Genomic DNA, 72,089 nt, shown 5'->3' with positions numbered 1-72,089 from the left:
CAATAACATTGCTGTTTTGCATAAGCACGCACCCTAATCCCTTCTTAGAGGCGTCGCCATACACTACGAAATTTTCAGATTCTGTAGGTAATGCCAACACTAGAGCAATTATCAAGCGCTTCTTCAGCTCTTGAAAACTCTTCTCACACTCGTTCGTCCAAACAAAGTGGGCGGTCTTCTTAGTCAAAGCAGTGAATGGCCTCGACAGCTTCGAGAAATCCTCGATGAAGCATCGGTAGTAACCAACGAGTCCTAAAAAACTTTGGATCTCAAATACACTGGTTGGCCTAGTCCACTCCACCACTGCCTTTACCTTCTCTGGGTCAACTACTACATCTTCTCCTGAAATCACGTGTCAGAGGATAGGCATGCTGTCCAACCAAAACTCGCACTTCTCGAGTTTAGCATAGAGCTGCTCCCTTCGAAGCCTCTCTAATGCCTTCCGTAGATGCTCCTCCGACGTCTTTGAATAGATCAGGATGTCGTCAATGATAACCACGATGAATTGGTCCAAATAGTCATGAAAAACTCTATTCATCGTGTTCATGAAGATAGCTGGTGCGTTAGTTACTCCAGAAGGCATAACTAAAAACTCATAGTGTCCATAACGAGTCCTAAAGGCCGTCTTAGGAATATCGTCTTCCTTCACCCTTACTTGGTGATAGCCTGAGCGCAAATCAATCTTGGAAAACACGTACGCTCCCTGCAGCTGATCCAACAAGTTGTCAATCCTAGGTAGAGGATACTTGTTCTTGATTGTCACCTTGTTCAGCTCGCGGTAGTCGATGCACATCCACATTGACCCATCCTTCTTCCTCACGAACAACACCGGCGCTCCCCACAGTGATGTACTAGGGAGAATAAATTCTTTATCCAAAAGCTCTTAAAGCTGTTCCTGTAGCTCTTTCAACTCTAAAGTGCCATCCTATATGGTGCCTTAGATATAGGATTAGTGCCTGGCACGCACTCAATTCCAAATTCAACCTCTCTCTGTGGTGGTAATCCAGAGTAGTCTGTTGAAAAGACATCTGGATAGTCTCGTACCACAATGATGTCTTGTAGGTCCTTCTTTTCTTCCTTCGCTGGGGCGATAACTAACGCCAAAAATGCCTGTCCTCCTCTAAGAATAAGCTTCCTGGCCCAAACAGCAATAATCGCACCTCACTCGTGATCCAATGTACGTCATTTCTTCTTCTCCCCATGGTCTAAGCATGACTTTCTTTCGAGCGTAGTCAATAATCGCCAGATGCTTCGTCAGCCAATCCATTCTGAGAATAACGTCGTAACTAATCATAGGAAGAACAACTAAGTTTGCGGGAAGTACTATTCCACAAATGCTAACGAGGCATCCGTAAACTGCACGCTTACAGACTACAATTTTTCCCACTGGACTAGTTACATCAAGACTAGGTTCCAAAGTTCGTACTACAAGTCTAGTGAGTCTTACAAACATAACAGATACGAAAGAATGGGTAGCCCCTGAATCAAATAAGATTGAAGCTTCAAATCCAATTATAGGGACAGTACCTATCACTACTTCCGATCCTTCCTCCGACTCTCTTGGAACAAGCACGTAAACTCGTGCTGGCGCAAAAGGTTTCTGAGCACTTCCTTTGCCCACGCAATCCTTGCTGAAGTGACCAAACTGGCCACACTAGTAGAAAGTACCGATTGCCATTCTACATGGTCCCTAATGAACCCTATTACATTTCCTGCACAACTCTGGTATCTGACTCTTCTGCAACGGAACTTGAGAATTACTAGAGGTAAGTCCTTGTGACCTCTGGGGTGGAAAGCTCCCCACTGCCATTCTCTTAGCTGGCCCGGCTCCTCCTGCCGAAGTACCAGGTCCTTGAGTCCTCCGTTTCTGATTTGCATACTCAGCCGCATTCTCTTTTAGGCTCTCCTCATAGATCAAAGCTTAATCCGCCAATTGAGAGAAATCACAAATGTCGAGGCAACTCATCATAATTCGAATATGAGAGTTCAAACCTCGTTCGAACTTCTTCACCTTCTTCTCCTCATTCGGAATGAGGCACATGCTAAATCGCAATAACTACAGAAACTTTGCTGCATACTCAATCATCGTCATACTTCCCTGAACCAAGTCTAGAAATTCTTGCACCTTAGCCTCCTGCACGACTTTGGGAAAGAAGTGCCGATTAAACTCATGCTTGAAGATATCCCAAGTAATGGCATTCTCCGATTCTAAATCAACAACAAACACCACCTTCTTGTCCTGCCAATAGCGCTTAGCTTCCCTAGTGAGCTTATAAGGAGCTTAATCCAATAGTGGTCAACAACTCCTCCACATCGTTCAGTCAATTCTCTTCGCTGATGTGACCGTCTCTCCCATCGAAGCTCTCCGAATGATGACTACAAAAGTCCTTTAAAGAACAACCAGTCCCTTCAACTGTCTGCCTTGCGACCCTATCACCATCTAAGGCCAACACTAGCTGGCCAATTGCGTCCATCACTTGACTTCCCGGAGGCGCTACTTCAAAGACTGGAATGTCCACAAGCTCGGGGTGAACATTGTCCTCAGGGCTTCCGATTTCTAATGCGTTAGGTTCGGTTGCTAGGTTCCTTCGGGGTGGCATTCTCTGCAATGAAGAGCAGAGTTAGAACCGGCTTGTCTAGAACCAAACAACCAACCTAGAGGTTACATCCTAATAGCTCATCTATCCTACATCTAGTGTGATCATAGCCTAAGTGCTCTTTCCCTTTTATCCTATAGTCTCTTCAGAGCACAAGGCTCTGATGCCAATTGTAACGACCTCGAAGGGAAAGTCAATTAGCTAGTAATTGATCTCATGGTTTGTCTCCCACCCCTATCCCTCACGGGACAAGACTCAGGTATTTCAACCTCTCTAAGACGAGAGACCTTAGCAGAAGACTTTCTAAACTATAGGAAAAAAGAGCATTACATACACAACCATACATTCATACACCAGAGTAAACAAAGTACCTCATAATATAAAGATAATCATCAAATGTACTGGTCATGTGACCATCATAAAGTTACAACCTATAATATAATTGTCTTAACAAAAGATCAACATGTCAAATTCTAAGTTTAAGTAAAGCTAGAGAGGTAACAATCTTGATCATGTCTGCTCGGGTGGTTCCTTCATCAGTCCACATAGAGTGTAACCAGAATGGGTCAAAATCCTCAAAAATTATTCGTAATAGAGAGGAAAAGACATAAAATAAAGGGGTAAGTCTAAATACTTAGTGAATGTTAACGCATATAATGCCCATGTCAGTTTTTTTAATGAACTCTGGTTTTTATAAAGTATGCAACTGTTTCATCACAACAGTTTAGCACAAACGTGATATAGATATACGATGTATGCATATGATATAAAGTAACAGTCATAATTCAATAGTATGGTTTACCCGAGATATTACCCCTTCTCAGCAGGGTTGGCGCAGTCCCGAGGTACCTGTAATACAATGTCAGTGCCCCAGCCATTGTACGCTACCATACATAACACTAGCGGCACAACCGAGTTCGACCTCGGGTGGCCCACACTGCTAATGATGTCCATTCTGTAGATACTGCTCATTAAGGTTGTGCCAGTCACGAAACAACCATTGGATCTAAGGCTCATATAACACACACCTTTGACTATAAAGTTAACATGTATAGTAAGCCCATGGCCATTATACCGCACGTACTGGTGTATCGTGTCATACAATGCAATTTATCTTGTTTGTATTTTACATGCATGCTTTTTACGAGTCTCACTTTTTTAACATATTCAGCACACCATTTTCCTAAAAAATGCTAGAGTTCATGTGCAACAAGTGTAAATTGTGAGAGTTGCAAATATGCATGTTTTGGTACACAAAATAGATGTTCAGTCATGGAAAATAATAGTGAGCATTATGTGAGTTAAAACGAACCTGGGTCGATTAAATCGTCCAAGTATTCCTTCAACAAATTCGGGTCCTCCAAATCTATGAAAAACCTTCTATTAGTCCTAGGTCTGACTAAAACAACCTTAGAGCATGAAAACAGGAGCTATCAGACGGCTGACTAAAATAGCGTTCCCTGTAATGCTTTTGACCGCATGTCCGGGCCCGATGCCATACGTCCGCCCAAAACGTTTCAGGTAGAACCTTATTTTGTAACTTCGTCCTCCTATCCTCCCAAATCGATTTCTAAGGCTACCAAAAAAGGCTTTCTAAGACTACCTATCTCAAAACAATATTCCTATGCAATAGAAAACATAATGGTTTGCTAAACCCAACTCTAAACAACATCAAAGGTATAATATGTCTAAATCTCAAACCAATGTCTAAGCTACTCTAGAAAGCATTAAAAGAGCATAACGACTTAGAAAGAAAATGTTAGGTGCAGAGGGTTACCTTCAAGAAGCAATCTTCATGAAAACACCTCTCCTTCTCCACAAAACAGACAATCTCACAAGAACACACTCACAAAAGAGTTTTTGGGAGCCTGGGGGTGAGTTTGAACTAGAAAAGGGCGAGGGTAGGGTTAGTATTTATAGAGGGAAAAAGCTGGAGACGTTCACCAACTCTTCTGAAAAGTAGCGGACGTTCGATACTACTGGGCCGTACATTTGGTACTGTTTACACAGCGGTCCAAAGGCTGTAGCGTATGTCGAGGTATTATTTAGAGGTTTTCCAAAAAGTAGCGTACGTCCGGTGGTCCCCTATCGTACGTCGACCACCGGACGTCCTTGGACTGTTGGCAGAGTACGGCGTACTATTGACAGCGTACGTACGGTAGTCCCTATGCGTATGTCCTCTACTAAAAACAGGAGTGTACGTCCGGTCAGAAAGTTCAAAATACCCAAAGTGCCCTTCCAACTGTTCCTATTGACCCAAAACCCAAATTAACCCTTTAACTAAGTGACCTAAGTTTAGTTAATTATTTGGGTCACTACACACAAGGGGATTAATTCTCCTTGCGACTATTAATCCTAGTTTTACTATGATTTCTAGAGTGCTCTTTTCTCACTCTTTCAAATAAATCCAAATCTATAAATAGAGGACCCTAAATAAGCATAAGAAGTGAAAAAAACAAAATTGAGAGAGTTGTGAGAAATATTCAAGAGAGAAATTTATTTTTCTTAAGTTTATGCTTCTAGTTATTCTCTAGAATTGAGAATAGTTCTTGTGAGCCCGCACTCACAGTCATATTCATTAATCAAAAGGGAGATCTGAAGATTAAATCAAGAACATCAAGAACGTGTTCATCATTATTCAACATGCAATAAGAATTTCAATCAGAGTTATATAGCTCTACATTCCTAGAAGAGGCCGAATTTGATTGCAAGTATCACGAACTTGTGTATTTAATTTTAAATCTAGCATTGTTTACTTTGAAGCAAAAATCTATGGGATTGTTCTTTCCGCTATACATATTTTTACGTGCAAGATCTCAGCATAACCCTAAATAATATTGATATGATAAAATCTGAACTACTTAAAAAAAATTAAATTAAATTAAATTTGAGGAAATATTCTCGAACGAATGAGTAATTTTATTTAGTAAACTCCTCTATAACTACCATACAAATGAATGATGTGGTAGTAAACATCAATCCTTAGAGCACTTAATAATTTTTTTTTTACAAATGCTAATTTAAAAAGTAATTTTATTGTCACATCATGTAGTTGAATGACAATTCTAGAGGAGTTTACAAAATATAATTATTCTTACTCAAATAAGAATAGATACAGAAGATAATAACTTTATAAGGATATGACACAAACCGGGTCATTTGTGTCCTCCAATAAAGAATGGACACATCAGAATATCATACCATATAAAATTAACATGGAATTTTAGGTCTCCTCAACATATCACAAAACTCACTAGTTTCCCTTACAAAACTCCAACCCAATAAACAAAACACACCAAAGCAACCAAACACTACATAAAATCAGCCATATATCCATGCTTATAGTAAAATATGTTAGAATCCTCCTCAAGCTAGCTGGGATTACTCCCAGCTTTAATCCTCTGCCACATGAGTTCTAGTAGTAGTCGGTTAAGAGTCCTGGTCCTAGTAGTTTTTTCTATTTCGATAAGGTATATGATGACTCATCTCCTAATCCTACGAGTTAGAATCTGTTTGAAATTACGTTTAAAAAATAGAACTTTTAAGTAAAAAAGCGCTTTTTGACAAAAGCTTCATTTTAAAGCTTTTTGCCAAAAAAGCGTTTTGACAATTTTTAAGCTTTTTGGACCCTTAAAAGTGCTTTTAATTTTTTTTTACCAAACGAGTACTTTTTTTTTCAAATAGACTTTTTGAGTGTTAAAAGCACTTTTAAGCCCCTCAAACACAATCACAAACAAGTCCTTAGCCTACTTAAAGGCGTTATGAAATAAGGCAAAGAATATTCAACCTAAATCAACATAGGTAAGCACCGCAATTCTGCTTGTTTACCCATCCATCGCCCTGTTACATGATCTCAAACAAAGGCTTGTAACAAAATACCTCGCGCTTGGTTTGTCACCAACACTTTTTTCTTTTTTTTCGGCTCATCTCAGTCCTCAGACAAGCGCCGGGAAAAGATGCGCCGGTATAGAACATTAAAAACCAAAAACCCAGATTGGAAAAGCCCAATCTGATGGAATATAGAGAGCAGGCGTAAAGAACAAAAGAACCAGGGTGTTGAAGAAGATTGGCCACACGAAGAAGGTGTGCATCAAAACATTGATTGGGTTCCTATGGTATGCTACATAGAAGACAAAATGCCTCTCAAGATCAAAAGCCACATTCTACCTATGAAACATTTCTCATAAAATAGGGTGGCTTTGGGCTATGTACAAAAAAAAAAAAAAAATTACTATATATGAAAGTTTGTGAGAAGAGAAAAAACGAAAGAAAGCGGGTACAAACAGGATGATACGAATATGGATTTGCTAACAAACCAGAGCCTAGAGCATTGGAAGTTCCCTTCGCTTTTGACGACCATTTCTTTTTCTTTATTTTTTAGAAGTTTCGTTCTCTAGTCTCTAGAATCTCCACGAAGCTACAGTAATGTGCATATTTTTAACATCCATGCTAGAGAAAAATATCCAAAGATTTCAACTCACTCTTGAAAATCAAATGGCCCAATAGCCCAGATGATAAAAACTGAAGAACAAGATAAAATTAACCATAATTGAAAAGGACAAAGTTTTTGTCCAAATTGGGTTTGAGGAATTTCCTTCAATCTAATCTATAAAAGTGACACGTGTCTCATGAACATGTGAGATGCACATGTTTTTTTAATAGCAGGAACAAAGTTGGAATAAATTTTATAAAAACTCATGTGCATCTCACATGTTACTAAAAAAAGAGACACGTGTCACTTTTATAAAGTAGATTGAAGGAAATTCCTCCAACCCAGTTTAGAGGAAAACTTTATCCAATTGAAAATATCCTCCAAAGAATGAATACCCAAAACTTATCGGTGGACCAGTGGTGGAGCAGCAGTGAAAGAGAAAAGGGTGGGTTTCGATGGCATTCAGTGGCGCTCGACAGTGGCGTGGGATGTGACGTGATGGTTTGGTGGGCAGTGGATCGGGGTTCTATTCTCACAATTGTATGGAAAAATAATGAGTTTTGTAATACAAAAATGATAGAAACACAGCTTTCTAACATAATTTTGGCCCAACTTTTTTCTTATGCGGTCATTTTTTTAAAAACAAAATAATAAAAATAAAAAAAATTATAAAGTAATAACATGGTCCTTTTTTTATTTGGTATTTTTTTTTTTAAAAAAAATGACAATCTTTATGAAGAAACATATCATTCCTCTTTTTAATATGTTGGAGACGTAAAAATCATGTGTTTTTGTTTTAATTTCATTTGGTATGATATTTTGATGTGTCAATTTTTTATTGGAAGGTTGGTTGATCTCAGATCCTTATAGAAGTTATTCTTGATACGAAAACAACATAGTTTCAATTTTTATAATGCACCGCACTAAAGTTAAAAAAATTCCAATGTGGGCCATATGTTAATCATTTCCGTTTTCTCTAATGAAAATAATGGAAACTACTAAATTTGCCCTAATTTTTTTTTTATTATTAAAAAAAAAAAAATGGCCGTAGCCACCCCTTTGGCCATTTTGGGGGTAGCCAAGCACTCCCCCCCGGGGCATTTGGGGGTGGTCGAAACCACCCCCATTTGGCTCCTTAGGGTGGTCGGCCACCCCCATGGACCATGCAGGTGACACACCACCCCCAATCCGACTGGATGGGGGTGGCCCCCATGGCCAAAGGGGTGGCTAGCCACCCCCAAATGGTGCTATAGTCACCTCCCTTTTTTTTTTTTCTTTTTTAATTTTGGGTTCGACTTGTGGGCATTTTTTAAATTTGTTAATTGGGAAAATTTTAGAAATTTAAGAAAAAAAATAAACATTCTTGGCAAAAAAAGAAAACTCTTAGAAATTACTGGACGCTGTAATAAAATTGCATGAGTTATAAGACATGACCTTAACCAAAATTCACGTTATTCTAAAGCCAACAAACGTTTCCAAGGTCACTATGCTTAAAGAAATTCAAATACTGCAGCAAAATCTACAGAAAACAAAACCAATGAAATTAGGGCCCCAAATAGAGAATGGAGAAACAAAGAAAGAAAAAGTAATAAGCAGGGGCCTTTTTCAGATGTCTTCACTACATATACTTCATACTTGGTCTCCAGTACAAAAACATGTCAATTTTAAGAAAAAAGAACATACAGGGGCCTCATTTTTTTTTTTTTTTTCTTCTAAGAAGACGTTAGATCTTCTAAACTTTAGTTCTAACCCTTTTTTTTTCTAAGTAGACGTTAGGTCTTGGTTATTTAACGTTAGTTTTAACTTTTCTTAAAAAACTGTTAGTCTACGTTTAACAAAGAGAGAAAAAAATAAAAAAGTTAACTTTAGTTATATCAACTGCTATTAATGACCTTCAAACTTTAATGTGCACAATAAATGCTTAGACACTTGACACCATTTTATATGGGCTGAAGGTTATTTCTTCCGTTTAAAGGAAATTTTTGTCCATGAATACCTATTATATTCCATCATCATTCTTTTCTAGTAATAATTATTTATTTTTCTAATGGAATACTAATTTCACGAACTAAACGAGACCTAAGAGTAATGCTTTTCACACCTATTTAACTTACTCATTTTACATTCACACTAGTTAATGAACACATATTCTACTCAAACCATCACACAATTCTCAATGTCTTCCCCCAAAACTACCAATTATGTCAATGTCCTCATAAACTACCAAAAAATGTTAATGCCAATGCTCCCCTAATGACTTCTTAACAAAAAAATAAAAAATAAAAAAACCATGAGTGAACCACTCCCAAGTGCTGAGATGTTAGCTAAACATTAAATATTATAGGGTTTTCGGCTAATTAGAAAGACATATCAATAAAATAAATTTGACCCTCATTCATACTCTAACCCCTCCACTTTGATGCAGTTTGAAGTCGTCACCCTAAATCTCCTGTTGTGATGTTCAGGATGGCCATGAACTAGTTTTCCATCGGTGGGTTTTCTTCATAATTGAAGATCATGCTATTTTTCTCTTTCTTTATTTCTCATTGTTTTACTTTTTTTTTTCTTTGCAAGTACAATACCTTGAAGGCAGAAAAGACTTTTCTTTAATCATACTTTATCTAAAGACTAATGTTTACTAATTTCGCCAACCCATAAGCTACTTTGTTCGTCTCCTTTCGAATATGAACAATCTGCCACAATTGAAGGCTATTTAAAATGACCCTAGTGTCTTCTATTAATTAATTATGTCGACTCCAATAATATCCCTCAACAATGATCTTTTGGCACCCCAACTCGCATCCACAAGTGACTCGAATGAATAATTTCAAACATTGTCACAATTGGTAAGAATACCATTCCAAGATGAATACTCTAATGAATAATTTCAAAAATTTTGGTAAGTGCCTATCCAAAGTTAGAAGTAACTGAATAAGATTTTCTATAATTCTCTACCATGAAATTAAATGTTTCAGATTTTTTATCTTGTAAAAATTTATTACATTTTTTTTTTAATCCTTAAAATATATATTAATAAAAAACATAATAATTATCAAGGTTATAAAAATTAAATTGTTAAAAGTATATATGAGAGAATAAATCATAATGATATTTAAATTTGAATTTGAAAAAAAAAAAATTAGTAAAATAATATCAAAACGACGACGAAATAAGGCACACAAACATAAATCCTCGAAGGCATCGACGCCCACCCACGGCACCCTCTCGTTGATGGTTGAGTCGCTGTCCCTTCGCTCCCTCGACGAGTCCGCCACTCGCATTTACTTGCCACATACAAATATCGCATAAATCCACCCACCCCACCAACCCACCATCCCAATCTCCTCTATCTTTCTCTCTCTCTGTCTCTCGAATCCACAACCATGGAGGCCTCACAAGCTCTGTCACGCATAGGACTGGCGGGTTTGGCCGTCATGGGCCAAAACCTGGCACTAAACATCGCCGATAAAGGCTTCCCAATCTCCGTCTACAACCGTACGGCCTCCAAGGTAGACGAGACTGTACACCGTGCCCACCAAGAAGGCCAGCTTCCCCTGAACGGCCAGTACAGCCCCAGAGACTTCGTCCTCTCCATCCAGCGGCCCAGATCGATCATCATCCTGGTCAAGGCTGGCACGCCCGTTGATCAAACCATCGCCGCCCTCTCCTCCCACATGGAACCCGGCGACGCCATCATCGACGGCGGCAACGAGTGGTACGAGAATACCGAGAGGAGAATCTCCGAGGTCTCCCAACAGGGTCTCCTCTATCTAGGCATGGGAGTCTCCGGTGGGGAGGAGGGTGCTCGTTACGGACCCTCGCTCATGCCCGGAGGATCCCACCAGGCCTACACGAACATCCAAGACATACTCCAAAAGGTCGCCGCGCAGGTCCCAAACGACGGGCCGTGCGTCACCTACATCGGCGAGGGCGGGTCTGGGAACTTCGTGAAGATGGTCCACAACGGGATCGAGTACGGCGACATGCAGCTCATCTCGGAGGCCTACGACGTGTTGAAGAACGTCGGGGGGCTAAACAATGAGGAGCTCTCGGAGATCTTCGCTGAGTGGAACAGAGGTGAATTGGAGAGCTTCTTGATTGAGATTACGGCTGATATTTTCAGGGTTAAGGATGATTTGGGAGATGGGTTTTTGGTGGACACGATTTTGGACAAGACTGGAATGAAAGGGACTGGGAAATGGACGGTCCAGCAGGCCGCGGAGCTGTCCGTGGCCGCGCCGACAATTGCCGCATCGTTGGATTGCCGGTACCTGAGTGGGTTGAAGGAGGAGCGAGAGAACGCCGCGGAGGCATTGAGAGAAGCGGGAATGAATGAGCCAGATGGAGTGAAGCTTAGTGGGGTTGATAAGAAGAGGTTGATAGACGATGTGAGGCAGGCACTGTACGCGTCAAAGATATGTAGCTATGCCCAGGGGATGAACTTATTGAGGGCCAAGAGTGTGGAGAAAGGGTGGGGTTTGGATTTGGGGGAGCTAGCGAGGATTTGGAAAGGTGGGTGTATTATAAGAGCGGTGTTCTTGGATAGGATCAAGAAAGCCTATCAGAGGAACCCCAATTTGGCGAGCTTGGTGGTAGACCCAGAGTTTGCGAGGGAGATGGTGCAGAGGCAGGCAGCGTGGCGGAGGGTGGTGGGGCTTGCGATATCGGCCGGGATCAGCACGCCCGGGATGTGTGCTAGTCTCGCCTATTTTGATACGTATAGGCGGGCGAGGCTGCCAGCGAACCTTGTGCAGGCGCAGAGGGACCTGTTCGGGGCGCATACCTATGAGAGGATTGATCGGCCGGGGTCGTTTCATACCGAGTGGTCGAAGCTTGCCCGGAAGAGTAATTCAGGTGTTGCTGCTCTCAATTGAGATTTTTTTACTATGGTTTGATTGGTTAGGTTACTTTGTTTCTTTTGATGTTGGTGATGATGATCATGATGCTATTTGAATTGGGGTTGTATGTTTTGTTTAGGATTCTCTGCTAAGGCAGAGCAAAGTATTGCTTAGCCTTGCTTTTTCGGCTGTTAATAACAAAATGCATGCCTTTTGAGTTTATGAGCTAAATTTTTTTTATTATGATTTGCTTTTATTTGTGTTAGACACACATGTTATGAGCTCCCCTCGCATTTTAGGTATAGTTGGTAGGTTCTATGTGATGATGTGATGTCTCTTTGTCTTCTTACTTTATTATCTAATTTTTATCTTTTCTGTACTTGTGCATTTCTTATCAGTGCATATGTGAGATGAAGGTATATATCTAGAGGCTTACTCTATATACTTTAACAAATTATTTGGGACTTAGATGAAGAGGATTGTTGGTATACGGTGGAAAGGGTTGTTACTGGTCGATATGTCGTTGTAAAATTGCTGCTCTATCTTATTTGGTGTCATGTCATTGTAAATTCTCAATCAGCCTGGCATACATCTGCTCTTGATGAATTTATGAGGCAATATACTTCCACCCATTTGCAGGGTTTTTCTTGTTTTTTAACAAAATGCTAGCTCAAGGGTTTGTAATCGTTTCTGCTTAAATAGCTGGTGATTATTAATAGGTGAGATTGAAGCTACTGTAATAAGAGTGGAAGCGAACGAGAATGTTGTTATGTTGTTCCCATTGGCTTTCCCAGCAACCTTCTTGAGCATCTCCAGTAATGATGGCTATTTTAGCCGCTCAAAATACAACTTTATCTATTTTAGCTACTAATTTATCACTACAAACTCCATCAGACTATCTATTTAACCCTTACTTTATTTAAATTTTTTTTTTTTTCCACTTCTCTCTCTCCCTCACCACGCACACCCCTCCCCTGACCTTTCCAGCCCAAATCCCCTTTCCCCTCTCTCACTCTCACTCACCGCAACCAGAATTGCAGAGATAAAGATTAACAACAATGCATGCATCTCTGCTCCACAAACATTTCTCGATCTATCCTCCAATTTTTGAAAGCCCATCAACTAACAAGAGGGTTCTCATGAATCTTGAATGTCAAAGCCGCAAAATAAATCAAGAAAAGAGTGTTGGTGTTGAAGAGCTGGAGGCAGAGAAAGAGAGGCTCTGAGGGATGAGGGACGATTTGGTTTGATGGGTGTGATTTTCGAATGGGTGTCGATTTGGTTGGATGGGTGTCGATTTTGTGGTGCGATTTTCAGATTTAATGGAAGGAGAGTTTTTGGTTGTTTTGGTTTGTTGTTGTTGGCCAAATTGGATGGAACTTTTTCTCATAATGGGTTTTGATTCTCAAGTTGGTAGATTTAACGGAGTGTTATGGAGCGGTGGAGTGAACCAGACGATTTTCTGGTCTAGTGGAGTAAGATGAGCAAACTAAAAATGGAGGAGAGAACCTGAGAAGGAGAGAGAGACGGAGAGGGAGGGAGAGAGAAAAAATAAAAAATAAAAATTTATTTGTAGTGTGAACAGTGAATAGGCCGTTCATGTTAGAAGAAAAAAAAGTAACTTGCCTACTCTTTTGGAAATGAAAAAACACACAAAATAGTCAGATTTAGCTATTTTCACCCATTTGCCTATACTTTTGGAGATGCTCTTAGTTCTTATCTTTTGATGTTTCTTTTATGTGGTAGGTGATTTAGAAAGAATACAATTCCTAGATAGTCTCGTTGAAGAGATTAACAGTTCTTAAAATCCATCATGTCTATGGGATAAGAGCATGCCCTAACATCATGTTCTTTTTCAAAGTTGGTTGGATTAAACATAGAAAAAAACTTTGGCCCCTTGCAATTATAGCTCACTTTTGGATACACTACACTCGTCTTTAACATCTCTCATCATGATTGGATGTTTGTGATTTTGGTGGTTGGTTGTTCATTCTTTATGTTAAATGTTTGGCTTTGGTTGGGGGCATGGCCTGCAGTGATTTGAGAGTCTGACAGTATCCTATTATCATGATGAGCGTTGCGGGGGTACTAACTTTTTTACTAAAGTCCCTTACAAACTAACGTGTCATTTCTACTATAAGTCACTTACACGTGGCACCAAATGACTCATTTGCACCACTAAACAATAAAATTTGCTTGTTTGTTGCTTATTTTTTTCACTCATGTGACACCACATGACACTCACCTGAACTGTCACATGAATTTGTAAGAAATTGTTGCAAAAGTTGTAATACCCCTTGCATTTTTCTATCATGATAGTGTGGCTTTTTGATGACTAGGACAATCATCTTTTCTCATAATGATGTTTCCTATGGAATTTTCAGGCCTTTTGAAGACCAACTTTTGATGGTCTTCCTGCCTCTGTATATGTTGCATATACAACATCACTAATTCGAGAACTTCTAATGTTGCAAAATGTGAAACTAAGGAAAAAGCCTACTTCTTGCATCCAAGCATGTAAATTTTAACTTGAATGCATGAACATTGAGGGCAGGTAATTACAGTTCTTGATAAGAACCTATAATGGAGTGCTTTTACAAATCTTGGTTCTTTTTTGTTGAATGTTGACGATTTGGATTGAGATTTTTGGTTCTAACATTTAAGGAGAAAGGGATTATTGTTTCTTTATGTTGATGTTTGTGGGATATTTTAATCTCAATCATATGCGAGAAAATGATTATTGTTTGTTGTTCAAGTTTGAAAGAATTTTATTCAATTCAATCTATTAAACTGGCATATATTGTACTTAGAGTATGTGCGAATTACATGTTTTATTATTATTATTATTATTATTTTGACATAAATTACATGTTTTATTAAAAACACATTTAGAGATCAAATGTATTTTTGAATGAACCTGGGAAGAAACTAGGTCATTTAGCTATGGGCCTAGCAGAAGAAAAATTTGGGTAAAGAATCTAATTGAAAATGAGTATGAGAATCACATGTTTTAAATATATTTTATTTTTCAAAACTTTGTTCATACTGTGGCCAAATATGATAATAATTGGAGTTAGGAGGTTCTGCATGAAGGGCTCTGATTGAGTATAGTATGAATTTCACAATTGATTCTAAGCATGCAGAACTATGCCAACGGTTTGACTTTGACTGACTACTGTCCCAAACAGAGAATTTTGGGATTTTTTTTTTTTTTTTTTTTTTAACAGACTGAACATCAGTATACACATTTAAAATCCCAATTTTTTCAATTCAAAAAAAAAAAAATTCCCAATCGTTTATTTCCCCCTTTTCCCGGTACCCTTGTGGCCTTGTTTGAATAGGGAAAAAAAAAAAATTCCAATTTCTTTAAAGAAATGAATATTCATCATTGGATGTGCCCCAATTGCCCAACACTTACTTTTTCTTTTTTTTATTTTTTATTTTTAATAACGTTAGAAAATTATATTTTTATCTTACAATTATTTAATAATGTTGATGTAATAAGTTCCAACCATCTCTTAGATCTTTTCTCGCTAAAAGAAAACAAGGACTAAAACTGTCACATAGCATTATCGAATAGTTGTAAAATAAAAATATGTTTTCTACTGTTCACAAGTACCAAAATGTCAAGGAGTTTAAATAACAAATTTTTATTTTATAATTATCTCACAACGTTTACATAACTGTTCAAACTAACTTTTGATTCAGATCTCAACAAAAATTAAAGGTTGATTTGGTTACTACCAATTTCAGTATTTTGAGATAAAAATAAAATGTAATATACACCATTACTCAAACTGTAAACTCAAAAAAAAAAAAAAAAAAAAAAAAAAAAAGGAATGAAACAGGAAGAAAAATGAAAAAAGAAAAAGAAAAGAGAAAATAATAATGAAAGAACTATTGAACGCCTCCATTCTCAAGGACAGGCTGAGTTCTTGTTACAGCAGCAGAAGGCATCTTACTACAACCCACCCATCTACTCTCAAGAATCAAATCTTCATCGGCCTGTCTTTCCATCACCTGAATCTTCTTCGTCTTCAAAACCCTCACACCCACCATGGCGGCATAACCCGCCACAGCCAACCCAGAAATCCCAACCACAAATCCACCCACCCACAGATACCACAGCCCCACCAGCTTCCTCTTCACCGGAACAACAACCGAAAAATGCCCTTCATCTCTACAATAACATACGCCGGCCGCCTGCACGCCCATTTCGCTGAGATTAACTGTCCCGTTACCGTTAAACGCCACGCATCTTGTCTCGGAGAGAGCGAAACTGGGGAAATGAATCGAAATAGGCTTACCCATTGTGTTAAGACTCAGCTTTCTGATGCTTTTGGAACGAACATTTGATGCATCGAAAACCAGGAAGCCGACGACCGGAGTTATCAGAGAGTAACCCTTCAGGCGATAGAACTGGGAAGACAAGTTTCCCAAGTTCTGATAAACTATAGCGAGCCTCCTAACGTGCGGCACAGGCATTGTTCTTGATGGGATGTGAAAGAAGCTGAAATTAGCTCCCCTGTTCCACAATCTGCGGCTTCTGAGCCGGACGATTGAAACGTCGATGCTTGAAAGATTGGCCGGAAGGATGGCTTTGTACAGAGCACCCGTGTGAGGCCGGTGCCGGACCAGAGTTTTGAAGGCAAATGCTTGAAGAGAAGCATCCAAGGATTCAGTGGAAAAGTTGTCTGAAGAAGTGCTGCTGACAAATGAGGAAGAAAATATGGGAAGAAGAAGGAAGAAGAAGATGAAGCTCCGGATCATGTTGGATCACAAATATCAGAATGATGTTGAAAATGGTTGTTTAATTATCTTCTCTGTTTATGCTTTTTGAAGAAGAGGTGATCAATAAGCATGGTTTGAATTGGGTCCCATGGCTGGAGGACTCGGAAGTCGCAAACATCTGTAATTGCACATGACTTTTAATCACCATTTTTAGGTGATTTAGCTAGTTTTTTTATGTTTTTATTTATTATTATTATTTGTTTTCCTAAAGTAAAGCTGCTTTTGGATTTTATTTATTTTTTTAAATAAAGCAACTAAGATTTATTTTCTAAAATAATTTGTGTGAGTTACTGGTTTCTTTACGATTTTTTTTTTTTTAACTTTTCAAATTTTAAAAAGTGATAATCGACTCTTTTAAATCATCACACTTTTAATTTCTGTTAAAAGTGATAGTAATTTTTGTTAATTTCGACCAAAACAATATGTAATTCACACGAAAGATAACTTTGATACTAAAGTAAAAAATTCGAGTAAAACACTCTCCTCCTTATTAATATGAAGAAGTTGCGGAGAAAATTAGTGTATCTCAAGTCAAAGTTCATTCTTTTTTCGTACGACACTACCACGTGTCACCTTTTAATTAGGTTGCTCGAGGTGTCCTTGATGAACTATGTTGTGGGTCAAGTGACATTAAATGTCAACTGCGTGAAAACGGAGGAGAGTGGTGCTCCCATGCCTCGTCCATTATAGGTTATCTAAAAAACTTGCTGATACATTGAGTTTTAAGCCCTTTTTAGATGCGATGAGAGATTTGGTACTTCATAGCTTATTATGATCGTTTTGTATTTATAGGCCAATTTAGGTATGGGCTAATTAGCCCTTTTTAGGTGCTATCACAAGACGATGCAATTGGAAGGTCATTCAATTGTGCTTTTTAGTCAATTGATGGTAAATTAAATGATGGAAGAGAGAATCTTTTAGCCCATAAATTGCGGGCACCAAAAGTGTTAACATCAACATGCGTTAATTTCTCGCCTCCGCCTCCGGTCAGAGCCAATTTAGCGGATGTGGCTCACTATTAATTATAATATTGTTTTAAATTCTTTATAAATTCAAAAGAATTGGCACCTTCGATATTTTCATATAACATTTTCTGAAAGTACTGTTTGGCCTCATAATTCAACTTATTCAGTTTCCAACTAAACTTCTCTTTTCGCCTCAACGGTTTAATTTAATTTTACTTTTTTATTTTTTCATTAAAAAAAAATTATGATTTTTATTTTTTTTCTTTAAGGTTAAGTCTATTAAATTGACATTCCTACATAGAGCATTCTGCATGCATTATATATATAAAAAAAAATATATGATAAAATTATATGTTCTATTAAAAATGTTATTAAATCACTACTTATTCTAAAAGTTTAATCTTATACGAAAAGATAAATTTAATTATTTAATCATTATTCTAATACTCTCTTTCAGGTTTGGACTCAAATGGAAGAGTGATGTGAAAATTAAAATTGCATGTGAGAATCACATGTTTTTAAAATAAATATTTCTTTAATATACCGAATTAAAGAATTTTGTCTAACTCATTTGAAAGAAAACACTGTTCTAATCTACTCTAAATTCTTCTGAGTAATTATGTTCATTGCCCTCCATCACTCTTTTATTTCCTCAATGTTTATGTGGCGTGGTTTTTTTAACCAAAAAATCAATTTACACTCACCAAATTAGGGGTGAACACGGGTCGGATATCGACCATTTTTGCTACCCGCGCCTTGCAGGTTTGAAAAAGCCTACCCGTAACCCGGAGACAATTAACCTTATCCGTCGGGTTTCGGGTTTTGCGGGGCGGGTTAAACGGTGCGAGTAATGCAGATTGGCAGGGCAAGGCAAGTATTATGGGCATGGCTTATTTTTCTTGTTTTTTTTTTTTTCTTTCATTTTTTTCATCTAAGAGAGAGAGAGAGAGAGAGAGAGAGCGAGATGGTGACAGAGAGAGAGCGAGACGGAGACAAAGTGAGAACAAGGCGGAGACAGAGAGAGTGCGAGATAAAGATAGAGAGAGAGTGAGACAGAGCAAAGAGAGCGAGAGGTGCGAGTGATGAGAGTGAGAGAAGAGAGGGAGGAGACGGCTCAGAGAAGAGAAGAAAACTATAACTAGGGTTTTTTTTTCTTTTCTTTTATTTGCTTATAAGCGGGGCGGGGCGGGTGCCCCCACCCCAAAATTTTTTCTTCCCGAAATCTGCCCTGTCCCACATGGATTGGAAGAAATCCAACCTGTATCCACAAAAAACAAACCAAATCCAAGCAGGGCAGGCCGGATCGAGGTGGATTGGATGGATTTTTGCCCACCCCTACATCAAATGTTATGAAAAATCACACCACATATGCATTGAAGGGATGAGAGGTGTTGTATAACATTACTCGAATTCCCCCTACTCATTTTTGCTAAAAGAATAATAATTTTTTTTAAAAAAAAAAACTTATTTTTTTGTTCAATGCGCCTTGTTTAGCAACTTGTTTTTTCTCCTCAATTGTTCATGCATCATTTCCTCAAATAAGTCAATATCAAAACATTCTCATTTTTTTTAACTTTTATATCACATTATTTACTTTTTATTACTATTTAAATTTTTTAAAATATATATAAACCACAGTTTTATTACTTTTTAATACAAAAAATTCAAAAATTTATACCACATCAATAATTTTTAGCTACAGTAATGAAGGCAAAAATACTTTGCCAAACAAAGCTTTATGTGTTAAACTTTCATGTGTTTCATGTCTTGCTGAGATGTCTTACAAAGATGCCATTATACCCAATCTCTTAAACCCCTCATTGAGCTTTTTAGAAAATTGGTGTGTGAAATGATGTTCGACGCGGTAAATAATAGTAATTCGAACAAAAAATTAAAAAAAAAAAAAAAAAAAAAAAAAAATTTCCTAAAACTTATTCAAATAAATCTCAAACTGTCGGTCTATTAATTTAAACAAATAAATTTCATAAAATTTCTTTCACATTTGGTATTTAAATTGCTGTACGTACTAAACAAGTTTAAATGAAGGCAAACTACAAGGAAATTTCGTGATTTCCAATGAGGAAGAGAGATTCCACTACACTCCAGTCTGACCCTTCTTTCTTTTTCTTTTTCTTTTTTTATTTTCCCCTAATCTGACACTTTCTTTACTCGTGGTGGCTGCTTTCTCTCTTCCTTTCTCACAGTTTAGGTGGACACTTTTCCCACTTTTCTGACCACTAAAGACACCCATTTAGCTTCAAGACTCCTCCACCAGCAGACCGATGATTATTAGTCCATGAACTTCAAAAATTATGCACAAATCCACATTATTATATTAATAAAAAGACAATATAGTAAAGTAAATAAACCCATTCAAAATTAAGCCTACGTTTAATATATTGGAATCTGGAATCATGCTTACTTCTTTTTATTTTTTTATTTATTTTATTTTATTCAAAGTGGAAGAGAAAGAAAAGAGGAAGAATCACGATTACTTGAAAATAAGAATGAGTATTACTAAGAATACAAGAATAATTTATATTTATTTGTTTAGTGACAACTAATAAATGACAAAAAAAATTCATTGAAATTGAATCAATTTTCTTTAAAAAAAAAAAATACACCCGAGCAATATTATTTCCCTACAAGATCATTCTATTTTTAGGTGCCCAAAATAAAATAAAATAAAATAATTCATCCCCATGAAGAATAGAAGGTGGTCAAGGCCAGGAAAAATGCTTTGGAGGTCGTTAAGGTATGACTTTTTATTAAATAGGTATGACTTTTTATTAAATAGTTCCTTAAGATTCAGAATTTTATTAATCTAATCATTCTTAAATAGATCTCTTCATCCATCTTTCTTTTGTGTAATCATTGACTTAAGTGTTAAAGTTATCACCCATCGATTCCCACCGACAAACTCTTCGACTTACATCTTTATGTCATGCGGGTTATTGTTCTGTACTATTTATGATGGAAGAGTACTGCCAAGTGTATTACACATAAACAAGGTATCAAATACATGTTTTTGCTTTTGTTTTTGGATTTTGTGTTAGCTTCTTCTTTTTTTTCTTTTTTGGGTAGTGAACTTTTGTGACAGTTTTACTTGATAAGCCAATTAGTTTTGTTGGATGCTCAAAAACACCTATTCGAGAAGACAAAAATGAGAAAAGCATTTTTAAGTCACCCATTACAAAAGGAGTCTTCCACTGAATTTGATGTATGCCCCAAGGGAAATATTTTCCAACAACATTTCATTTGGTATCACAGCATTTAACAATATTTTGAAAAATATCTATCTAAACTTGCTCCGAATACCGATGAGTAGCTTTTTTGCTAGGCAATGAGTTGTTTCATTGGCTTTCCTATTAATATATCCTACATACTATGACCGAAAACTATTTGACAAAGGAAATTGGGCCATTGTTACTATCTTTTTGATGATGTATGTGTAAGATTTTAGGAAACAAGTAATTACACAATACAAAAGAGAATCTCAAGAATACTTACTTCTGGCCATTGTTCCTTAAGAGTTTGTTTAGAATTGCATTTGAGAAATACAACTTTTAAGTCAAAAAGTACTTTTTGACAAAAGCTTCATTTTTAAGTTTTTGCCAAAAATGTATTTTAACCATTTTTAGGCTTTTTGGACTCTTAAAAGCGCTTTCAATTTTTTTTTTACTAAACGGATATTTTTTAAAAAAAACAGACTTTTTAAGCATTAAACACACTTTTAGACTTCTCAAATGCACACCAAAACATGCCATAAATATTTAAATTGAAGAATCAAGGTTTGAATGTTTTTGAATTTGTAATCTTAGAACTAATCATAGAACCCTCATAGCATGTAAGAGTTTTTGGCATATCTCTTTTTCACATTAAAGTTGTGACCGATGGATATCACATGATTATTTATAAATATACCAAAACCCTTATCCAATTTATCTAAGGTTGCTTCTTTCCATCAAGGGAGACAATTTTTGGTGAAGATCTAGTTCTTCATGCTTAGACCTACTTGTCCCAGCCGGCTTCTCCACTTTCCATTGCTTTTGCGCCGATCAACCAATGGAGTCTTGCATGTCAGAGCATATTTCTCACTCGCCAACGTGTGCATCTCACGCGCCAAGTCGTGTCTTCCCGGGGATGTCTACGGTGTCATGCTGCTGCTGCTTCTAATGGGGTTTTGTTGTTTTTAGTTTTTGGTTTTATTTATTTTTTGTTCTTTTTGTCCTGATTTTTGGGTTGAGAACGTGAGTTGATTCCTAATCTTTGGGCCAAGGAGGATTAGATCGGTGTGAGAACGTGAGGATTAGTCACATCATTTTTGGAGAGACACAAAAAAAATGATGATTTTAAATGCCACATCAATTTTGGGGGACACAAAAGAGACACAAAGAGGATACGTAGCATTATTCATAATCTTTTGTCTTTCTATTGCTTGGACCTTAAAATATTAATGACATGTTTGTCTTAGTTTAAATAAGAGTTTTGTATTAATATGGTGTACTCCATTACTCCTCCCTTAATATAAAGTTATAGAGAAAACCTAGAGAGAAAAAACCAGACTTATGGGGAGGAGGGAGCAACCAGACTTGCTCACTCCTCCTTTCCCCTCCCCTTATTCCCCTCTTCTTTCCTCCCCATCTCCTTATTGTTTTTTCCTTTTCTTTTTTCAGTTTATTTTTTTGGTTTTTCAGACAAGTCTAGTTGCTCCGGCCATCCATTTGCTTATGCTGTACTGCCTCTGTCTGCCCTTCACTGTGCTGCGCCACACTTTGCCTTCCTAGAATCAGTTGGGCTTTAGATCTGGTTTTTCAATTCTAGATCTAGCCTCCTCAACTCGTTTTGCTCAGCCACGAGTCGGCACACCGTGCTTCCCGGCTCCTCAGTAGCCCATCGGCCCAAAACAGCTCCATCTCATCCGCCACGAGCCGGCCAGTGTGCTTTGCCTCCCTCGCCTCAGCTGTTGTAGCTGTTTGCTGGTTTTTTATTGTGTTTTTTTATTTTTTATTTTTTATTTTTTGAATAAGGGTTTGACTTCTCCTTAGATCTGCTTTCATGAGTGATCTTTGGAATGAAGGCTTTTGTCTTGGCCTTTGGGTTGAGGAGAATTTATTTTCGGTGTAAGGGTTTTGCTCTTATGGTCGGAAAATAAAAGTTAGGAATATTGGCTACCTATGTATTAGATTAAGTCTGGCTAGAGCAGATCTGTTCGATAACTGAAGTTTGGACATGGGCTAGCGGATGTCATAGATAAGACTTGATTGTAAAGTTTTTATATTTGTCTTTATGACATTATAACCTCATAGCTTTGGCTATGATTTATCATAAATTTATGCTATCTGATGTAAGGGCTTTATGCTCTTGATTTTTTTCAATGAATGAATATGAAAGATTCACCTAAAAAACAAAAAAGTAATCATGTTATTGAGACTTGTGGGGTGGAGGGTGCTCTTTCTCCATCCTCCTTTCCCCTACACTAACTCCCCTCTTCCTTCCTACCCCTCCCCTTCTTGTTTTTTCCTTTTCTTTTTTTTGTTTATTTTTTTAGTTTTTTCGACCCGTCCACTTGCACCGGCCAACCCTTTGATTATCATGCACTGCCTCCGTCCGCCCTTCACCGTGCTACGCCACTTTGCACTTCCTCGAATCGGTTGAACTTTAGATCTAATTTTTCAATTCTAAATCTAATCTCCTCAACTAGTTTCGCTCAACCACGTGCCGGCCCACCGTACTCCCCAGCTCCTCAGCTGCCCATAGGCGAAAAACAGCTCCATTTCGTCAGTGGCGGAGCCACATAGGCCTGGGGGTGCTGTGGCACCCCCAAAGATTTTTAAATTTTTTTTTTCCCAAAAATAAAAAATAAAAAATAAAAAAATTCCAAGGATGCTGCTGTGTATGGTAAACTTTAATAATGCCAAAACTTATTACATATGTATGGTAACCAAAAAAAATTCCTTATCTAATACATATGTATGTTAAACTTTAATATCCATATTATTGTTTATTTTGTTGTTTAATGTTTATAAACTTTGATTGTCTCTTACGAGGTCGTGATTTAACCTGAAAATTTTAGATTCATGAATAAATTAAACTTTAGGTTTATGAATTGATTGATTTAACTTGCTGAGAGCTTCAATTTAGATTCGGTACTTGATGATTATGTACTTCTAAGATACTGTAAAGTGCAGTTCTAGACAATTTTTTTTTTTTTTGATATATATAGTGTCGACATGTTACATTTCTAATATATCAATTTGAGCACATATTTATGAACTTTTATAGATATTTTTTTGTGATGCATATATTATGTGAATTATCAAATTTTTAGGAGAAAATTTTAAGACGCAAAAAAAATTTTAACAGCACCCCCAATATGAATTCCTGGCTCCGCCACTGCATTTAGTCCACCACGCGCCGACCAGTGCACTTCGCCTCCCTCGCCTATGTTGTTGTTGCTGTTTGCTGGTTTTTTTATTGTGTATATATATATATATATATATTTTATAATAAAGGTTTGACTTCCCCATAGATCTCCTTTCATGAGCGATCTTTGGGGAGAAGGTTTTTGTCATAACCTTTAGGTCGATGATGATTAATTTCGGTGTAAAGGTTTTCATCTTATGGCCGGAAAAATAAAAGTTGGAAATATGGACTACCTATATATTAGATTGAGTTTGCCTTGAGCAAATCTGTTCTATAACTGAAGTTTGGACATGGGTTAATGGATAATGAAGTCATAGATAGGACTTGATTTTAAGATTTTTATGTTTGTCTATATGACGTTGTAACCTCAAAGTTTTGGCTATGATTTATCAGAGTTATATGCTCTTTGATGTAAGGGCTCTATGCTCTTAATTTTTTTTTAGATAAATGAATTTGAAATATTTTCATATATATATATATATATATATATATATATATGAGCTCCCTCCTCATTTCCCCTCCTCCTTACTCCTCTCTTCTTTCCTCCCCATACCCTTATTTTTTATTTTTTATTTTTTTAGTTTAGCTTTTTGATTTTTCCGACCAATCCATGTTGCTTCGGCCATCCATTTGCTTATGCTGCGCTGCTTCCATTTGCCCTCCATCGTTATGCGCCGCTGTTCGCCTCCCCGGAATCGGTTGGGCTTTAGATCTAGTCTACTCAACTGGTTTCACTCAGCCATGCGCCAACCCACCATGCTCCCCAGCTTCTCAGCTGCCCACTGGCGCAAAACAGCTTCATCTCTTCCACAAAGTGCCGGCCAGTGCGCTTCACCTCCCTCGCCTAAGTTGTTGTTGTTGTTTGCTAGTTCTTTTATTTTATTTTATTTTTTTTGTTGTTTTTTTGAATAATGCTTTGACTTGTCCTTAGATATGCTTTCATGAGCGATCTTTGGGGTGAAGGTTTTTTCTCTTGGCCTTTGGGTCGAGGAGGATTAGTTTCGGTGTGAGGGTTTTGCTCTTATGGCAGGGAAAATAAAAGTTGGGAATATGGGCTACCTATGTATTAGATTGAGTCTGCCTAGAGCAAAACTGTTCTATAATTGAAGTTTGGACATGAGTTAGCGGATGTTGAAGTCATAGATAGGATTTGATTGTAAGATTTTTATGTTTGTTTTTATAACATTGTAATTTCATAGCTTTGGCTATGATTTATTAGAGCTTTATACTCTGTGATGTAAGGACTTTATGTTTTTTATTTTTTTTTCAATGAATGAATATGAATGATTCCCTTATAAAAAAAAAAAAAAAAATTAAAAAAATTTTAAAAAAAAGTTTCAAGTTATTGAGACTTGTGGGGTGGAGGAAGCTCTTTCTCTCTCCTCCTTTCCCCTCCCCCAGCTCACCTCTTCTTTCCTCCCCCTCCCCTTTTTATTTTTTCCTTTTCTTTTTTCAGTTTATTTTTTTAGTTTTTCCAACCTGTCCACTTGCGCCGCCCATCCCTTTGATTATCATGTACTGCCTCTGTCCACCCTCCACTGTTCTACACCACTTTTCGCCTCCCTGGAATCGGTTGAGCTTTAGATCTAGTTTTTCAATTATAGATTTAATCTCCTCAACTGATTTCGCTCAAGCACGAGTTTGCTCACCGTTCACCCCGGCTCCTCAACTGCCCATCGGCGATAAACAACTCCATTTGGTCCACCACGCGCCAACCAATGCCCTCTACCGCCCTCACGTCGGCTGTTGTTACTGTTTGCTAGTTTTTTTAATGTTTTTTTTTTTTTTTTTTTGAATAAGGGTTGACTTTCCCTTAGATCTCTTTTCATGCGCAATCTTTGGGGAGAAGGTTTTTATCTTGACCTTTAGGTCGATGATGATTAATTTCGGTATGAGGATTAATTTCGATGTGAGGGTTTTGCTCTTATGGTTGGAAAAATAAAAGTTGAGAATATGGACTACCTATGTATTAGATTGAGTCTGCCTATAGCAGATCTGTTCTATAACTGAATTTTGGACATGGGTTAATGGATATTGAAGTCATAGATAGGACTTGATTTTAAGATTTTTATGTTTGTCTCTATGACGTTGTAACCTCAAAGCTTTGGCTATGGTTTATCACAGCTATATGCTCTATGATGTAAGGGCTTTATGCGCTTAATCATTTTTCAATGAATGAATATGAAAAATTACCATATATATATATATATGAGCTCCCTCATCATTTCCCCTCCTCCCTACTCGCCTCTTCTTTCCTCCCCATACCCTTATTGTTTTTTCCTTTTCTTTTCTTTTTTTTTTTTCAGTTTTTTTCTTCTTTTTTTTTTTTTTTTTTTTTTAATCTTTTTCCAACTAGTCCATGTTGCTCTAGCCATCCCTTTGCCTCTGTTTCCCCTCCATCATGATGCGCCGCTCTTCGCCTGCCCGAAATCAGTTGGGCTTTATATCTAGTTTTTCAATTCTAAATCTAGTCTCCTCAACTGGTTTCGCTCGACCACACGCTAGCCCACCATGCTCCTCAGCTGCCCACCGGCGTAAAATAGCTTCATCTCTTCCACCACGCACCGGCTAGTGTGCGTCGCCTCCCTCGCCTTAGTTGTTGTTGTTGTTTGCTGGATTTTTAATTGTGTTTTGTTGTTTTTTGAATTCTGACTTCTCTTTAGATCTGCTTCCATTAGTGATCTTTGGGGTGAAGCTTTTTGTCCTGGCCTTTGGGTCGAGGATGATTAGTTTCAGTGTGAGGGTTTTGCTTTTATGGCCGAGAAAATAAAAGTTGAGAATATGGGCTACCTACATATTAGATTGAGTCTGCCTAGAGCAAAATTATTCTATAACTAAAGTTTGGACATGGGTTAGCGGATGTTGAAGTAATAGATAGAACTTGATTGTAAGATTTTTATGTTTGTCTCTATGACATTGTATCCTCATAGTTTTGGCTATGATTTATCAGAGTTTTATGCTCTGTGATGTAAGGGCTTTATACTTTTGATTATGTTTCTATGAATGAATATGAATGATCACTTATATAAAAATAATAATAAAATAAAATAAATAAAATAAAAAAAGTTATCAAGTTATTGAGAGTTGTGGGGTGGAGGAAGCTCTTTCTCCCTCCTCCTTTCCCCTCTTCTTTCCACCCCTTCTCGTTCTTGTTTTTTCCTTTTCTTTTTTCAGTTTATTTTTTTTAGTTTATCCGACCCGTCCACTTGCACCGGCCATCCCTTTGATTATCATGTACTGCCTCCATCTGCCCTCCACTGTGCTACACCACTTTTCGCCTCCTTGGAATTGGTTGAGCTTCAGATTTAGTTTTTCAATTCTAGATCTATCTCCTCAACTAGTTTCGCTCAGCTACGCACCGGATCACCGTGTTCCCTGGCTCCTTAGCTGCCTATTGGCGTAAAACAACTCCATTTCGTCCACCATGCTTCAGCAAGTGTGCTTCACCTCCCTCGCCTCGGCAGTTGTTGCTATTTGCTGATTTTTTATTGTGTTTTTGTTTTTGGTTTTTAATAAGGGTTTGACTTCCCCTTATATCTCCTTTCATGAGTGATCTTTGGGGAGAAGGTTTTTGTCCTAACCTTTAGGTCGAGAAGGATTAATTTCGGTGTGAGATTTTTGCTCTTGTCGCCGGGAAAATAAAAGTTGGGAATATGTGGTACCTATGTTTTAGATTAAGTCTGCCTAGAGCAGATCTGTTCTATAATTGAAATTTGGATATAGGTTAATGGATGTTGAAGTCATAGATAGGAGTTGATTTTAAGATTTTCATGTTTGTCTTTATGACGTTGTAATATCATAGCTTTGGCTATGATTTGTCAGAGCTATATACTCTCTGATGTAAGGGCTTTATGCTCTTAATCTTTTTTCAATGAATGAATATGAAAGATTTCCCTAAAAAATATATATATTTCTCAAGTTATTGAGACTTGTGGGGAGGAGGGAGCTCATTTCCCCTCCCCCCCTTACTCCCTTCTTCTTTCCTCCCCCTACCCGTCTTTTTTTTTTTTTTTTTTTTTTTTTTTTTTTTTTTTTCAGTTTATTTTTTTAGTTTTTCCGACCAATTGAGTTGCTCCGGCTATTCCTTTGCTTATGCTGCGCTGCCTCCGTTTGCGCTCCACCGTGTTGTGCCACTCTGCGCCTCCCTGGAATCGATTGTGCTTTAGATCTAGTTTTTCAATTCTAGATCTAGTCTCTTTAACTGGTTTCGCTCAGCCTAGCTCTTTAGCTGCCCATCAACACAAAACAGCTCCATCTCGTCCACCATGCGCCAATTAGTGCATTTCGCCTCCCTCGCCTTGGCTGTTGTACCTGTTTGTTAGTGTTTTTGTTGTGTTTCTTGTTTTTTTGAATAAGGGCTTGACTTCTCCTTAGATCTGCTTTCATGAGCAATTTTTGGGGTGAAAGTTTTTGTCCTGTCCTTTGGGTCGAAGAGGATTAATTTTGGTGTAAGGGTTTTGCTCTTATAGCCGGAAAAATAAAAGTTTGAAATATGAGCTACCTATGTATTAGATTGAGTTTGCCTTGAGCAGATTTGTTCTATAATTAAAGTTTGGACATGGGTTAGTGGATGTTGGAGTGATAGATAGGACTTGATTGTAAGATTTTTATGTTAATTGTTTCAATCATGTTGTAACCTCATAGCTTTGGCATATTATTTATCAGAGCTTTATGCTCTCTGATATAAAGACTTTATACTCTTGATATTTTTTCAATGAATAAATATGAAAGATTCTCCTATATATATATATATATATATATATATATAAAAGTCCTCTAATCTACCAGTTGTTTTCAATATAGCCCCCTCATGTTCAAAAGATACCAAAGTAGTCCAAACTACCAAAATGTATCAAAAAGGCCACTTATTTTTTTATATTCCTATAATACTCCTATTCTTTTAACAAATAAAATAATTGTTAAAAAACCAAAAAATTAGTGAAAAATACCAAAAAAAAAAAAAAAAAACCAATGGGTGAATTAATATCAAAAAAAAAAAAAAAACAAAAAATTTCTTCTATAATAAAATTGCTTCATTTCGTATTAAAGTAAAATCAATGGGCGAATAAAAATAATTTCTTAACAGAATTTGACTACAGGGACTAAATTGTTTTTTTTTTTAAAAAAAAATATCTCAAGAACCGTACCTTTGATTTTACTTTAATAGGACATAAATAGTCACTATAGTTGGCTTAAATTAGTTAATGTAGTTGTCCTAAATTATTTATTTATTCCAAATTGTATTTATTCGCCCATTGGTTTTTTTTTTTTTTTTTTTTGTATTTTTAAAAAATTGTTTGGTTTTTTTTTTTTACAATTATTTTATTATTTTATTTGTTAAAAGAATAGGGGTATTATAGGAATATAAAAAAGTAAGTGGCATTTTTGATACATTTTGGTAGTTTGGGGGCTACTTTAGTAGCTTTTGAACATTGAGGGACTATATTGCAAACGGCTAGTAGTTTGAGAGGCTTTTTTATATTTTTCCCAAAAAAAAGTTATCAAGTTATTGAGATTTGTGGGGTGGAGGGAGCTATTTCTCCCTCCTCCTTTCCTCTCCCTCTACTCCCATCTTCTTTCCTTCCCCTCCCATTCCTATTTTTTCCTTTTCTTTTTTTTTTTTTTTTTTTTTTTCAGTTTATTTTTTTGGTTTTTCCAACCAGTCTAGCTGCTCCACCCATCCCTTTACTTATGTTGCACTGCCTCCATCCGCCCTCCACCGTCCTGTGTCACTCTTCGCCTACCCGGAATTAGTTGGACTTTAGATATAGTTTTTCAATTTTAGACCTAGTCTCTTCAACTAGTTTCATTCAGTCATGCACGGGCTCAACGTGTTCCCCGGCTCCTCAGCTGCCCATCTGCGCAAAACATCTCAATCTCGTCCACCATGCACTGGCTAGTGCGCTTCGCCTTCCTCACCTTAGCTGTTGTAGCTGTTTGCTGATTTTATTTATTTATTTTATTTTATTTTTTAATTTGAATAAGGATTTGACTTCTCCTTAGATCTGCTTTCATGAGCGATCTTTGGGGTGAAGGTTTTTGTCTTGGCCTTTGGGTCGAGGTGGATTTGTTTCAGTGTGAGGGTTTTGCTCTTATGGCTGAAAAAATAAATGTTGGGAATATGGATTACATATGTATTAGATTGAGTCTGCGTGGAGCAAATATGTTCTATAACAGAATTTTGAACATGGTTTAGCTGATGTTGAAGTCGTAGATATGACTTGATTGTAAGATTTTTATGTTTGTCTGTATGATGTTGACGTTGTAACCTCATAGTTTTAGCTATGTTTTTGCAGTGCTTTATATTCTCTGATGTAAGGGCTTTATATTCTTAATCTTTTTTCAATGAATAAATATGAAAAATTGATATTTTGTCAATCGATATTTTGTCTATTTATAAGTATTTTGTCAAGAGAATAAAAATTATTCGGTATATAAAGGATTATTTATTTCTTTATGTTTTAAACTTAAGTGTCTGCTTCTTATTTGATAGTGTAAAAATACCCCGTTTGCACTACAAACGGATTGGAATTATTCTCCTATTTTCCAAAATTTTTTTTACCAGAAACAAACGGTTGTAGATTATTGTTTTTGTTTCTCAAAGTATTTACCCATTGAGGGCTTGTCTACGTTTCCGCATGTTGACTTATATAAAATTGAAATTAATACATTTATATATATCCATACGGACCTCTACGATCCCCGCCTCCCCGGATGATAATGTTTGCGAACCTCTTATGATTTTGGATGTTTATTTTGATTGAAAGTAACCCTTTAAGATTAAACAATCCACACGTAAAGATTACAACTACAAAAAATTAAAATTAAAAAAAATAAATAAATAAAAAGAAGATTACAAATTCTGCTCCAACAGTTGATAATTAGCAACTCGATTAATTGTTAAAGATGAAATGTAGGGTTGCACGTTTCCTGTACCACCCATTTTCTTACCATATAATGATATAATTAGTTGCTTTCCTGTCTCGTGTTAGCTGGGTAGCTGCTCTCTGATGTGGGTATTAATATCACATCACTAAAGGGATAAAGACCTATTAAATCATTTCTTATCTTTTAAGCCATGAAAATGTATTAAAAGTTTTTATTTTTTTTATTATTTTTTTTTTAAAAAAAAAAAAACATAAATCATACATCCAAGAGAGAATATATATAAGAGAAAAGAGGGTGGGATTCTTCTAATATTAATGCTAGATTCTCCCAACTAATATTTGCATTAACCTTTGTTAAGTTTTTATTTATTTATTTATTTTTTTAAAAGTAATCAAGGGTCAATTAATACTCAATAGCATTGAGTACCGTCTTCAAATTAATAGGATCAAGATTCATTAAAATTCTTAAGGTAGTACTCTACAGGGTAGGATTTTTTTACATATAATATGTAGCATTACTCGAGATATGACTTTGGGAGAAAAATGTAGCTGCATCTTACTAGTTATTATAACTCAAAAATTGATGAATAAAAAAATTAAAAAAAAAAGTCAGGACTTTGGAATATATGTATTTTGAAAGAAAAAAAAAAAAAAAGAAAGTGAATAACTAAAATAGAGAGTAAGAGTATTCACAATGAAAGAGCCAAATTTTTTTTTTATTTTTTAGAAAAGAACCAAATGTTACTTTTATCTAAAATGACTCTTCAAATTTGTAAAAAAAAAAACCCTACATTGAATTAGCCAAAAAAAAAATTAGATATTTGATTGGAAGAGTTAAAAAAAAAAGGTAAATATAGTAGCACTTTTCAAGGGAGCCATTTTATTTTTTATTGTTTCTCTTACATGTTTTTTCTTTTTCCCAAATCTTTTCCCACTTTTCAAGGGGATGAGTTGTTTAATTTGGTTTTTTTTTTTTTTTTTTTAATTAAAACTAATAAAAAAATTAAAAATAAAATATTATTTTAATAGAATAGATAGAAATATAGCTAATTAGATGTAGAGGTATTTAAAAATTTATTAGCTAAGAGCATTCCCAATGGAGGAGCCATATTTTTATGTAAAATGGCTTCTCAAAACTCACTTTTATCTAGTTTAGCTAAGCCATTTTTAAATGTCTATACATCCGATTAGCTATATTTCTATCTATTCTATTAAAATATTATTAAAAGCAATAAAAATTTTGGGAAAAAGATAACATGTGAGAGGAAAAATGGAAAAAGTTTTGGAAAAAAAAGAACATGCAGAGAAAAAGTAGGAAATATTTGGGAAAATGAGAAAATAGATGAGAGAAACAATGAAAAATAAAATAGCTCCATTTTGAAAAGTGCCGCTACATTTAGCTTTTTTTTTAGCTCTTTCAATCAAATATCTATTTTACATTTACTTTTGGCTAATCCAATGTAGGAGGTTTTTTAAACATTTGAAGAGTCATTTTAGATAAAAGTAACATTTAGCTCTTTCATTGGGAATGCTCTAAACTAGATAAAAGTGAGTTTTAAGAAGTCATTTTGCATAAAAATTTGGCTCCTCCATTGTGAATGCTCTAAGATGCAGGTGCTTTGAAAAGTGAATAGTTTTCAAAAAAAAAAAAAAGTGAATAGTTAAATAAAAAATATATATAATTTTTTTAGTAAAATTTGAAAAAAAAAAGAAAAAAAAAATTGCTTGAATACATATTTCAAAATTTTCATTATTATCATGCTCATAAGAAATTATACCATGCTTAGATATATATTTTAAATATTTAAAATTTAAATGTGTTAAACGACCATGCCATAAAGAAAATGACTCAACAATATAATAAGAATGGGAAATAGCTTTATTAATAATACTGAGTTTGAACATTCCATCACAAGAATAACCATTTCCTATAAACATCTCATTCTTAGACAAGATCAACTTATCATACTCGATGACTGCTTTATGTCATTCTTACAAAATAAATTGGCAGATACAAGGTTCTTTTTAATTTCTGGGACATGAAAGGCGTTGGTTAAAATTAATTTCTTCCCAGAAGTAAACTGCATCTCTATAGTCCCTTTTCCATGAAACTTAGTAGAATTGTGGTTGCCCATCAAAACGTCTTCACCATCAGTTGCTATGACATAGGTCTTGAATTGTGTTTTCTCCCTGCACACATGCATGGTAGCACCAGAATCAAACCACCAATCAGGAGAATTTGTAGCCACAGCCATATTCACTTCAGTTATCATGCCAATTCATATTTTAGTCACCATAGCGTTAATTTCTTCAACTGCATTTGCCATGTTTGAAATGTTGCCATTTTCTTTCTTCTTATTTTTTAAAAATCTGCACTCACAAATATAATGGCCCTTTTTTCCGCAATTAAAACATGACATGTTTTTCTTGTCTTTGTTAGGATCCTTAGAGTTATTCTTCTTAAAATTAGTTCCCTTCTTATTCACTTGAAGTTAATTTTGTGTTCTATTACCTCTGCTGTGAACATTATTAACATTTACATTAGTCTCAAATTGGATACCATCACGAATTTGACTTTCTACTTCAATTCACAAATGTTTTCCAATTTGCTCTAACGTAAGATCTTCTGACATATGCAGAAGCTTCTTCCTATAGTTATTCCAACTTGATGGGAGTTTTGCAATAATTGCTCCCACTTGGAAAGACTTAGGAATTTTTATAAAAAGATCACGAAGTTTATTGACCAAAATCTAGAATAGACAAATTATCTACCATTTTAAATTCAAAGTACTTCAAAATTAAAGATTTATCCGTACCTATTTTTTCAGTTTTGTACTTTGCTTCCAATGCGTTCCAGATTTCCCACGGCGACCTAATTGCAATGAACAAATCATACAATCTATTAGAAAGAGTGTTTAGAATGTGCCCTTTGCAGACCAGTTCATCCTCTTCACGTTTCTTCCTCTCCGCCTTGACATCATTAGTATCTTCAGGAGTTGGATCAGGAAGTGAATTCACACTTGGATCGAGCACATAGAAAATCTTCAGTTCAGTGAGGAGAAATTAACTTCATCTTATCTTGCCAACAAGTAAAATTGGTTCCATCAAACCGGTCCAATTTCTCAAAATCTTGATTCACAACTTTGAAACCGGTTACGTTAGATCCTCCTTTCATTGTGAATATCGTCTTAAAATTGTTAGGAAAGTGATGTGATAAGGAAGAATAATCAGAAATAAACACTAAATTGTTAGGAAAATATTATTCAAGTAAGAACAAAATCTAAAACAAAAGAGGCACGATGAATTGCTATCTTTAAGATGATATCTGCCCCCACTTGAAATAAGTTTGCTAATAGGTTGCTAGCAAATCGCCTCCAAGATATAACAAAGCTATAAATTCTACATATAGCAATTCTGGAGAATTCTCATATCTTGTGAACTACTAATGTTGAGAATGAAAAACTGAATAGTAAATTCGAAGGGAGTGTCTTATTTATAGAGAATGAAGGGGCAGTTACCGTATTAATATATATGCGACTGCGAGTTTAAGACCATATGCATTGTGCTAGATTGATGGTAACGCTATGTCTGTTCAACCTGGGACGTGTTGGTTCAAGTTTCAGTAACTCCAACACGTCTCAGTAACTGCATATTTGCAGCTATTTATTTTAACCCTTCGAAAACGTCCAAACTCAACCAATGAGCTAACTAAATATTTTATTTAATATTGCAATCTAACAATATTTATAACAAATGTAACTTTTCTCTTTACTAATAGAGTATTTAGCATAAATTAAAAATATTTTTAAAACGGTAAAATATGAACCATTGCATACATTCTCCAATTCTTTACATTTTTAAAAGAGCTCGATTTTCAAAACTCGTATTTTGAAATTATGGTAAACTTTTGAAATGTCACCCCAAGATGAGCTTCATTTTCATTACCAGTAAAATGCAAAGAGTATTGCTATATATTTATTTTTTATAGGGTAAATATATTATAAATTCTTGAGTCAACGCGTCAAAATTGTAAAATCCTTAAATTTTTTTTTTTAGAATTTTTACTCTTTCGGTTAATCGAAATGCAAAATAAATTCACTGTTAAATTTTCTCAAATTTGTCTAATGCCTGTTAGTCCCAATCAAAAGGCACTGTTTTGATTAGGACTAACTTCAGTCCAATTTTTGATCTTACGTGTCCACAATAAACACATAGGATCAAAACTCACCGTTTTGGCACCATCAGCCTTTCTTTTGTCCCAACAAAGTCTGAGAGAATGGCGTTGTTGCTGAAGCCCTTGCCATTTCAAATTGGGACCTGAAGTCCATATCTACAATCAGCCTTGTTGTTTTCTCACCATTTTCGACATCTCTCAGCATCACTTCAATATATTCATAATGATCTGTGAATTCCATAACTGAAACAGAGAACCCCATAAACAACATATATATATATATATATATTCAAGAATAGGTGTCTGTTGTGTATGAGAGATCGATTGAGAGAGACCTTTGGAGCAACCAAAAGTGGAAACCCATGATGTTTTGCAGAGAGAAGCTTCATAAATCATAACCATCCATTTTCAGTGTCATCACTAACCATTTCTTCAGATTAGTGGGTTCCACATCCCTCACATACATCAATATTTTCTCATGGACATCAATCTCAGCCCTTGTGGCCCATCTATTTTCAGTGTCATCACTAAACAAAATGCATGATGAAAGCTTGGACGGCAGACGCCGTTGGCGCAGGAGAAGATAGCTTGGACTTCAGGTCCCAGTTTGAAGTGGCAAGGGCTTCAGCAACCTAAAGGAGCTCACCAACGCCATTCCCTCAGTCTTTGTTGGACTGAAGAAAGGCTGAAGGAGATAATCTCACCAGTTTATAGACACGTTGATCAAAAATTGAACTGAAGTTAATGCCTTTTGTTTGGGACTAACGGGGTTAAACAAATATGAGAAAATTGAAAAGTGTGAATTTATTTTGCATTTTGATTAATGGAGGAAGTAAAAATTCTAAACAAAAACTTAAGGGATTTTACGAGTCCTGCTATCAGGCTGTCAAGAGTCAGACAAGTGTCAGCCAAAGTTTGATGTGACTTTATTAAAAAAAAAAATTGTAGAAAAATCTCTCTCTTCCTAGTCCTGCTAGATTTTGTTTTTGTGTTTTTGTGTTTTTTTTAATTTTTATAAGTTAATATTTAATTTCTAATGCCTCAAAATTTATTTTTTGATTTAAAATTAAAACTTATGGGTGGAAGGTTAACCCTTTAGTGACGGTATCACTTAAAAGGGAGTTTATCATCTTAAATTTAGTACTAATACCTCAAATTTAATGCTAATACCTCAAATTTAAATTTTCCTTTAATATTTATCTTCTAAAAAATAAAAAAAAAAACAAAAAACAAAAAAGGTCATGTTTGACGCTTGAGGCGGCCGAATATCTCAACTCGAATTTTACAGTTTTAGCGGGTTGGCATATAGATTTATAATATATTTACCTTTTTTCTATACTATTGGACTCATGTGTGGCTATTAACTTTTGAATTAGTCTTTATTAAAAATTAAAAATTAATAATAAAAATTGAATATTTAAAATTATTTTTACGTAAATATTTCCGTTTATAACTCATGGTCACCGGCAGCGGCCTTGTTTATGAAAATTTGTGTATTTTTTTTTTTCGAAATAATGTTTTTATTTTTTCTAAAATTTAGCGATACAAGGAATAAAAGGGAGGAGAAGTTTTCTTTAAATGAAAACAAAAAGAATGATTGATCTGAAGTTCTGAACGGATAAATTCAAATCCAACAAGATACATAAAAATCTGTTCCGTTCTTTTGTCACCGGAAACAAACCGTTGTCGAGAAGTGTTTCGTTTCTGAGAGTATTTTCCAGGGTTTGGGGATGGGGGAATCGAACGCAGACCTCTTCGATCCCCGGACGGTCATGGACTCGGACTTCTCGACGGGTGGGCTCGCATGCAGGTCCGGGTCCGTGTCCGACTCGGATTTCGCGTTCGCCTTCAACGACAGCAATTTCTCCGATCGGGTCTTGAGGATCGAGATAATACCCGATTTTCCCGAGACCAAATCGGACGGTGAGGGTGGCACCAGCATCGCTGTTTGGGTCCGCAATAGGAAGAGACGGAGGGAGGAGATTAAGAAAGAGACTGGTAAGAGAGTTTGTGAGTGCTTGTGTTTGTGAATTGATCGTTGAATGCAACTGGGTTCTGTATGGTTCCCGAGAAAATGAAGAATTCGGAAGAAAAGTTTTGGTCTTTCCGTTTTCGGTTTCTTTGGGTCCAAAGCATTGATGAAATATGTTCTTTTTTTATTTCTATAATTTCTTTCACTCTTGTGATAAATTCTTGGTACTTGATGTGAATTTGGGGTTTTTGTGGTCGAATGTTGGGCTTTTGTGTGAATTTTGAATTCATGGAAGAAATATTAGGCTTTGATAGTCTGATTGTAATAGTTCCCTGAGAAACTTCTATTTCGTTGTGGTTATATATGATAGCAACCAGTTAGATATCGATTTAGAGGATTGTATGGTTGAAGATTGGGGTCTCATTTGCCGAAAATAATACTAATTGGGGCATTTATCTTTAGCTGATGTGATTATGAGACAACAGACTATTATTGTAGATGTGGAACATTTTCCATGGGTACCCAGGAGTATATAATTTTAAAACCGTTTGGCTCATAGTGTGCATGTTGAATTTAGAAATCTTGGAGCTGGGGTTAAGGGGTTGAACCAGGAGTAGGGCCTGATTTGGCATGTATTTCCCATTATGATTTGATGATTTGGTGCCTATGATCCTAATTTATGTTGTGATTGTGAGACAACACAGTTATTGTAAATGTGCAATGTTTACATGGGTATCCAGGAGCATAATATTAGAAACTTCTGGCTCTCAGCATATTTGTTGATTTTTTTATTTATTTTTATAAGTAATTGACCCCAATAGGTGGGGGAGGGGGAGTTTTAAACTAGTGACCTTCACTTCTTGAGGCTAGTGTACCTATTGATTCTACAAATTGGGGCTCGGGGTCGTGATTGAACCCAGAGTAGTGCCTGATTTGGTATTAATTTTCGAGTAATGCTACAAGTCTCTCTTGTATTCCTCTAAGGATGATGTGACTCTTAAAATCACCATTGGCTTTGTGATTGATCACTATTAGATTTTGATCAAATGATGAATTTAAAAGTCACACTCATTTTTTAGGGACACAAGAGTGATACAAAAGGGACTTTTAGAATTACTCTTAATTTTCCAGTCTGATTTGCTTGTCCGGTCAAACATCATAAACACTGTTTGAGTATTTTCCCATCAGATTGCTTTAGGGACGTTTTACTGAATGTTTGATAGTTTATGGCAGTATATGTGAGCATATGATGCAGTTGGAGTATTATCTTATTTACTGACGACTGTTGGTGGCATCTTTTTCACGAGTTTTATGCAATGTTTTCATGAATATATAAGGTTTTAATGCTTTTATGCTGATTATTCTGCTCATTGTGATTTTTTTTATCCTTTTTGCTGCAAAGGCATTGTGCTCGGAACAAAAAGCCTGCCAAAACCCCCCTCTACTACCCTGACTATTGTGGTAACTACATAATCTACCATGTTAGGAAGTTACACAAGCCTTTACAACGCTGTTAATTCCAAAAACTAGTTATGTTCAATGAGATTTTTACTCTTCTCATTGGTGAAACTCATTTTGGACATTAGTGCTATAGGTGATTTGGTCTGTCATTCTTGGGTGGGATCCCTTCTCCAACTCTTACCCTATCTATCAAGAAGCGAACAAATCCCGACCACCAAGAAGCGAACAAATCCACCACCTTTTGAGGCATGACCCATGACAATCCAAACCAGCTAAAAATAGCATACCATAGAGAGTGAGCGATCTCACAATGGGGAAGAAGATGATCGATCGTCTCCCCATCCGATTTGCACAAGCAACATCTATTGATCACAATGATATTCCTTTTCCTAAGATTATCTATTGTGAGGATCTTTCCTAACACCGCCGTCCAAGTGAAGAATGCCACTCTCGTGGGTGCCTTGGTGCGCCAAATACTCTTCCAAGGGAAAGGACTAGCCTCAGTACTAGCCAAAACATTATAGTAAGATAGAACATCGAACTTCCCTTTACTTGACGGAATCCACCACATTTTATCCTCTCCTGCCCTATTCATTTTATGAGAGTACAACAAAGTATAGAACGAGGCTAGCACTTCCAACTCCCAATCATGAATCAACCGAGAAAAGCTAACATTCCATTGAAGAGCTCCCCCCGTGAGGTCCAAATTATCAGCAATAGATGCGTCTTTTGCATTAGCTATGGTGTAAAGGCCTGGAAAAACATCCTTAAGACACACTTCTCCGTACCAAACATCATCCCAAAATCAGATTTTGGAACCATCTCCTGGATCAAATCTTGTATGGCTAGACAACATCCGCCGCCCCCTACTAATATACCTCCAAAGATCCACCCCATGAGACCGAGAGATGTTGATAGAATGCCAACCACCCCATTCAGAACCATACTTGGCATCCACGACCATTCGCCACATGCGTATAACGCCACAGCCACTTCCCTAACAAAGCCTTGTTGAACAGTCTCAATTTCCTGATCCCTAAACCTCCTTTGGAAATAGGAGAGCAAATCTTATTCCAATTAACCAAATGGTATTTGAACTCATCGTTTAAACCTCCCCATAGAAAATCACGTTGGAGCTTCTCTATGCGCTTAGCCACCGAAACAGGAACAGGAAAAAGGGACAAAAAATAAGTAGGAAGGTTAGAGAGGGTGCTCTTTATAAGAGTAACCATACCTCCCTTAGAAAGATACATTCCTTTCCAGCTCGCCAACCTTCGATCAATCTTTTCCAAAATGTCATCCCAGATAGATTTGGCCTTAAAGCGAGCGCCCAAGGGGAGCCCCAGGTATTTCAAAGGCAAAGAATCTGTCTCACAACCCAAAACACTAGCCAATTCTTCCATATTATCCACATCACCTACCGGGACCAAAGTTGATTTAGCCATATTCACCTTTAGACCCGAAGCAACTTCGAAACAAACAAGGCTTTAAGGGAACGAATTTGATCAAGATTCGCCCCACAAAATACCAACGTGTCATTTGCAAACAAGAGAGGGGAAATGTTGATCCTCTCAGATAAACTGTTTCCCACTGAGAAGCCCGAAATAAAGCCACTCTCGGTGGCAGCAGCAATCATCCTACTAAACGCCTCCATAACAATGACAAACAGAAACAGAGACAACGGATCTCCCTGCCTCACTCCTCGGGAGCTGCTAAAGAAACCATCAGGAGTGCCATTGATCAACATGGAAAAACGAGCAGTCGAAATACATTGCTCTATCCAAGAACACCACTTCTCACCAAATCCACATCTCCTCAATAAATACAAGAGAAACTTCCAGTCAATGTGATCATAGGCCTTCTCTACATCCAATTTACAAAGCAATCCCGGTTCCCCATAACTGATACGACTATCCAGGCATTCACTTCCTATAAGAACCGAATCTGTGATTTGTCTTCCTTTAATGAATGCGTTCTGAGGCTTTGAAATCACCCTATCCAACACCCTCATCATCCTATTAGCAAGAACTTTAGCAATAATCTTATAAATCCCACTTATAAGGCTAATAGGACGAAACTCCTTAAGCTCGGACGCTCCAGGAACCTTTGGAATAAGAGAAATAAAAGTAGCATTAAGGCTTTTTTCAAACTTACCACGAGCATTAAAATTTGAAAAAATTGCCATAATGTCTTCCTTGATCACTTCCCAACAATCTTGGAAGAAAGCCATTGAGAAACCGTCCGACCCGGAGCCTTGTCTCTATCCATACCTTTCACCACCTCCAACACCTCCCTTTCCTCAAAAGGACATTCTAGCCAATCAGCCTCACCCCCTCCCAAACAATCAAAGGCGAGGTTGTCCAACCTAGGCCTCCAATTGCATTGTTCAGAGAATAGAGACTTATAGAAATGCACTACATGATCCCTAATGATGTCTTGATTAGAGGAAAGAACACCATTGATGGACAGGGACTCAATAGAGTTGTATCTTCTATTAGAATTGGCAATCCGATGAAAGAACTTAGTGCACTTATCACCCTCCTTGAGCCATCAGATCCTAGATTTTTGTTTCCAATTAATTTCCTCTTGTAAAAGAGCAATCTCCAACTCCCTAACAATCACCCTTTTTCCATTCTTCTCTTCTTCTCCTAGTTCTCTCTCTTCCTCCAATCTATTCATAGCCTTCAATTCTTCCTCTCTCTTTGCAAATAACATTCACATTTCCAAATTCATTCTCGTTCCATCTTTTGATACCCATCTTTAAAGTCTTAAGCTTCCGTGCCAAAATGAAGCTTGGAGTGCCAAAAAAATTGTATGAATACCACCAAGTTCGCACCTTATCTGCAAAACCATCAGTTTTCAATCACATATTCTCAAATTTAAAAGGCCTTTTACCCCCAGTCATACTCTTACCCCCCGTCATACCATCACAATCAAGCAAGATGGGAAAATGATCCGAGCACAATCTAAGCAACCTCTTCTGAAGCAAGCTAGGATATTTGGCTTCCCATTCTGGAGAAATAAAAAAGCGATCAATCCTAGACCGAGAATAAGAATTGGACCAATTGAATGTCCCTCCTGCAAGTGGAAGATCCATAAGCCCCTGTTCGAAGATGAAGTCCGAGAACTTTGACATTGCGGCATTGAACCGCGCTCCCCCCAACCTTTCACTAGGAAAGTGAATGACATTAAAATCACCACCAATAACCCATGGCACCTCCCACCAACTAGAAAGACCAGCCAACTCTTCCCAAAGAAAACGTCTAAAGTAGTCAAGATTCGGGCCATAAACCCCCGCAAAAGCCCAAACATAATCATCCTCCACATTCTTGAATAAACCGGCTGCGACAAACTCTCCCACATAGACCTCGATCTTCGTGACCACCCTTCTATCCCACATCAACAAAATGCCACCAGAAGCTCCATCAGAAGCAACAAAGCACCAATCGACGTAAGCACAACCCCACAAATTATTCACAAAACTGCTGGAAATCGATTCCATCTTCATCTCCTGGAAGCACACAATGTCCACCTTCCATTGTCTAAGCATATTCCTCACCCTCAAGCACTTATTGCCCTCATTCAAGCCCCTCACATTCCAAGAAACAATCCTAGGCTTCATGACAGATCTCTATGAGTTCTTCCCTTAGCCCTCCCCCTAATAGCATTACCGTCATAATTGATGGAGCATGCAAGGTTATTGAGTTCTCTCATACCATTCTTTCCCGTATTTGAGGCCACGCCTGTTCCCTTTCCTTCATTACTCGCGATAATAGTCGCGAACAGCTCTGAAAGCTTCCTTTCATACCCATCACACGAGATCCCCACATAGTGACTAATCTCCTCCACAAGCTTCAGAAATCTATCAGCAGAATTAGACCCCTTCTTCACCGAAAACCCCTTAGCTGGACAGCACGCCAGCAGACTGTGCTCTTCCTCCTCATATACTTCCAATTCTTGGCCTGCCATCATGGACTCCTTGAGAAGAATAGATTTCTCCATCAAATGAGGAACAATAGACACCTCCATGCTGGCTTTAGAGGACCCACTGTCCATGTCCTTCCGGTTTTCCAAAGAGACATCTAGACAATCTCCCGTCGTATCTTCCATCCCTTTTGTCAATCCATCTTCCACCTCTGCCTCAATAGGACAAAATTCCACAATCCTAGTTTCTATCTCTCAAACTTTCAAAGGTGATGGGCTAGCGGCATTCCCAGGTCTAGATACCTTTACACCCCTAGGAAAATCCCCCTCGCTGCCAGAATCATCCCCAGAAACAGCCCTTGCCGGCACAACCCGATGCTCAAAGGCTGCCGGAGCGCTTGCCGGCAATGTTCCTAGAGGATTTAAGCCCCTATCGCCACCCCCCACGTTGCCCGCTTCCTCCATTTGCTTCATCGGTGTCCTCTGTCATCAACCCAGGTGTAAAACACCATTCATCATGCCGGTCAGCCCCATACCCACACTGATTGGAGCTTTTCCCAATATACCCAACTTAGATATTGCCGATGAACCCACTTGAGATTGACCCAGTGTAAAGCGATGCCCGGCGACAGACGAAGAAGCACCTGGGTCTCCTAACTTGATCGTCATCCTAGTCCTTTGGAATTTTTTCACACTTTTCGGCCTTAGTCTCTTATATTTTTTACCATACCTTTTGGGCCCAGCCTCCACCGCATGATTCACGCCCATCTTCTGGTTGGGCTGAATGTCATCTCCTTCCAATACTTCAGAATTGGTTTGCGCAGGCCCAAGCTCCGAAAGCCCATTGACATACGGAGCCCGTTTGCCCACTGCCAGCCGCTCCAAGCAACACCCAATCTTCAGCTGTAATATTTCCAACGAATTTCTAAAGATTGGCATATTCGATATCTCCAAATACCACATACCCACTGTTAGAACATTCCTTCCTATCAGGTCTAGTACATCCCTTCGTAACCGTCATCGCATGAGACAAAGCATTGCTACCCAACAAAATAGCTTTCGCCGGAAATTCATTGGCGTACCTCTGCCTCTCTTCATCTTCCAACAAAGTTCCCTTATCCTTCTCCTTGCCCTTTGATGTCGCCGGACAACCCACTGGAGACTTGAGGATGGTCACTTGACCTGAACTAGCTGGAACAGGGACATGACTAAACTTCTTCGTTTGTGACTCGCCTGGACCTACGTTTCCCTCCGACAACCATTTGGGCACCCTAGCGATAGGTTCAGACGATGGCCCAAATAGTTCCTCATTTGGATGCAACGTGGATTGCAGCACCTCAGTAAAACTTCTCTTCTTCTTCATTGCATCGTTCCTTTGGGCCAAGTGTGGTTGAAAAAACCTTATGGCTATTTGCAGTTCAGATTCAAGTTTACTCCACCCTATTTGGTTTTTTCCTTCCGGCACCATGACTGCCTTACGCTTCTCCCTCCCGTCACATTCTTCAATCACCAAATGCCACACCTATTAGAACATTTCTAGGCTAGCACTTGTGGGTATCCTGGTTTAGATTGATCTCTAAACACCCTTGAATCCTTCACTAAAATCAACTCCTCAAAAATGTGCAAAAGCCATACTGCTTCACTACTTCCCAACCTTATGGACCTCACTAGACCTTGACTTCTTTCCTTGAATGTCAAACTAGTATCACCATTCATCACCATCATCTGAAAATCTTTGGATTCCACCGAGCAGCTTCTTGATAAACCCATCTCGCCACCACCGGCAACCTGCCTAAGACAAAAACTACTCCTCACACACCTCCTCTGGGAAGGAAAAGAAGAGAGAGAAGAAAGCTTTTTTTTTTTGGTCTTCTAGTGCAACATTTACTTATATTGTTAAAAATGATGAAAATATTTTTTTTTTCCTACTTTTCTCATGTCCCTTCTATTAGCAATAGAGTCGTTAAAATAACAATTTTGTAATCATTAACTTGTTTCCGATTACTAATTAGAAATATCTTTAGTTTCATATGCATGAATGCGCTGCCTAATTAGCAATAAGACTTTGAGGTACTTTTTAGGTTTAGAGAATAGATAGTGGGTGGAGCAGGGCTATAGCTTCTCCCTTCACGTTAGTCATATTCTCTGGGTAGGCAAAAGCACTGTCTCCATATCTTATCTATGCCCCCTGGAAGGCTGGAGTTTGTTGAACTTTTTGAAAATACTTTTTTGCTTTAAAAACGAAGACACTTTTCTAAAAACATTTAACAAACGATTAAATTTTTAAAACAAAACACAAAGACTTCTAAGAAAAATTTTCACACCTTATATGAATATTTTGAGAAAGCAAATGTTTATTTTTTTAGGGTTAAAGGCTGACTTACTACTTTAGAAAATAATGATAAATTACAAATAGAGAGGTGGCCATGCCCATCAGGTTAGAGGTGGCTGCGTGCAACCACCCCCCTTTGGTTAGAGGTGGCTGCGCAACCACCCCTCTCTTCTACCCTTAATAAGAAGTTAGGCTCCACACTTGGAAAAATAAGAATGTGTTTTCTCAAAATAAACATGTTTAGGTTTTGTTTCTATGTAAATAGAAAACTGATGCGAACCAACTGGTAACAAAACATAGAAAAGGGATATTGGCTCATTTGAGGGAGTTGTAACCTCCAATGGCTACTTTGAGTAAGCCTTGACCTCCAAAACACAATAAATTGTATTCTAAATTAATATTCTACTCATACTTTTCTTATTGATAGTTCCCTTTAAATAGGGAAACAATAGACTATTGATTACATAATAGATCAATTAAGTCTTGACTTCTAAGACTAGAACGACTCTAGTATGGAAAGTTTCTGAATTAGAGATCTATTCCTTATCAACCTAAAAATAAATGCATAACATATATAGAGATTTACTCCTTGTTGGACTCTAACTTAACTCCCAAGAAAAGGTTACATCAGAAACACTTTTCAAAAAAATTTCTTATGTGGGCTCCACAGAAATACTTTTAAATGTAGACCCCACTGAAAACACTTTTCAACTTTCTGTATTGAACATAGACGTGTTTTGTGTTACTGCATTAGCTGTGATATTTAAGTGTTTAATTTGTAAACATCAGTGCTAAATTTATGAGATTTAGTTGGCAGAAATGGTAAGTGTTTTTTTTGGTACTCTTTCTCACCTCTAATGGTGGTTTCTATCAAGACTTTTAAGACTATTCACTGATGCCTTGGCTTGTCGTTGTGCCAACTGCATTTAATCCCTTGTGAATAATTGAATATCTACTATACTGATTTGAAATATTATTGCTTTTGCCCTTAGCAGTGGATCTCCTTGTCGACTTCGGAGACCAGATTATAAACTGTAACATGCCGGATACGGAGGATGGTGCCAGCTATGGAAATGAAGATGAGGAAGATGTGGCAATGATTGAGGAATTACCTTCAGGTGTTGGGATTAATTTGAATCAAAGTGGTTTACTTATTCTTTTCTTTTATGATTTGCTTATCTCTATTTAAGCTTGAAGTTGAAGACCTCCTATTAGTCTTATATGGAGAACTGATGATGATCATCTTGTATTGGTTACAGCAATTTTCTCTCTTTGGTATTATCTTTATCTAGAAATGATATTTCGCCCTAATATATGGAGAATATGAAGTTGTGCTTTGTCCACTATTTGTAAGCCACATGCGTGTTAAGCATGTAAATTTACATTTTTGCACCCATTTACACATGTATGGTGGTACATGTGCATTAAGTGCAGCAGCATGTAATTGTATTTACTATTGATTGGTATTGGTATGTTTTCACTCTGGTAGAAGCTTTTGTAGGTGATGAGGCTGCACCTAGCAATGATTCAATGTGGAGCATGGACTGCTCAACCGTTCTTAGAGTCAAAACCTTACACATAAGCTCTCCAATTTTAGCAGCAAAGAGTCCATTTTTTTATAAGGTGAGGAATCTTAATCTGGTTGTGTAACTTTTGTTCCTTGGATTCTTTATTCTTATTGGGTTCATGCCTGTTGTAGTTGTTTTCAAATGGCATGAGAGAGTCAGAGCAGCGACATGTAACTCTACGAATCCATGCATCTGGTAATTACACAATCTTCATTAGTTTGTTATTTGGCTACCCATTTTTTTTTTTTTTTAAAAAAAAAAATTATAAGTGAGAAAAGACAAGGGAGAGTTACAAGGGCGGATCCTTCCCTCTCTCCAAGGGAAGATCCATGAGGGGCAGAATGGAAAATGGAATACTTCCAGAAAACATGGCAGACGTGACCCATTTAGCGAGGTTATGAATGCGAAAATTCGCGCTCCAATGGATCATGGTGGCTGACCAGTTTGGAAGAGTTGAAAGCAACTAGCCAATCCTTTTACTTAGATACTTGTTCAAAATGTTGATCTATTCTCGAATCGAAATTGTCAAATTGTCACTCGCCTATGAAAATGGTTGAAGTTTAGTCATAAAATAAAATAAAATAAAAAAAGAAAGAAGGAAGTGGTTGAATTTCTTGTGTTGTTCTGTTTCTTCCCCAGTCTTTGGTTTCCATATTACCACCAGAACCAAACTCCCACTTCTAATCCTTGTGTGTATGTGAGTTTCTGTTGGCTTCCCTATTTTACAAGATAAATGTTAATTAAGTACTGTTTCTTTCTTGTTATGCTGGAGCAGAAGAAGCGGCCCTTATGGACCTTCTTAATTTTATGTACAGCAATACTTTGTCAAGAATGACAACTACTGCTCTGTTGGATGTGCTTATGGCTGCTGACAAATTTGAGGTTGCCTCGTGCATGAGATATTGTAGTAGATCATTGCGGAACTTGCCAATGACTTGCGAGTCTGCATTGCTCTATTTAGATCTTCCTTCTACTGTTTTAATGGCTGATGCAGTTCAGCCATTGACAGATGCAGCCAAACAGTTTCTTGCTGCACGCTTCAAAGACATAACTAAGTGAGCTTCTCTCTTTCAGATTTCTTTTTCTTTGTCAATGATTGCTTAATGCATGGAGTTTATATTCTCTAATAGTAAAATTTTGTTTGAGCTTAGTAAAATGTGGACGTATGATATGGTTTTTCCTCTTTGCCAACTTTGTCAATGATTAGGATGGGTGATCAACCTTGTGAAGCAGTTCCTGCATTTTTGCTAGATTAAACAAGATAATAACGTTCAAATTTCAATTATTGTGACTTATGGTTCAAAATCAGATGTGAGAGAAAATATTAATTTGCTGCAGTGCTTGCCAGGTTTCAGGATGAGCTGCTGAACTTGCCCCTGGCTGGTATAGAGGCAGTGTTGTCCAGTGATGATCTCCAGGTGGGTTCAGAGGATTCTATTTATGAATTTGTGCTGAAGTGGGCTCGGATCCACTACCCAAAACTCGAGGACCGAAGAGAGGTCCTTGGCTTGCGCCTCTGTCACCTCATCCGTTTTCCATACATGAACTGCCGAAAGCTAAGGAAAGTTTTAACCTGCAATGATTTTGATTCTGAGGTGGCATCAAAGCTTGTGCTTGGGGCTCTCTTGTTCAAGGCTGAGACACCATTCCGGCAACGCTCCCTTGCCGCAGAGGAGGCCAGTGGCACCTGTCACCGATTTGTGGAACGGGCATACAAATATCGCCCAGTCAAGGTGGTGGAATTCGAACTACCCTCTCAACAGTGTATTGTGTACCTGGACCTGAAACGGGAGGATTGCGCATGTCTGTTTCCCACTAGTCGACTTTACTCCCATGCTTTTTACCTGGGTGGACAGGGTTTTTTCTTGTCAGCTCACTGCAACATGGACCAACAAAGCTCATACCACTGCTTTGGGCTATTTTTGGGGATGCAAGAGAAAGGATCAGTTAGTTTTGCTGTTGACTATGAGTTTTCGGCAAGGTCCAAGCCTACTGAGGAGTTTGTGAGCAAGTACAAAGGAAATTATACTTTCACAGGAGGGAAGGCTGTTGGGTATCGAAATCTTTTTGGGATGACCTGGACAGAATTCATGGCTGAGGACAGCCTCTATTTCATCAATGGGGTTGTCCATCTTAGGGCTGAGCTCACCATCAGGAAATGAGACAATTTCAGGTCTCATTTGGTGAAGCTTTTGATGGGTTCACTTCACCTGACACCTCTCTCTCTCTCTCTCTCTCTCTCTCTCTCTCTCATTTAGCATCTGGCCAGCCCTAGTTTTATTTTGTGTTTTAGAGACTGTGTAATAGGTTGCTTTACTGATCCACAACAATTGCCTTTCTGAGGTAGATGGATAAAAATGGGGATTTGAAGTATAATGGGTTCTCCCCTTTTGAGTCCAATCTCAAAAAGGAGGAAAAATGTCTCTTCTCAAGTGTGTTGCGTTAGGGCAATCCGTTGCCTTTTGAATTCTCAATCCAATATGCATGTTAATCTCTAACTGCTCGGGTTTCATGTTTGTATCCCTTTTGGTGTGTCTCACTTGAATATCGTCTTTGCATCATCAATCAGCTACCCATGCTCAATCTAACAACAACCTTCTTTCCGCAAAACGTATACAACCTTCGGTGCATCTCCTTTTATTACGATATTTAGGAGACCCAAATCTTTGCTTAAGCTCAACTAGGGCTAAGCAAATTACCGATTAACTAACTTTCGACCGACACCCACCGTTACCGACTAAATAGCAGACAATAGGCGGCATGATTTTTTTTATTATGAATTTTTCGGTTCGGTAGGCGGAAGAGGTTTTTTAACCGAACCGACTTTCGACCGACTTTACCGACAAATTTGCCACTTTTCCACATACCGACAATCCACATACCAACATAACCGACACCGACTTTGCCGACTTTCGACCGACACCGACTTTATCGACCGCATTTGGTTCGAAATGCGAAATAAAATAAAATTTGACGGAATAAGTCGGTGAAATAACCGACTTTACTGACATTGTCGGTTCGAAAGGCGAAAATAAAATTTTTTTACCGAAACCGACATTACCGACCGACGCTCAGCCCTAAACTCAACTACCTTCCTTGCAATATATGCTTAATATTAGGTTTTTAGTGTTAGCAAGTTTAGTGTCAAAACGTGTTCGATTGTAAAGTTTTAAGTATAAGATTAAGAGCATGTTTGTGATTGTGTTTGAGAAATAGAGCTTTCAAGTCAAAAAATGTTTTTTTTTGCAAAAGTTTTATTTTTAAACTTTTATCAAATTTGATCATTTTTAGACTTTTTGAACATTTAAAATGACTTTTAAACTTTTTAACCAAAAGGATATATATATATATATTTTTATCGTGTTATATCATCGTATTGCAAAACGAGTGTTGTATAATGTATGCAGATTACTATTTTATTATCCAAAGTTGGTAATGGATGACAACTATTGTCATTTTCATGTTTGACAAATGTGCGAGGTTCAGCTCAGCATGATATGGAAAAACCTTTCGGCCCTGTTTGCCTAAAGGCCGGAACGGTACTGTAGCTGGAATGACACTGTTTTAGCTACAATACCGTTCTCAGATGTGCAACAAATGCACAAAAGTCTACGCAGTTTTCAATAAAAACTCAAATCATTCACACTGTCACATACCCCAACAAGTAAACAATGGACAACTAACCTAACCATGTACAGCCTCACTAACTTCACTTTGTCTTTCAACAAAAAAGAAAAAAAATTAACAACTTTTCTGCTGCAAATAACTCGTATTTTCTCCCACTTCTTTTTCAAGAAAATTTCTTCTTCCTTTGTACACATCCCACCTTCAAATCATATTTTCTTCCCCAAACCCCTTCCATTTTCCATTTTGTCACACACCCAGAAAGCATTTCTCTATTGACCCCTCTCTCCTCCACTAGCGGGTATCAGTGCAGTGTAAATTTTCTCATCCACCGTTTTCAAGGTCAGCCAAGATTTTTTTTCTCATCAAATTCTGTTATTGTTCATTCATTATACTGTATTTGGCTATTTCTTGTTCTTGAATTTGCCAATTTGAACAATTCTGAAACAATCATATTTAAGCCTTATTCATAATAGTGTAATTAGTATTGTTTGGCGTGCTATCGTTTCTACAAAATAAAGCTTTTTTTACAAGTTAACACAGAAGTATAATTAATAAAACAATTAAGTAAAAATTTTAATTAATTAGTAGTTGGCTTATTAATTATATATTGTTAATTGTTTTATTAATAATGAACTATATATATATTGTGGTATAAATTATACTACTCCAAATATTTTTATTTGATTAAAAAAAAAAAATCTTATTAGTGCTACTTAAGCCCTTGAATCTCTATACGTCTATTATTTGATTGAATGAATTAAATCTAAGATTTACCGTAACTTCATATTATATCTTTTTTATCATCAATGTCAAGATCCAATTATCTAAGTTATTGAATTTAAATAGCCCACAATTTTTTTTTAAAAGTTGGAGAGACCATAGATTATAAAATTTTGGCCGTCTTGTAGTAGAAACTAGAGGATCCAAATGTCTATTTTAAAAAAAAAACAAATCAATATATATATATACTTATGCGTGAAGAAAAATAAAAGAATTAATTAAGATAAATGTAATGAGTAACAATGAATGAGTTACACATCAATTTAATAAAGCTTTTGTTAGTAAAAGATTTAGTATCTCTAGTATTTTTATAATAGAAATGGCTACATAGCTATTCCTACTGGCTCACTTTTATTTGCATCTTCCAGCTGTTAGTAGTCATTTCTCGTCGTCTGTTTTCGACTTGATAATTAATCGTTAAGTGTCACTGATCAAAGTCAAATTTAATTATTTATTGGAAGTCTTACGTACATAAATATCGTATAATTGATCACCTAATGGAGGATTCGACATGTTTATAGGTAAGGTAACTTAAAAGTTACAGCCTCTCTCTCCTTCTCTCATTTGTAACATAAGAGACCACCTTAAAGCTTTAGGACCCATTTCAATATATGCTTTGTAAATTAATAACATGGAATGCACGACAACTTATATATAAGTGCCCTTCATTTTATGGACTAAATAGTAAATAGTAAAAAATTTGCAAGTAGTTATACTGACACGTCGAACTACGTACTGTAATTTACTGTAATTTTTTCAATGATTTCATTTCACTTTCTCTATTTTTTATGAAAAAATATAGACAAAATCTAAATGGTTTTAAAAACTACATATATTGTAAATCTTTTACAGACATGTATGTATGCCCTGTTTTCTGCATTCATCAATGAACTCTCATGAATTAAAGTTGCAGTTGGGCACAAAAAATAATTACATGTATGTGAGCATTCCTCCAGCGAGTTTCATGGTAGTTAAAGTAGCTTAGTTTCACATTCGACCGACAATTAGGCTATCTTTTAAATTGTCATGAATGAGTAGGGATGATTGCATATCTGTTTGGTATCCTAGTGTCTATTATTGAATTGTGTTGGACCAAGCATTTCCACGCTAAGTGGTTATTGATACTACGCTTGTTTGTCTATTTCTGTAGATTGTTATTGATGAAGAATGAATCAGGCCGCAAGTGAGCCAAGCCGTTCATGTGCAGCTTCAAACTTGGCTTATAATTGTTTGTTTATTAGCTATTGATAAACCAGCGAACCCACCCCCAACCAACAAACGCAGCCTAGCCAACCCACCGTCTTTTTCTTCTTTGAACCCACCTTTTCTGTGGGTGCACTCTGTTTTCTGACGAACAGTGTGTGCGTTGCGAACGTGATTCTATGGCTTCCACAGCATCTCGGGGACAAAATCTGCAACACCCTCTTGCATCGGCTTGGTCCTTGGGTTCCATTTAAGAACCTTTGTACCGTCGGTGAGTTTTCGTCTTACAAAACATTGTTTGTATTCTTCCTGCTTACAGTCAGCCCATCCACAAGGAAAATTTATTCTTCCTCTCATACCATCTCAATAGCACTACCTCATTTTTGTAGTATGCAACTAGGGGGCTCGACAGAACTGGGCAAACCACCCCCACGGACCAGATCATCAACCAAGGTTAGAGCTTAATTGAATTGAATTATATACATAAAAGCACTTTGGTTTTGATTCTCATGGAAGTCCTGTAATATATATGCATCTATATGTTAAGGGGTGGAGCTCCATTGATTAGACAAACTAATTTGTAATTTTTAGTTTCGTGTTCGTTACTGTGCATTAATATTCTTAGTTTGTTATTCATTATTGATATTTTTTCAATGTTGTATATTCTTAGTTCGTTAATAGGAATTGGTATTTGTAGTTTGCTATAGTGTTAATTGGTATTTTTAGGTTTCTTGTCCGTTAGTGTTAATTGGTATTTTTTGAGTTTCTTATTCGTTACTGTGCATTGGTCTTCTTAGTTTCTCAAACGTTAATGTCAATTGGCAGTTTTTTAGTTTCTTGTCTATTAATGTGAATTGGTATTTTGAAGTTTCTTGTTTGTTAATGCACGATATCGTCCTGGTTTTTGTCATGTTATAGCATGTGGGGTATTTCCTTTGATCATTGGTGAAGGACAAATCAGCTACCTCTATACCATCTGAATCGACTGTGTTACGACCACAAAAAGCAATCTCAAAGGTATGATTTTTAATAGTCTATTAAATACATTACTTATACATTGCATTATCATGATACTTCTTGCTTTTGCTGAGGTACATGTTACCGTATTCTGTTTTGAATAATTAGTATTACTACAGTAACGTATAGTGTCATCTCATGCACTGTCTACAATATATTTACACTTATCACACTATCCCATAGATGTCTATGCACAAGATGCCTTGCAAATCACCCCGTAAGCACCCAGCCCAATGCAATAAGCGCGCACCAAAAGAGGTTGCCAAATGGTTTCCTGTCCATGAACATCAATTGGTATATATTCTGCTGGACAAGGCAAACATTGGCGTAAAATCCTCATACCCTCCAACATTCGTCAATGAGATCACAAACATGCTGAATGGCCTTATTCATCCACACAAATTCACATCCAAGCAAGTGAAGAATAAAATTAAAAAGTTTAAAGCTAATTACACGGATTTCTCAGCACTTTTGAAAGGGGATTTTATCACGGGTTTTGGCTGGGATCCAGTGACCAACGTGGTATCTACATCGGATGCACAGTGGGAACGGCTGAAATATGTATGCCTTTCATCTCCTTTCGCACATTCCATTACAAATTTTAAAAATCTCAACTACTTATTTGCAGCTGACCATCAACGTAAAATTTTGCAGGAACACCATGAGAAGTGCTGGCGTTTTAGAGGTGGTGGACCACCATACTATGATCTCCTTTGCATTATATTTGTTAAAATAACTGCTACAGAGGAGTATGGCCATGCAAGTACTATCACCCCACCTAATTCAGACAAGGGGGATAACGGGTTCGACCTTAATACCCCAGCGCCAGTCATTGACCTGTTAGATGGTGGCGGTGCATCGGCACCAAAAGGTCCGTCCAAGTTCAAAGGAAAACGAAAAGTATCACATAGTGGGTTACGTGACTCACGTGCCAATAAGCGTGCGTCCATAGAGGACAAAGAAGTTAAGAGTTTCAAACTCCGGCTGGATGATATGTTGGACGAGGTTCATAATATCAGGGAAGGCGTATCGAGAAGGTCATGTGCATCTAGCGCAAAGGAGGAGGACCTTGTTGAGGCTGCGATGGACATACTTAACAGGATGTGCGCAGAGATGGGCGTATCTGATGAAAAATATTTTCGTGCTACAGACTATATAACTGACACAAACAAAGCAAAGATGTTTATTAAAATGAATGATGCATTTAGGAAGAAGTGGCTACTTAACTATATTTGATAGTTAAGTACGGGATGGCTTGGTAGGGGATGTAGGACTAATTAGCTTTTAACTATATTTGAGACAATTTGTTAGCTTTTAATTTGACATGTATGCACTTCTATATTTAATTTGACGTGTTTTTAATTTAATATTTATGCACACCTATGTGTAATTTGACGTGTGTTTTTAATTTGACATGTATGCACACCTATGTTTAATTTGACCTGTATGTACTCTTATGTTTAATTTGACCTGTATGCACTCTTATGTTATGTATACATGCAATTAAGCCTACTATTTATTAGCTCGTTTTTTAGATGTTATTCAGATTAACCTAAATTATTTGTATATTCTCTTCATGATACTTCACTTAATGTGTGATTTGAACTGAAACCAATTTGTAATATGACCAAACAAAACTAATTTACTTGGTTTGAATGTCATATGAGATGTAGACATGAGTGAGGATTCCATGAATGACATAGACACGTATGACATAGACGAGGATGACAACTAGGTGGATGACATAGACGAGGATGACATAGACATGGGTGAGTGGGGACCTGACAATCCAAATTACATTTACCAACATTGGTACGATAAACTAGAACAGTCTTCTGATCCTACCATCGATCCAGATGCTGATATGGGTGACGTAAGCGATAATGATGGCATGGATGATGAAATGAGTGATTTGGCCCTTTATGAGATGGAGCTAAAAATCATGGGATTACAACTAGAACTACATGAATTGGAATTTAGGTTAAAGGGTAAGCGAAGGAGAGGTGTACCTCAAAGGACTTCTGGTCTCACTGGAGCGATGTGGGTACATTGGGTTTTGCACAATTCTAACTAGAATGCATGCTATGAGTGATTTAGAATATAGTCGGCCACTTATATTGCTCTTTGTAACACATTAGAACAAAATGGGCTTTTACGCAACACCCGAGCTATTTAGGTAACAGAGCAACTGGCAGCATTTTGTTTGGTCATGTCACAAGGTTGGTCGGCACTATCCGTGGCTGACAGGTTACAACGATCAACATACTTCGTAAGCATTTATGTTAGAAAATTGGCAAGAGCACTTTGTCAATTGGGGAAATCAATTTTATAACCCAATCTTGTTCCGCTACCACATCCCAATGTCGCCAATAACGCTATGTACTACCCATGGTTTACGATAAGATATCAAAACACTGTATTTTACAATTTACCAAAATGATAAATAGATGCTATCATGATGTTACTGTTTAAAGGCGAAATTATGTGTTGTATGTTTCAAATATGTTATTACTGTTAACATCACTCCTACTAGCAGGATTGTATTGGGGCAATTGATGGAACACAAATAGATGCATGTGTATCAAGTAAAAAGCATATTCACTACCAAGGTAGGAAGTGCACCACAACTTAAAATGTCATGTGCGTTGTGGATCTGGATCTTTGCTTCACATATGTTTATGCTAGATGGGAAGGGAGCATGCCTAACGCACGTATTTTCACAATGTACATTAACAATTCGAAGATAAAAATTTCCAACTCCAGTAGGAGGTATCGTACCATATTAGCTTCCCCAAAATTACAAAATAAATTGTTCTCATGGTCAACAATTTGAATAAATTAACTAATGATTAATTATATATTATATTTCATTTGTAGATGCCTACTACTTGGTGGACTCGGGTTACGGCTTATACCGAGGATTCCTAATACCTTTTAGAAGGGAACGCTACCATCTTCAAGAGTGGCAAGACGGGGGTTTACCAATTAATCAAATGGAGGGATTTAATCGTAAACACGTGTCGCAGAGGTCAGTTGTGGAACACGCATTCGAAGTGTTGAAGAACCGTTTTCCTATCCTAAGGAAAATGCCTCTGTACCTAATCTGGTATCAGCGATTGTTTGTAATCGCTTATTGTATAATCCACAACTTTATTCGAAAGCATTCTAGAGTGGAAGACAAATTATTTAAGGAAACTCTAAAGGGTTTGAACCTGTGGGTTGATGTTACTGTGCTGCAGCCAGGGGCAGTAGTCTCATATATATCAAGTGGGTTACGGCCAAATCAATCAAGCGCCATCATGAGATATATGGGAAAAATCTGAGACGTACTGGCTCGTTATATGTGGGAACATGGCACTTTCGAATAGTAATGAGCATGGATAATGGAATGGATGCCATTTTGGTGGTTTGTACGGGGACGTATTTTCTGCTGTGATGGTTATTTTGGCTATTTTTAACTTGTTAGATTTGGTAATTGTTTTGTAACGTAACCGATGGTGCATTTTGGTAATCCGTATTTTGGATAACTAGTAGTATGTGTGAAAGTGACACTTTCATTTATTACATTTGAAATGTAGTGGACCAGCACACGACGTTTGATATCACGCATATTGTTTGTATCGGAAGTTAGTTGAATTTGCGACAGTTGGTTCGTTTGTTGTTTAGTTATTATTTTTAACATAATCACTTGGTGCTTTTTGAAATTACACTACTTGTGAGATTTGTTAAGTCATTTTGTAGATTATGGTATATCGCACGATGCACATCAAACTGCAAAGTATTGTTTGGATGTATTAGGCTAACCTTAATGATGAAGCATAATAATAAGAAGTATTAAACACAAAATACCAACGAAATAATTGTTACTGCATACTTTGTTACAATAAAGATAATCTCACAACTGGAATACATATAGTTATATACATTTTAACATATGTTTACAGATTAATTTAGTAGGGCTCAAAAAAGGATGAAACATAAACCACAAAACGCTACCAAATCTAATTGTAACTGGCTAATGGTTGCGTCTTTTGCACGAAGTTTAACAGTTAACATTGTGTTTTTTGCAGTAAACTCAGGCAGAAGCTCGCAACAGATTTCACACGATGGGTGGTCACACCACTCGAAAAACTTGCAGTAAGGTTCTCCCCTGGCATATTTTGGACATTCGAAGTATCTTCTGCCATGATTTTTTTTCGACCTAGACGTTTTCATATAGGAGGTCAAGCCACAAAAGCATTGTCTGGTCTCACTATTATTGTGTACGGAAGAAGACGATGAGTTGTCCAACACCTAGCAAATAGTGTGTAGTGTATGTAAATAAATTATCTACATACAACTTGATAAAAATGCAATTAATAGGCTCACGTAAAATCAGTACGTAAGACAATAAAAATTAGCCCACTGAGCTTTGTAGCAGCTCTAGTTTGGGTAGATGGCCGTATTGGGTGTCTCGAGCTCTCGTGACTCATACTACATATAATGGGGCAGTTAAATTCATTGGCATAATCAAAATTGTGGTTTAGATGTGTAAAGAAAAGATTTTTTTTTTTTAAAAAAAAAAAAAAAGATAGTTCAGTTTGTTAAATTTCTTCATCAATAACAATCTATAGAAATAGACAAACAAGCATAGTATCAATAACCACTTAGCGTGGAAATGCTTGGTCCAACACAATTCAATAATAGACACTAGGATACCAAACAAATATGCAATCATCCCTACTCATTCATGGCAGTTTAAAAGATAGCCTAATTGTCGGTCGAATGTGAAACCAAGCTACTTTAACTACCATGGAACTCATTGGAGGAATGCTCACATACATGTAATTATTTTTTGTGCCCAACTGCAATTTTAATTCATGACAGTTCATTGATAAATGCAGAAAACAGGGCATACATACATGTCTGTAAAAGATTTACAATATATGTAGTTTTTAAAACCATTTAGATTTTGTCTATATTTTTTCATAAAAAATAGAGAAAGTGAAATGAAATCATTGAAAAAATTACAGTAAATTATAGTACGTAGTTTGACGTGTCAGTATAACTACTTGCAAATTTTTTACTATTTACTATTTAGTCCATAAAATGAAGGGCACTTATATATAAGTTGTCGTGCAATCTATGTTATTAATTTACAAAGCATATATTGGAATGGGTCCTAAAGCTTTAAGGTGGTCTCTCATGTTACAAATGAGAGAATGAGAGAGAGGCTGTAACTTTTAAGTTACCTTACCTATAAGTATGTCGAATCTTCCATTAGGTGATCAATTAGACAATATTTACGTACGTAAGACTTCCAGTAAATAATTAAATTTGACTTTAATTAGTGACACTTAATGATTAATTATCAAGTCGAAAACAGACGAAGAGAAATGACAACTAACAGCTGGAAGATGCAAATAAAAGTGAGCCGGTAGGAATACCTATGTAGCCATTTCTATTATAAAAATACTAGAGATACTAAATCTTTTACTAACAAAAGCTTTATTAAATTGATGTGTAACTCATTCATTGTTACTCATTACATTTATCTTAATTAATTGTTTTATTTTTCTTCACACATAAGTATATAAATTGATTTGTTTGTTTTTTTTTTTTTTTTTTTTTTTTTTTGGAAATGGACATTTGGATCCTCTAATTTCTATTACAAGACGACCAAAATTTTATAATCTATGGTCTTTCCAACTTTTAAAAAAAAAATTGTGGACTATTTAAATTCAATAACTTAAATAATCGGATCTTGACATTGATGCCAAAAAATATATAATATGAAGTTACGGTAAATCTTAGATTTAATTTATTCAATCAAATAATAGACGTATAAAGATTCAAGAGCTTAAGTAGCACTAATAAGATTTTTTTTTTTAATCAAATAAAAATATTCGGAGTAGTATATATATATATATATATATATATGTATATATATATATATATAGTTCATTATTAATAAAACAATTAACAATATATAATTAATAAGTCAACTACTAATTAATTAAAAAATTTACTTAATTGTTTTATTAATTATACTTCCGTGTTAACTTGTAAAAAGAGCTTTCTTTGTAGAAATGATAGCACGCGAAACAATACTAATTACACTATTATGAATAAGGCTTAAACATGATTGTTTCAGAATTGTTCAAATTGACAAATTCAAGAACAAAAAATAGCCAAATACAGTATAATGAATGAACAATAATAGAGTTTGATAAGAAAAAAAATCTTGGCTGACCTTGAAAACGGTGGATGGGAGAATTTGCACTGCATTGATACCCGTTCGCGAAGGAGAGAGGGGTCAATAGAGAAATGCTTTCTGGGTGTGTGACAAAATGGAAAATGGGAGGGGTTTGGGGAAGAAAATATGATTTGAAGGTGGGCTGCATACAGAGGAAGAAGAAATTTTCTTGAAAAAAAAGTGGGAGAAGATACGAGTTCTTTGCAACAAAAAAGTTGTTAATTTTTTTTCTTTTTTGTTGAAAGACAAAGTGAAGTTAGTGAGGTTGTACATGGTTAGGTTAGTTGTCTACTAGTTATTTGTTGGGGTGTGTGACAGTGTGAATGATTTGAGTTTTTATTGAAAACTGCATAGACTTTTGTGCATTTGCTGCACATCTGAGAACAGTACTGTAGCTGGAACAGTACCGTTCCAGCTACAGTACCGTTCCGGCCTTTAGGCAAATAGGGCCGAAATCATGTGGGCCATGCACGGAGTTGGGAATAGTTCTTACAAAGGAATCAAACAAGGAATAGTCATTCTGCAAACCAAATCAAATCAATATAATTTGATTACCATCAAATCTAATTAAAATCAAATCAATAAAATATCATCAAATTTCAAATCTAATTATAAGAGATTACATTCTATTACAACACATCTTGAAATCAAATTCCCTAATATACTCTAAAATATATATATCTATTATTTCACTCATTTTTGTTAAAACATCACGTTTTAAATTTTTGTTTTTATTTTTTTATTTTTTTTTTTACATGTCCGCACAAAAGGAAAGAGGGAGATTCGAACTAGTAACATCCACTTTATTATGCGTGGTCCTAGTCAATGGAGCTACTTCTTGAGGTCCTGAAAACCACCTTTTAAATTTTTAATAGATGAACTTAATCACAATTTTCTAGAACGCGGTGCCATAATGAAAGGATTATAGAAATATTTATCAAAAAGAACAGAAAATATGTATATTGTTATTTCTCTTTCAAAATAATGTTTTTCTTGTTCTTTAAATTTGTTTGAAAAAATAAAGGATTTATCTGAAAGAACAAGTTCAAATATCCAACAAGATAAAAATAAAATAAAATAAAAACTCAAAAAATCTATTACCTTATTTTTCTCGGTGGAAACTAACCGTTGTAGAGGTGTTTTTGTTTCTAAGAGAGTATTTTCCCATCGAGGGCTTTTCCAGGGTTTGGGCATGAACTGATGAAAGGATCGAACGTCGACCTCTTCAATCCCCCGATGACGATGGACTCAGACTTCTCGACGGCTGGGCTCGCATGCGGTTCCGAGTCCGGGTGCGACTTGGACTTCTCGTTCGCCTTCAACAACAACAATTTCTCTGATCGGGTCCTAAAGATCGAGACAATACCCGATTTATCTGAGAGAAAATCGAACGACAAGGGTTGCACCAGCATCGCTATTTTGGCCCGCAATAAGAAGAGACAAAGGGAGGAAATTAAGAAAGAGACTGGTAAGAGAGTTTGTTGAGTGTGTTTGTGTTTGTGAATTGATTGTTGAATGCAACTGGGTTCTGTTTGGTTCCCGAGAAAATGAAGAATTCGGAATAGAATTTTGGTCTTTCCGTCTTTTTTTTTTTTTTGGGTGGTAATTTCTTCTATTCTTGTGATAAATCCTTGGTACTTGATGTGGATGTTTGTGGTGGAAATGTTACGATTTTGGATGAATTTTGAATTTCATGGAAGAAAGATTAGGGTTTGATAGTCTGATTGTGATGGTTCCCTGAGAAACGTTTATTTCGTTGTGGTTATATATGATATCAACCAGTTATATATCGATTTAGAGGATTGTATGGTTGAAGATTGGGGTCTCATTTGGTGAAAATGATACTAATTAGGGCATTTATCCTGAGCTGATGTTTTGATTATGAGACAACAGACTGTTATTGTAGATGTGGAACATTTTCCATGGGTACCAGGAGTATATAATTCTCTAGAACCGCCTGGCTCATAGTGTGCTGTTGAATTTGGAAATGTTGGAGTTGGTGTTCAGTGATTGAACCAGGAGTAGGGTCGATTTGGCATGTATTTCCCATTATGATTTGGTGATTTGGTTCCCATAATCCTAACTCTACTATGTGATTGTGATACCACAGTTATTGTAAATGTGCAATATTTTCATGGGTATCCAGGAGCATAAAATATTAGAACCTTCTAGCCCTCATTATGCTTATTTTCATTTTTATTTTTAAAAGTAATTGACCCCAATGGAAGGAGGAAGGGAAGATTCGAACTAGTGATTTTTGCTTCTTAAGGCCAGTATGCTTGTTAATTCTACAAATGTTGGGACACGGGGTCAAGTGATTGAACCTGGAGTTGTGCCTGATTCTGTATTAATTTCCCCCATTCTGATTTGCTTTTCGGTCAAACGTCATAAACACTGTTTGATTAATTTCCCATCTTGGGTGGGTCAGATTGCTTTAGGGACGTTTTACTGAACGTTTGATAGTTTATGCCAGTATATGTGAGCAGATGATGCAGTTGGAATATTATTTTATTTACTGACGACTATTGGTGGCGTCTTTTTCAAAAGTTTTATATAATGTTTTAATGAATGAATGTATAAGGTTTAAATCCTTTTGTGCTGATTATTCTGCTCATTGTGGGTTTTTTTTTTTTTTTTTTTTTTTAATTTTTAATTTTTATCTCTGTTTTCCTGCAAAGGCATTGTGCTTGGAACAAAAAGCCTGCCAACAACCCTCCCTCTACTACTTTGACTATCGTGGTAACTGCATAATCTGCCATGTTAGGAAGTTACACAAGTCTTTACACCACTGTTAATTCCTAAAACTAGTTATGTCAATGAGATTTTTACTCTTCTCATTGGTGAAACTCATTTTGGACATTAGTGCTACAGGTGATTTGGTCTGTCATTCTTGGGTCCTTCTCCAACTTTAACCCTTTCTATCGAGTGAAATGTGTTGTGCACATAGAATATCTGGTGAAAATAAGGAACTTCTTGTATATTATTAATGTTTAATGGGATTCAACTCGAATATAATTAATTCATATCTAGTAGAATTTTTACGAGTAGTGAATTAATATTGATTTCTTGCTATTGTTATGACGGGGTTTTGACCCCCCAGTTATTTGTTTTAGTGGACTGCTATAATTTGTGATTGTGACTATTTTATATTGATTGGATTCCCATCACTTGGGTTAGAATGTTGAAGTAAAATTCTATGGATCATGTGGATGTTGCCATGTAGCTTAGCCATTTAACTTATGGTGGCCCTTCTATTCTGCAGGAGAATGATGTTTGGATTGGAGTTTAATTCCTGTGACATACTCGGTTCCTACTTTTCTCATGTCCCTTCTTTTCACAATAGAGTGGTTAAAATAAAAAATTTGTATTCATTTACTTGTTTCTGATTACTAATTAGCGATACCTTCAGTTCCGTTTGCATGGATGCACTGTCTAATGTCTAATTAGCAGCAAGACTTGGAGGCACTTTTTAGGTTTAGAGCACAGATAGTGGGTGGAGTAGGCTATATATTCTCCCTTCACGTTAGTCATAATTCTTTGGAGTTAGATGGTGGGTATGTTTATTGAAATTTTTGAAAGCACACTCTTCTCAAAACATTTAAGAAACGATTAACTTTTCAAAACACAACATTTTTCAAAGAACAAAACACAAAACACTTTTTAAAAACAAAAACACAACAGACCTTAAAGAAAACTTTTCGTACCTTATATAAATATTTTGAGAAACAGGTGTTTATTTTAATAGGGGTAGAGGATGACTTACTATTATAGAAAATAATAGTAAATAAAAAATAGAGAGGCCCCATCAGATCAGAGATGGTTGTGTGACTACCCCTTCAAGTCACAGGTGGCCACATGATCACCCATTCTCTTTTATCCTTACCCTCCTTTGGGGTGGCCGCACGGCGTCCTATATATTTTTAAATTTTTATTGATAAAAAGTCAGGCATTAAGAATGTGTTTTCTCAAAATAAACATGTTCAAGTTTGGTTTCTTTGTAAACGATGAAAACTTTTCAAAAAATTTACTAAATAAGTTTCTTCTTTGGGCTCCACAGAAAATACTTTTCAAATGTGGACCCCACTGAAAACACTTTCAACTTCCTGTCACATAAAAATAAAAGAAAAAAATAAAAAAAATAAAAATCAACTAAAAAAACAAAAACCAGTTTCCAAACATTTAACAAACATAGACATGTTTTCTGTTACTGCATTAACTGATTTTTAAGTGTTTAATTTGTAAAGGTCAGTGGTAAATTAATGAGATTTAGTTGGCAGAAATGGTACAAGAATTTTCTTTTTGTTCTGTTTGTCATCTTTAATGGTAGTTTCTATCAAGACTTTTAAGACTATTTACTGATGGCTTGGCTTGTCGTTGTGCCAACTGTAACAGACATAAATCTAGGTTTAATCCCTTGGGAATATCTACTATACTGATTTGAAATATTATTATTGCCTTTGCCCTTAGCAGTGGATTTTCCCAACTATGGGGAGCGAATTTTAAACTGTAACGTGCCAGATACGAAGGATGGTGTCAGCTATGGAAATGAAGATGTGGAAGATATGGCAACGATTGAGGAAGTACCTTCAGGTTTTGGAATTAATTTGAATCAATATGGTTTATCTTATTCTTTTCTTTTATGATTAGCTTGAAGACCTCCTATTGGTCTTATATGGAAAACTGATAATGATCATCCTGTATCTGTTATAGCAATTTTATTTCTATGGTTTTATCTTTATCTAGAAATGATATCTAGCCCTTATATATGGAGAATATGAAGTTGTGCTTTTTCCACTACTTGTAAGCCTCATGCGTTTAAGCATGCAAATTTACATTTTTGTACCCATTTACATGTATGTATGGCGGTACATATGCATTAAGTGCAGCAGTATGTAATTTTATTAACTATTGATTGATATTGGTATGTTTTCACTCTGTTAGAAACTTTTTGTAGGTGATGAAGCTGCACTTGGCAATGATTCATTGTGGAAGATGGACTGTGAAACAGTTCTTAGAGTCATAATCTTACACATAAGCTCTCCAATTTTAGCAGCAAAGAGTCCATTCTTTTATAAGGTGAGGGGTCTTAATCTGGTTGTGCAACTTTTGTTCCTTGGATAGTTTATTCTTATTGCGTTCCTGCCTCTTCTAGTTGCTTTCAAATGGCATGAGAGAGTCAGAGCAGCAACATGTAACTCTACGAATCCATTCATCTGGTAATCACACAATCTTCATTGATTTGTTATTTGGCTACATTTTATTTTATTTTTATTGTTCTTTTTTATAAGTTAGAAGAGACAAGGGTGGAAATTTGCGTTCCTATGGATCATGGATGCTGACCAATTCTGACTAGCAGAGAGCAAGTAGCCAATTCTATTACTTGGATACTTGTTCAAAATGTTGATCTATTCTCGAATCAAAATTGTCAAACTGTCTCTCTTCTATGAAAATGGTTGGAGTTCAGTCATTAAATAAATAAAATAAAAATGTAAGAAGAAAGTCGTTAAATTTTTTGTGTTGTTCTGTCTTCCCTGTCTTTGGTTTTAATATTACCACCAGAACCCATCTCCTACTTCTAATCCTTTTGTGTGTGACTGTTTCTGTTGGCTTCTCTTTCTTACATGATAAATATTAATTAAGTGCTGTTTCTTTCTTGTTATGCTGGAGCAGAAGAAGCGGCCGTTATGGACCTTCTTAATTTTATGTACAGCAATACTTTGCCAACAAGGACACCTCCTGCTCTGTTGGATGTGCTTATGGCTGCTGACAAATTTGAGGTTGCCTCGTGCATTAGATATTGTAGTAGATCATTGCAGAACTTGCCAATGACATGCGTGTCCGCGTTGCACTATTTAGATCTTCCTTCTACTGTTTCAATGGCTGATGCTGTTCAGCCATTGGCAGATGCAGCAAAACAGTTTCTTGCTGCACGCTTCAAAGACATGACTAAGTGAGCTTCTCTCTTTCACATTTCCTTATCTTTTTCAATGATTGCTTAAGTCATGGAGTTTATATTCTTAAATGGTAAAATTTTAATTACAAAAAAAAAAAAAATGGTAAAACTTTGTTTCAGCATAGTATAAAGTGGACTCATGATATGTTTTTTCCTCTTTGCCAACTTTGTCAATGATTGGGATGGGTAATCAACCTTGTGAAGCAGTTCCTGCATTTTTGCTAGATTAAACCTGATAATAACGTTCAAATTTCAATTATTGTGACTTAAGGTTCAAAACAACAGATATGAGGAAAAAACAAAAATATTGATTTGCTGCCATTGCTTGCCAGGTTTCAGGATGAGTTGCTGAACTTGCCCCTGGCTGGTATAGAGGCAGTGTTGTCCAGTGATGATCTCCAGGTGTGTTCAGAGGATTCTATTTATGACTTTGTGTTGAAGTGGGCTCGGATCCATTACCCAAAACTCGAGGACCGAAGAGAGATCCTTGACTCACGCCTCAGTCATCTCATCCGTTTTCCATATATGACCTGCCAAAAACTTAAGAAGGTTTTAGCCTGCAATGATTTTTTTCCTGAGGTGGCATCAAAGGTTGTGCTTGGGGCTCTCTTGTTCAAGGCTGAGGCACCATACCGGCAGCGCTCCCTTGCAGCAAAGGAGGACAGTGCCACCTGTCACCAATTTGTAGAACGATCATACAAATCTCGCCCAGTTAAGGTGTTGCAATTCGAACTACCCTATCGACACTGTATTGTGTACCTGGACCTGAAGCGGAAGGAGTGTGCACGTCTGTTTCCAGCCGGTCAACTTTGCTCACATGTTTTTTACCTGAGTGGGCAGGGGTTTTTCTTGTCAGCCCACTGCAACATGGACCAGAACGCATTCCGCTGCTTTGGACTATTTTTGGAGATGCAAGATAAGGGATCAGTCAGTTGTGCTGCTGTTGCCTGTGAGTTTTCTGTAAGGTCCAAGCCAACAGAGAAGTTTGTGACCAAGTACAAAGGAAATTTTACTTTAACAGGAGAGAGGTCTGTTTGGTGTCGAAACCTCTTCGGAATGACCTGGACAGAATTCCTGTCTGAGGAGAACCCCTATTTCATAAATGGGGTTGTCCATCTTAGGGCTGTGCTCACCATCAAGCAATGAAACCCAAACAGCTCTCTCTCTCTCTCTCTGATCCACAAATTTTGAGGTAGAAGGATAAAAATGGGGATTAGAAGTATAATGGGTTCTTTCCTTTTAATCACATAAAGGTGGGGAAATTTCTCTTCTCAATTGTGTTGCGTTGCCTTTGGAATTCTCAATCCAGCATTCTTAATACACCCATCTCAATGGGAACAAATGTTCGTGGGTACCAGTTGGAGCGAAGTGAAATTATTGTTGAAATTTCTCTGAAGCTGTCTATAAGCTGAAATTTCAACAGTAATTACTTCACTTCCAAGTAGCCTGCAGAAAAATCAACGTATCCCCAAGAACAGTTTTTTCTCTTTAGGTATGTCCATCCGAACGAAAAGAAAATTTTATGAAAAATCAACCAAAAACATGGTCAGTTGAGACGGATTTCATCGGGTTGGTCGGTTTTCAACTAGCCAATGAGCAGCACTAAGGTCTTACATTAGTAATATGCTTTTCTCTTTCTTTTTTTTTTTGGGCGACTGTAATTTCTTTGATGACAAAATTGGTCTTTGAAGCATCTAAGGTTGTCACCATAGGCACCCCTTGGCAATGCTTTACTATTTTGAGGAATTCAAACATAATTCTGCAATATCCAACCAAATGTAGCTTATTTAATCGATCTATTGATTCAAATGCTTGTTGGAAATATTATCTCCAACAACATAGCTAAAAGGGAAATATTAGCTAAATTTAGTTATTTTTACCATTTTGTTTGCTCTAACAGAATAGCTTCATATTAGCTATTTTTCCTTAACTGTAACCGCTACAGTGAGTAAATATTCACTGTAACACACTAGATTGAATAAAATATCATTTTCACTATTCTCTCTCCCTCTTCCTCAACACTCAGTGGGTAAACATGCATTTTTCTCTAATTCTCTTCATCATTCTCGAAATCAAAGAGAAGGCAGAATTGTGTTCGGGAACCGGCTCGTCAAAGAGAACAATCATCTTTCTCATCATCATCATGATTCATAGTGTTGGCATTGTTTTTGTGGATAAATTTAGCTGAAAACGCTCGTCTCTCCTCCCTGACAAATTTTGTCTTCTATGTTTTGCTGAAACCCCCTCTCTTCCCTGATAATTGTGGTGGAGAATAGTGATAAATGAGGAGAGAGGCAAGAGAAAGAAGAAGAAGAAGAGTGTTCAAGAGAAGATTTTTTTTTATTATTATTATTTATTTTTTAACTTTGAATTCTTTCGTCTAAACCCCACATGTCTCTTCCATGAGAAATGCGATGGAGAAATGTGAGAGATGAGGATAGAGGATAGAGAGAGAGGAAAAGTGTTTAAGAAAAAAATAGAAAATTACATAAAAATAATATTTTAATAAAATAAATAATAGAATAGAGAATCTGTTGGAATTTGTATACAAAAATCAGTAGTTAAAATAGAAAATTGTACTTTTTCATTAGCTAGTTTACCTAATATTGCTAGAGATACTTTAACTCTCCGGGTTTCATCTTTTCTATCGGTAAGTGATTTATGCAAATTAAACGGATTTTAATCTCCTTTACACTCCGGCACATTAAGGTTAGGTTCATTCACTCAACTTCTCTTCCTTCTCTCTTGGTAGAGACTTTGTACCAAGGAAGGTCATTTCCTAGCGTTAAATAAATGCCAAGAAGTATAACTTGTTAGCACATTAGTAAGTAACCACGGTGGAGTGTCTAGAAAATTATATCCTAGCACATGAATGGAGATTTTGGCACACTAGAATTCTATAAGGTCTTGACACGTGCCAGAATTTATAACTTACTGGTACATTTTCATGCACCAGAATCTTCCACTTCTTGGCTTATATTATGTGCCATAATCTCCACTCTCTAGCACATGAAAATGTGCAGGCACATACAAAATTAGTAGCACATGTGCCACCAATTTGGTGGCACATAATTTAATATTAGCAATTATTTTTTTAATACCAATTTTTTTTTTTTTTTAATTTAAAACCAAATTTGGTGCCACCTGATAATAAATTAAAAGAGATCATAATTATAGACATAAAAAACGTTAGACAAAATAATTAGTTGCTAATAAACATATATAACCGCACCAACATCATTGCTCCTTACAAATCTACTACCAATTCATATAATTATTCCTTAATAAAAAAAAATACGGGCATAGAAAATACTACTAATTTACATAATTGTTCCTTACAAATCTATTACAATCAAATATAACCACAATAATATAATGGTCCCTCGTGTTCAGCCGATCCCATAGAAGCTAAGACATGTTCTTCATGTTGCAGCTGATGGAAAAGTGGAGAATCATCATTAGAATGATGATTACTTCGAATGAAAAAATTATATGAAGTGCATGTGAAAAGAAATTAATTAGAATGATTCAACATATGAAATCCTGATAGAAAGGTGAATTATTTCTTTAGGCATTTTTCGACTGATTCAACATAATGATATTCTTCCAAGTAACAATATGGTAGCAATAATATAAAAATATCACATTGGGGACTTACGGTTTTGTACACCATAAGCATAACACATGTAGACCCGTAAACCTTAAATTTTCTCCTAGTACACCCATCATTTTTTTTCTCTCTTTATTTTAATCTCCTATTAGTAATTTCTAATTCGCTACATATTTAATGCTAAGCATATTACCAAACTGAAGCATACATATATATGAAATGAAATTGAAGATATTAAATATGTGAGAATAACACTTTGAAGTGCTACCAAATTACTACAAGGCGTCCATCCAAATTGCTACAGAAAAATCATTTATTGTCAACATCAAGGTTGCACGCATCGTGAAGTAACTCTTGGAGTTTGCATCATAAGTTGATACTTCAATATCCCATAAATCCTTCAACTCTGATATTACGGACTCTAGGTATACATCTATCTCCATTCCGGGTGAACTTGGGTGGCGTCAGAGCAAAGAGGTTCAGTTGATTGGAAGACATCAGCTACTTGAGGATAGTAAGTAGGGATTAATGACTTATTAGGTGATAATCATTGTTGAAGCATTAGGTTTTAATCAAAAGAGTAAGGACAAGAAGAGATTTTGGGGAATTATGACTTACATTAATATGCACCCAAGACCAAGTTAATTGGTGCGACACCAAAGTGGATATTTTATAATGGTACAAATTTGTCTAATGCTTTGCAAACATTAATTAAGGAGAAGAATAAGACTCAAATTGTCATAATGACTAGGATAATAGTAGGGGAAGGTTGCTAGGTTTCAACCCCAATAGTCAAATTTTTCTTATGTGGATAGCTTATTTAATATCAATGGTTCTCAATATTTTAACAGAGTGGCACAACAAGAAGTAAAGTAAGTAATGACCTCTAGAAATGATAGCATTTAAGTTGATATTTAAGGACTAAGGTATAAAGGATCTAGAGTTCAAGTAATTGCATGAGTTACATACCTAAGATTAATGTCATTGACAGATAATGGTTAAGAAGAGATTTTGAGGTCCTAACCAAGGTTAAGAGTTTATATGGAATGGATTTAGAATATTCTATAACTTGAAGACTATTTTTTAAAAGTGTGGATCTTGTTAACACTGGAATAAATCTTGTGATAAGTGGGATTTATGATTCTTACAAAGAGATATACATTTTATACTGGCATAGTTTAAATTGTTTTAGTAGGACGTGTCTTAAATTCAAGGGATGAAAAATTCGTAGTGATGATATATTGAGGACTTTGAAAGAATGCTAAGATTGATTAAGATTAAAATTATTAGAATTATATCAATAATGGTCATAGGAGTGACCGGATGATTATTTGACCATTATAATCAGGGGGTTAAGTGAAATTTTTCCTTTAATGGTCATAGGAGTGACTGGATGATTATTTGACCATCATGATCAGGGGGTTACGTAAAGTTTCTCCTTTAAATTATTATTATCACTATCTCTTAGTCAAAGTCTTCTGCTGCTGTCTCTTTTCGGAGATAATGAAATCTCTGAGTCATGTTCTTAGAGGAATAAGGTTGGGAGGCAAATCATTGAGTCAATTACCAACTAATTGATTTCACTAGGGCGTTACACCGGTAGTGTCCCAATCAGGTCCTATCGAGATTCTGACGACGTCCTGGCAGAGTTTGTCGATTTGAGAATGAGATGCTCGAACTCAGAAAATAGTTTACGGTTTTCAAAAGTAGAAATGATTTTTTTGAAAATTAAAGAGACTTTTTTCTGTCAAACCGAAAAATATTTTTTGTTGATTATTATTTTGCATCGTACTAAATACTAAAAAATATATAACATTTTTTGAAAACTATTTTACGCATAAACAAACCGAACCTAAGAACCATGAAGTTCTCATGGAGGCAGAAGAGGAGGGATAAAATTAAAGAAGATGGTTGAACCACTCCTTTAACCACGTTAATTAATCTGGTCTTCAGCCACGTAAGCCGACAAAGTTTCCTTTCCACGCGTAGCCGTGTTCTCTTTTTGGTGGAACGTGATCCATGCGTATTCAAGAAACATTTTAAGAGCATTAATTCCTCGAGAAAGAGAGAAACAATCGCTCCAAATCTCCAATCTAACTACTAAAGCAGACTTTTAGTGGGAATAATCCAATTATTTAAATATTGATTCTGATTTGACATCTAAGAAGAAGAAAAAAGGCAAAAAGAAAAAAAAAAAGAGAGTGAAAAAGAAAGAAAGAAAGAAAAAAAAAAGATTTGTGTTCAAAACACTTCTTCTGCCCAAAGTACAAGTCTGTTATATATTAATAATCTTAGATATTGCTAAATAATATTAATGGTGATAATTAACACCTTTTATGTGAATCTCTCCTTTATTAAACCATTATTTATTCTCATAATAATTAATTATCATTATCAGTGGTTGAACAGCACAAAGCTAAATTCTATCGGCTTTAATTCTTAAACAATGAGAAAGCAGCAGCTGTTCGATCTGAATCATTAAACTTGTTTATATATGTTTTGACTCCGGCATGAGGAATTGAAATGGATGCACGATACCAAAATATGCAATGGAAGAAGCAAGAGATAATATTATTAACTTGAAGCTTCTCCGAACTTATACTCGTTAAGTCATTTCACAAAAGGAACAAAAATTAGCTACAATCTGACCACCCTTCGAACGGCATCTGTAAATTACAATACTTGCTTTTCTCAAACTTTGGAGACGAGGAATAACAAACCATTCCTTTTGTTTAATAGATGATGAATATGGATTTTTGTAAGGAAAAGTCAATAATATTACTATCCTAGAAAGGGTGAGGATTTGGTTTAGGTGACGTAAAAATAAAATTAAGTTGTAGTTTTTTCAACGTTTAAATTTTTTTAGGAAATCTCAATCTTTACAATATTACTACTTCCATGATCACCATCCTTTTAGAATTAAAATATGTTCTCATTTTATAGAGAAATTTGTTGGTGTTAATTAGTTAATCTGATAAACATCCTCTTCAATTTTTGAAACATATCATAGTCATTCATTGACAAAAGTTGCGAGCCTAAAGCTCTTACAAACAGAGCAAAAAGCTCTGAAGTAAATCATAGTCGAATCTAAAGCATCAACAACAAACCAAATCAACCAAAACACAGTATCCGCTAACCTATGACTAAATATCAGGTTTAAAACTCAGATCTGCATCAAACAGACACCATCTAATACATAGGTAGCACTTATTCCTCGGCCTTGAGAGCAAAACCCCCAAGCCGATACTCATCCTCCTCGACTCGAAAGCCAGGATAAAGTTCACATCCACAACCCAA

At 36.4% G+C, this 72,089-nt stretch overlaps 4 protein-coding genes across 6 annotated transcripts; 3 read left to right on the top strand and 1 right to left on the bottom strand.

Moving 5' to 3' along the window:
* Window positions 1–10,247: 10,247 nt before the first annotated feature.
* Window positions 10,248–12,089, top strand: LOC132175572 (6-phosphogluconate dehydrogenase, decarboxylating 3, chloroplastic). The gene has a single exon (XM_059587547.2). It carries the CDS (start codon window positions 10,413–10,415, stop codon window positions 11,901–11,903), a length of 1,491 nt encoding a protein of 496 aa, XP_059443530.1. The 5' UTR covers window positions 10,248–10,412; the 3' UTR covers window positions 11,904–12,089.
* Window positions 12,090–15,744: 3,655 nt separating this feature from the next.
* LOC132176284 (transmembrane protein, putative (DUF1191)) lies at window positions 15,745–16,773 on the bottom strand. The gene has a single exon (XM_059588447.2). It carries the CDS (start codon window positions 16,635–16,637, stop codon window positions 15,765–15,767), a length of 873 nt encoding a protein of 290 aa, XP_059444430.1. The 5' UTR covers window positions 16,638–16,773; the 3' UTR covers window positions 15,745–15,764.
* A 19,874-nt stretch (window positions 16,774–36,647) lies between these two features.
* LOC132174881 (BTB/POZ domain-containing protein POB1) lies at window positions 36,648–48,834 on the top strand. Of its 2 annotated transcripts, none has more exons than XM_059586616.2 (6): window positions 36,648–37,108; window positions 45,795–45,917; window positions 46,301–46,422; window positions 46,499–46,562; window positions 47,143–47,422; window positions 47,716–48,834. In XM_059586616.2, exons 1-6 carry the CDS (start codon window positions 36,841–36,843, stop codon window positions 48,527–48,529), a joined length of 1,671 nt encoding a protein of 556 aa, XP_059442599.2. In that variant the 5' UTR covers window positions 36,648–36,840; the 3' UTR covers window positions 48,530–48,834. The 2 variants fall into 2 exon arrangements, with proteins under 2 accessions (XP_059442599.2, XP_059442598.2); XM_059586615.2 differs by having other exon boundaries at window positions 45,792–45,917.
* Window positions 48,835–60,429: 11,595 nt separating this feature from the next.
* Window positions 60,430–66,457, top strand: LOC132174873 (BTB/POZ domain-containing protein POB1). Of its 2 annotated transcripts, none has more exons than XM_059586603.2 (6): window positions 60,430–60,697; window positions 63,700–63,819; window positions 64,184–64,305; window positions 64,382–64,445; window positions 64,900–65,179; window positions 65,515–66,457. In XM_059586603.2, the coding sequence occupies exons 1-6, from the start codon at window positions 60,430–60,432 to the stop codon at window positions 66,326–66,328; spliced, it is 1,668 nt and encodes a 555-aa protein (XP_059442586.1). In that variant the 3' UTR covers window positions 66,329–66,457. The 2 variants fall into 2 exon arrangements, with proteins under 2 accessions (XP_059442586.1, XP_059442585.1); XM_059586602.2 differs by having other exon boundaries at window positions 63,697–63,819.
* The last annotated feature ends 5,632 nt before the right edge of the window (window positions 66,458–72,089 follow it).

Source organism: Corylus avellana, chromosome 3 (genome assembly GCF_965113065.1).
Source record: "Corylus avellana chromosome 3, dhCorAvel1.hap1.2, whole genome shotgun sequence".
Lineage (NCBI taxonomy): Eukaryota > Viridiplantae > Streptophyta > Magnoliopsida > Fagales > Betulaceae > Corylus > Corylus avellana.
This window is presented reverse-complemented; position numbering and strand designations above follow the sequence as displayed.

Coding starts and splice junctions, on each gene's coding strand:
- LOC132175572 (XM_059587547.2), top strand. CDS start 10,413: ATGGAGGCCTCACAAGCTCTGTCACGCATAGGACTGGCGGGTTTGGCC.
- LOC132176284 (XM_059588447.2), bottom strand. CDS start 16,637: ATGATCCGGAGCTTCATCTTCTTCTTCCTTCTTCTTCCCATATTTTCT.
- LOC132174881 (XM_059586615.2), top strand. CDS start 36,841: ATGGGGGAATCGAACGCAGACCTCTTCGATCCCCGGACGGTCATGGAC. Junction 37,109..45,791: donor GGAGATTAAGAAAGAGACTG/GTAAGAGAGTTT, acceptor TTTTGCCCTTAG/CAGTGGATCTCCTTGTCGAC. Junction 46,563..47,142: donor TCTACGAATCCATGCATCTG/GTAATTACACAA, acceptor ATGCTGGAGCAG/AAGAAGCGGCCCTTATGGAC.
- LOC132174873 (XM_059586602.2), top strand. CDS start 60,430: ATGAAAGGATCGAACGTCGACCTCTTCAATCCCCCGATGACGATGGAC. Junction 60,698..63,696: donor GGAAATTAAGAAAGAGACTG/GTAAGAGAGTTT, acceptor CTTTGCCCTTAG/CAGTGGATTTTCCCAACTAT. Junction 64,306..64,381: donor AGAGTCCATTCTTTTATAAG/GTGAGGGGTCTT, acceptor TGCCTCTTCTAG/TTGCTTTCAAATGGCATGAG.